The sequence below is a fragment of the Pyrus communis genome, chromosome 14 (assembly GCF_041283825.1).
Source record: "Pyrus communis isolate YQ-2024b chromosome 14, ASM4128382v1, whole genome shotgun sequence".
Taxonomy (NCBI): Eukaryota; Viridiplantae; Streptophyta; class Magnoliopsida; order Rosales; family Rosaceae; genus Pyrus; species Pyrus communis.
The window spans coordinates 11,104,186-11,176,274 of NC_142578.1; the positions used below are offsets into that span (position 1 = coordinate 11,104,186).

The 72,089-nt window shown below is 37.0% G+C and overlaps 2 protein-coding genes and 1 long non-coding RNA gene across 15 annotated transcripts; 2 read left to right on the top strand and 1 right to left on the bottom strand.

Moving 5' to 3' along the window:
- The first annotated feature begins 1,197 nt into the window (after nucleotides 1–1,197).
- Nucleotides 1,198–2,892, top strand: LOC148691226 (uncharacterized). The gene is made up of 3 exons (XM_088684666.1): nucleotides 1,198–1,347; nucleotides 2,230–2,364; nucleotides 2,457–2,892. The coding sequence occupies exons 2-3, from the start codon at nucleotides 2,292–2,294 to the stop codon at nucleotides 2,645–2,647; spliced, it is 264 nt and encodes an 87-aa protein (XP_088540792.1). The 5' UTR covers nucleotides 1,198–1,347; nucleotides 2,230–2,291; the 3' UTR covers nucleotides 2,648–2,892.
- A 919-nt stretch (nucleotides 2,893–3,811) lies between these two features.
- LOC137725925 (uncharacterized) lies at nucleotides 3,812–8,653 on the bottom strand. 13 transcript variants are annotated; one of them, XR_015955911.1, is made up of 8 exons: nucleotides 8,617–8,653; nucleotides 7,768–7,820; nucleotides 7,622–7,677; nucleotides 6,892–7,034; nucleotides 6,516–6,566; nucleotides 6,215–6,425; nucleotides 5,793–6,091; nucleotides 3,812–4,970 (listed from the first exon to the last, which is right to left on the bottom strand). It is a non-coding gene; the product is annotated as an uncharacterized LOC137725925 (long non-coding RNA). The 13 variants fall into 13 exon arrangements; XR_015955907.1 differs by lacking the exons at nucleotides 3,812–4,970; nucleotides 8,617–8,653 and adding exons at nucleotides 8,228–8,310; nucleotides 8,427–8,499 and having other exon boundaries at nucleotides 5,119–6,425; XR_015955904.1 differs by lacking the exon at nucleotides 3,812–4,970 and having other exon boundaries at nucleotides 5,119–6,425.
- Nucleotides 8,654–41,127: 32,474 nt separating this feature from the next.
- LOC137712765 (uncharacterized) lies at nucleotides 41,128–44,883 on the top strand. The gene is made up of 3 exons (XM_068451919.2): nucleotides 41,128–42,460; nucleotides 43,825–44,367; nucleotides 44,545–44,883. Exons 1-3 carry the CDS (start codon nucleotides 41,534–41,536, stop codon nucleotides 44,644–44,646), a joined length of 1,572 nt encoding a protein of 523 aa, XP_068308020.2. The 5' UTR covers nucleotides 41,128–41,533; the 3' UTR covers nucleotides 44,647–44,883.
- Nucleotides 44,884–72,089: the final 27,206 nt, after the last annotated feature.

A 72,089-nucleotide genomic window follows, 5' to 3' on the forward strand; every position in this document is an offset into this window, starting at 1 on the left:
CCCGTCTTGCCGCCTAGGCGCTAGGCCCCAACCTGTTGCTTGACAAACGCCTAGCGTCCTTTAAAACATTGCTAAAAATTCATGACCATTTGTCCCTTAACTCATCAAAATGTACAGCTATAGTCATTTTTGTCAACTCCATCAGAATTCCATCAAAATGAGTTATGTTGGAAGGACCATTACTACAATTGGATTAAAGTTGAGAGACCACTGCTCTAATTGGATTAACGTTGAGTGACTGTTTTTCGAACTGGATTAAAGTTGAAAGAGCATTGTAACAATTTTTCTCATTTAGTTTTCCTTATTTGCCTTTTATTCAGCTTCACGTGCGCAAACACATGACTCATTTTAATGGAAGTTCTAACGGAGTTGACGAAAATGACCATAGCAGCATGTTTTGATGAGTTAAGGAACCAATGCTCATGAATTTTTAGTTGAGAGACCATTACTCCAATTAAGTTAAAGTTGTGGGGCCATTGTTACAATTTCTTCATAATGATTGACTTAGATTCATCCACTTTAATACAAATCCCGAATAACGAAAAGGAATCTAAGAAAGAGATTGGAACCATAATTTTTTAGGAAAACTAATGAAAATGGTTTAAAAACTTTGAGTTTTAACTAAAATGACAAAATAAAGGGTAAAGTGAATAGTACTGATATTGATTTTTTAGTGTAAAAATATGGTTTTTCGTTAAAGTAAACAATACTATGAGTTTTTCGTTAAAATCCTCTAATTTTTTTTTATAGGAAATTGTTTTTTACACGCTAAACTTTATAATTAGAAAGAAAAATATAATTATAAAAAATGTAGAATAAAATTTTTAAAGTGTAAATAACAATTCTCGTTTTTGTATTAGGAAGATGGCCATACAGTTTGATTCAATTGCTTTTCTCATTTTGAAAAAATAAAATAAAAAATCCATGTAATTACGTGATGTTTTGATACTTGTTTCCTGTTTTAAGTGCACACGTGTCAACGAGTCAAAATCCCATTATAGGGATTTGGATCCGCTCCTGAGTTTAGGAGGCTAAGTCTCATGAATGACCACAAATAGGAGAACCATCTAAAAGTTATAATAATTATAGTCGTTAGATCAAAATCCAACGATCCTTGCGCTTTGCTTAGGAGGCTCAGCCTCTTAAGCTCAATAGAGGATGCAAATCCCCATTATAGGTGCCTTAGCTGTCCGACGACTCGTCCACTCGAAACTTGAAACTTCCCGAACCTTCTTTTGGCCATCCATATCTTCTGGAACTGGAACCACATCCACAACGTTGTCGCATAATTCTCTCTCTTTGTTTGTGTCGATGTTCGTTGCCGGTCAAGAGAAGCACAACAGGCAGGTACGAGACCAAACTCTAATCTTAATTAGTATCTCTCCTCTATCACTTTGTTGGGTTAATTTGGTTAATTGATCACAACAACGAACTTTAAGATTCACTCATCATTCTAAAGTTTTCCATAATTTTTACTTAACTGTACGTTCTTCGAGTCACTGGAAATTAACTGTCTGTCTAATTTTATTATGTTTTTAATGTTTATTGTTTCAATTCTTAACTTGATCAACTGGGAACGTACTATCAAGTTTTTACTTTCTATTACTTAAAACATTTTAGTCAAAATATTACGCCTATTTCTTGGTTGCAATTGAAGCTTAAATATATATTCATTTTTCTTTCTAGTTTGCATTTAAATGTTGTGTTAATGCTATCAGGAGGCGATTTTCACTCTCTCGTTTTATCCGTTTGCACTCCTCCCTTACGGTACTGCGCTTTGATAATTGAATGCATAAAAGGAGAATCGAAGCATAAAAAGAAGGGGAGGAGAGTGCGAATGAACAAAAGAAGCGCAAAAATCGTTAATTTTGGAGTTTAATTATGGTATAATAAATCTCAGGAAGCCTTAATATCTTGTTTTGCTTTATAGAACATGGGATTCTTGTTCGTTGTCTTGTCTTGTGTTGTACTTTTACATATGCTTCCGATATGAAGTTTTCAATTTCAAGGAATCTGATCAACCGTCTCCAAAATTTTACGATTTGCATGATGATTGTTGATGTGATAGTGCTTTACAAGTCATTTTTTTTCCTTTTCTGAACTCTCTCACGTTGAATGATCATAGAGTGTGTCGATCCGTGTAGGAGAATTGGGAAGAACATCGAGAAAAAAAAAAAAAAAAAAAACTGGCTTTTCTAACACATCTTCCATGTCATCACTTTGCTCCAGGATTGTCGGTTCCGTAGTATTAACCATTCCATTGTGAAACGATCAGCAAAAAGATAGCCTACATGCGTGGAATAACTGCATTATCGCCCTCAAAGATCAAATTCAAACGACTCTACCCTATCAAAGGGTCATGGGGTAATATATATTCTCTCATTTGAGGATTTTATAATTAGAATTGTATGTTATAACAATTTCTGTGTTTGACTAGTGTCATGTGTTATAATTAGGTACGTTGGCCAGTTCAACACCAAAGAAACTTGGGAACTACGACAATGCGGAAGGAGATACTGTCACAAAAGAGAAAACCGAACCAATGGTCGCCTTCAGCAGGCCTCCGCCCCTTCCACCAGTTTTCGGCCCACTGCTTCTTCTCTCGCTGCTAGAAACATGGTCAAGTCGTGATAGCAATGATGACTGACAGGTGATTTAGCTGTCCTTGTAATGCTTGGTATTGCTTGGCTAAAAGACTTTTGTAGAAATAGAATCGTCTAGTTGAAGAAAAACCTTCCAATGTAAAGCAAAATGTAGTAAGCGTCGCCTAGTAATTGAGCTGCAGCGTTCCAAAGTCTTAAGTAGCTTTCTAAATCACGCGAAGCTCCTCACTTGGTCCTCAAACTTTAGAATTGCTTAATAATTGATATGATCCATATGTTTTGATATGCATATCAATGTTTCGATTATTTTGTTGTATTTGCGTCTTTGTGTTAATTGTGATGGATGTTTTTTTTTTATGAACTTGAGGACAGGAAGCAAACTGCATGAATAAGATACATTTTACCTTAATGAACAGAGGGATAAATGAGTGAATGCGGCAGTTGATACGTACTTATTACATCAATTATTACGACTAAATGACGCGTCAATTCCATCATTATGCAATAAAAAAAATTAGGGCTAACGAATATGATCAATCATTCTAACATTCTTCCTAGGTTATCCAATCTACAAGACAAAAATGGCTAATTTTGTTGACCAATTAACCGGATTAGCTAACACTTCCTAAAGAGATTCTTCATGCTTCACATCTGTTAGCTGGAGCTGTAATAGAATTCTAGCATAGTATCCCAAATGCTATTGAATTGGATGACGAAAATGCCGAATTTCTAAATAGCTCATAATATACTTGTGATCTGTGAATGAAGGTTTTGTATTCATGAATAGCGATCATATGCTTGACAATTATCGAGCTAAGTAATTACCAATCACATATTTAAAATCTAGGCACAAAAGCTTTAGAAAGATAAATAAAAAATCCATATAACTAAATTGGCTTTGAATATGCTATCAGGGCACATGATTATATACCTAAAAATGACAACAAACCAGCTTCTTCCTCCAACAACCCGACTTTCTGAAATTTCCAAAGAAAATAAATCCCTTAGCAATTGAGAGAAATTTGAGATATATACTAATGTAGGAAGAACATATGTGATGTGCAAACAGAAAATGATCATGCTCTCCAACCTAATGCAGGAAAAATATTTGAATTCTTCCATGATATCCATGTTTTGCACATTTAAATATTTATATACCAATTGAGAATAACAATTTAAAGCCCCGACCCACCCCTTCTCCTCCACTCGAAAAATTCACCTAAAAACCACAATAATCACCACAGTATAAGAATCCAGATTACATTTTTCAAAAAAAAAAAAGAATCAGCCTTCAATTATTAGCCTAAATATTGATTTGCAAACACAACGTAGCAAAAGAGTTGTTCAATAGCTCATTTGGGATTACAGGCAGTCCATTCCAAGAACTGAAAGCATAAATGAAAATATTCAAAAACCAACTTTTTTGGGAAACCAATGGTTCTAGTCTTGTGATCTTTGATTCATTTAGTGAGAACCAAATTAATCTAAGGTGGCAAAATATATATCCTGTAGGTTAGGCAGATGTTTTAGCAGTTGACAAAAAAACATAAAAACTGTTACGTTCTTATTCTAGCATCTAAGTTTTCAAGCACAAACGTGCAAAGCAAAAAACATGCAGGACACTTGTTTCCATAAGAAACAGAAGTCTGACAAGTGTATTTTAGTTTAGAGAATATGGATGTATTTTCTAACAACTAAAACATGAACAAATGTGATTGGGCAGAAACGTATAATGGGCAGAAACATGAGTAAAAAAATCCAAACCTCAAGAATATGATTGTATTACAACAAATATGATTGGGTCGTACTCAAGGATCAATTGGGGACTTGAGTTTTTGGTAACTGTGTAGAAGAAAAAGAACACCAATGGAACATTCCTAAAAACTAACCCTCAAACACATCCAAATTAGTTAAACTAATCAACCAAATTAGCCCAATCAATAACCCTAAATTTAGTCAACCAAATTTGCCCAATCAATAATCCTTAAGGATAAGATTATTTTCAACCATACACAAATTCACATGCTAGTCATTTTATACATTTAACTAATTATAACAGCACAATCAATATCATTTCAACCCAACCAAAAAGAAACTGATTGTATGTCATAAGTTTGTAAACACACAGAAAATGTATCATATTTCATGACTAATCAAAAGCTTACAAATGTCAGGTAAGAACATACGTAAGTTCAAATGCAAGAAAGCAAATGAAGACAATTCACTCCATTGTGTTCAGCAAAGGAATAAAAAGTGACGAAAATAGTATGGTAGTGACTCGTAGCTTTAACTTGATCTGATGGCAGGGTCATTGAATGTTGATTGAACAAAATTTTGCAAGTAATGAGGTTGTGTAAAAACTTTCACCTGAAAAGTTAAACCCACCATTATATGAAGGTAAATAAGGAAAATCCAATCGAATAATCACAGCATCTGAGAAGTGTATTTTAGTTTAGAGAACATGCATGTATTTTCTAACAGCGAAAACATGAGCAAATATGATTGGGCAGAAACATGAGAGTAAAAAATCCAAACCTCAAGAATATGATTGTATTACAGCAAATATGATTGGGTCGTACTCAAGGATCAAATGGGGACTTGAGATTTTGGTAACTGTGTAGAAGAAAAAGAACACCAATGGAACATTCCTAGAAACTAACCCTCAAACCCATCCAAATCAGATCAACTAATCAACCAAATTAGCCCAATCAATAACCCTAAATTTACTCAACCAAATTTACCCAATCAATAATCCTTAAGGATAAGATTATTTTTAACTGTACACAAATTCACATGCTAGTCATTTTATACATTTAACTAAATCTGCAAGTTGTATTTCTATAAATGGGAATGAAAATGTAACTTTTGGTCTTATACCTTCAGAACCAATACACATCTCAAATGTGGGAGTCTCAAAAGTAGTTTCATTTATTTCATTCCAAAGAAATTTTTTGTTTGGACAGATATTCGAACAAAATACTCTCTGATTGACACTCACTTAAACACCTTAGAAGAACTCACGTTTCTCTACCTAAAAAGGAGTTCAGGGATATGAAAAAACTACTTAATACCAAAAGCATAAACCACCACTCAATACAATCAATAACTAAACTAACAATATATTCAACAATTTATCAAAAACACCATCAAATTAAACACCTTTAAACCAAAAAAACCAAAGGAACAAACCATATAATTGTTGCATTTGCCAAAACCCAGGGTTTCGGCGCCAGAACTGCATCTTCTCAGTTGTTGCTTATCTTCTTGCATATGAGTCATTGACTTCTCACGCCTAGAGACCAAGCCATCATGCTGCAAACGCGAGTATCTCTGATCTGCATCGAAGGGGGTTGGCTTGGAAACTAAGAGCTGAGTATATTCAAGGGATTATTCTGTAGCGTTGTGCCTGCTCCGGATGATACCAAAGTGGCCCCTTGAATAGGTAATGAAGGTAGTTGCCCATCAAGTCTTTGGAAAGATGCACTGTCCTGCATGAACATGAGGAAATGCGAACAAATAAGAATTATAAAAACTAAAGTGAATCAAACCGATGGATCTTATTGGGATTAGCTTCATAAAAGCTAAGCAATAGAGATACAAAGAGCACATACCTGAAGTTCTGAACAATATCCAGAATCGATTTCTTCACATTCTCAAGACCGCCAACATCTTTCCATTTCACATTAGGGACCTATAAGAAAACCACAAATAGGTATCCCAATAAACAAACACAGAGCAAGAAGCCATAATTGCACTTAATTGCAATCATTTACCATTCTAAAACCATTATTAAACCATTACTCTATATCCAGTCCTTGTATCCTGCAAATGAGTTGTGGATATAATTTTAGTTAAAGTTGGAAAGATTATGTAGTATGCTAGGTAGGTAGGGAGGAAAGTAAGAGGACTTACTTTTCCACCACATTGTCACCTCCAGCTCTGTTCCAAACAACGTCCCAGTACCTGTATTATAAGTTTGACATATATCAAAGTTCAAACGAACCACAGATTATGCACGTATTTAGTAAAGAAAAGAAAACAGTGATGATATTTGTATATTGAAGATATAAAACTACATTGTTACCCTCTATTCGATAAAGGCACTCAAAAGCGAAAGATAATGGTGAATTGGTGATGCAAATGCTAAGATTAGCAATTGGATTAGCTTTTGTTCTACAATTGGGGATGCAGATGCTAAGATGGCTTTGGAAAACAAAGTAATTGGAGTCGTACCTTTCCAAATCAAGAGAAGCAAACTGGCAAAATTTATCATAAATTAGAGGCATACCTTTCTGAAGTGTGGAATCTGAGCCGGCAAAAAGCTGGTAGTACCCTGAAATTAACAATAAATTTAACATATTGGATGATGAAAATCAAAACAAAACCACGCCTCTTCTTTACTTGGTCTTCTTAATCCACTCCTTAATTTCACTGCAAAATTCACACATAGATAAAATGACCAACCAGGGTCCTTGTGGAACAAAACCCAAAACTGAAGTTCTCATCCTAATCAATTGATTCAATTTTTAACAAATACACATAAATATAAAAGAGCAACTTGCCATGTTGAACAAAACAAATGATTGATCAACTTAAGGAGTGTGTTTGGGAATGCTTTGCTAAGGCTAAAAGCGTTTCTAGATACCAAAATTTGAGCAGAAATAACTAAAAGTGTTATTGAATAGAATTCAATTGCAGTATCAATAGACTTCAATATAAACCATTTACCCTGAAAAGACACCACAACCATGAATAGAATTAAAGTGTAAGCGAACTAATATTTTGTACAATAAATATATAAGGGATATACATTGCAGATATACATGATGCATAAAGTCTCCCACGTTTCCGAAACAAAAACGCTGCAAATCCAAGATATATAGCCAATTAATTGTTCAACTGTTAATGGATCGCTGGATATTCTTAGCTGCCTTTGTAGTTCTTGTTTGTCATATTCGAACACAACTCAGGAAAAATAAATATAAACACAAAGAGAGAAGAAGATATAAGACAATTACCTATTCAGTGAGTTCTTGGACCTATTTAGAGTTACTGGAATGAAATGAAGTCAACTCTGCAACAGAGAAACAAACGAAAAAGTCAAAATCCAAAAATCCAAGTTTAACTCAATCAAATATAATAACCAATGAAAGTTGCAAACTACAAATTCTCGCAGTGGCATGGTCCTCGTTTCTCCATTAATCAGTAGCTAATGACCTAATGAAAAAGAACCCAAAACAGACACAATGAAAAAGAACCCAAAACAGACTGCTTAAATTATGGAAAGTGCTTATAAAGCTCATGAATAACTTTCAGAGCCTGCATAGAAATGGTATAGCGCAAATAACAACAGACAATAAAACTATGCACAGTATAACCTAAATCCGATATGTTGCATTCCACACACACACAGATATGTCTACACATATATAGATGACCCAAAGAGATTAACACCATGCAGAGGTGTGCACGCGTACACACATAAAATATACATGCATACTTAATTTTTTAGACAATAATACTTCACAACATAAGTTGCAAGCTGGGACTATTTGGTTGACTCAAACGAAATTGATGGGTTAGAAAAAGCACAAAATAAATACAAAGATAAAACACACACACACTTGTGTTTTAATGCTCCAATACTCAATGAGAAGGCACCAGGCAAGAAGCTCAAGGCTGGAAAGAAGCTTTCAAAGACAACAATCTATAAAGCAGACCACAAAAATTAGACAAAACCCAAAAACTAAACAGTAAAAAACAACCCCTAAAATGAAAAGAAAAAAAAAAACTAAATTTGCAGAAATGTCATATAGCTTGTACCCTATCATATCCAAGTTGTACATCCTCGAGCCTTTGCGTTCATATGTGCTTCCTCAATTTTAGTGTAAACCCCCAAAATAAACTGCAAATATTCTGGAAATGGTAAACTGAACTGCAAACCCATCAATCATTTCCCAAAATAAACTGCAAATCACAAAATTACCTACTCCAAATCGGCCGGAGAACTCACCAGGAAACCAAGGCTTTTCTAAGCTTAAAATTTCCTAACTTTTAATCCGGGCCGTCCGATCTTAACCCTAGATGGGCATTCCCATCATTTGAACTCCCAAAGGGCCGGCCTCATCAACAATTGAGGTAAGCCCAGCAAACACAGCCCAAAACGAACTAACCCAGCCGCCTTCACCATAGTGGCAATCTTGTAAATAAACTGAAATGTAGAAAACACTGTTCATTTCTATAGTGCAATTTCGCCTCCTTCTTTAGACTAAAGTAATTTTGCATAATTTAGGGATCATTGTGATGGAAACCTTAATTATACTAAAGGTAATGTTAGGGAGATCAATTTTTTAAATCAACTTTGCAAACCAAATGATGTGGTTGAAGATGATCGGATTATTAATGAACTATTGATTAACGCGCTTATTTCTTATTCGTGACACTCATTTGATTTAAAAATTTTGGTTTTCCTAGCATAGTGAATGAGAATATTTATTGGGAACTCCAAATATAAAATGTGAGGTATTCTCGCACTTGTCTTCTTAGTGTCTAACAATGTAGCATACGAACAACATATTTACGAAATATCAATATGTTTATATGTTTCAATTATGTTGAAGGAATTGAGAATTCTATATGGAATCTTTGCTTTATCAATGGATTGTCGATATATATTTTTATATGTTTGGAATTATGTTTATATGTTTATATGTCTCAATTATTTGTTCCTAGATACCCTAACTTTATAGGGGTTTAGGTCTTGCTGGCCTGGGAATCATCTTGGTCATGTTTAGCAGGAAAATGGAAATGCAATTTTAAACTTCTTGGAGCATAGTTTTAATTGATTACTACAATTTGTTCTTCCATAATGATGTCACCTGCATGTATACAATCGTTTTTCTTTTGATACAACAATTCAAAGAGAAAGAAATGTGAGCAAAGCTACACAATAAATCAGCTACACATACATATGACACTTGTCATCTGTTAAACTCAAATCTGAAACCTTTCACATACTCAAACCAGCAGCGCTCGGCTTGTTTTTTTTTTGCTTATTCCGTGGGTGATATATAATTTAGTAAATAGAGCAATGTAGTCAAGGGAAGGAGGACCAACAAGAGTCACAGCGCTCGGCTTGTTTTTTTGCTTATTCCATGGATGACATAAAATTCAGTACATAGAGCAATGTAGTCAAAGGAAGGCGGACCAACAAAAGTCATACCTCTCTCCCTCTCAATATAATCAAAGGAAGGAGACCAACAAGAGTCATGCCTCTCTCTCTCCCTCCCTCCCTCCCTCCAATAGTTTGGACATCTGAACAATCTGCTTGACCATGTGATGCAGCACCGAATAGGAAAAACGGAAAGGTGTCCCAGAAAGCAAGGAATATTCATTAGAAATATATAACTGGATTATGTTATGCTCCCTGTTATCCACACAGCTTGCAATTAAGGTAATATAATAATCTGTTAACAATTACCAATTCACAAAAACAATAATAAATCAGTCACTCCTTACCACTGTAGAGAAGTCCATGTCCTCCCGTAGTCCTTCCAGTCTATCTACCAAACAGAAACCAGGGACCAGCCTTCATCCAGGTCCACTGAAAACCTCGAACATAGCCTGCACGTGTTCGTGTTAAGACGGGCTTAAGACAATCATTTGCATTAAACTACGGAAACGAATCTTGTACAGCCAGACAATCTGGCCGGCATGCTTCCTAACAAAAGTCAGCCTGAAAGAGCTTGCTTTCCGTCGTTCGGATAATATACTGAGCTGGGGATTGCTATATAAGTACCCAGCCAATGTCTGCGTTCATCAAACACGAAAGCTTCTGGAGAAAAAAAAATTGAAATTTCCTCAAGCTTACAAAATGAATAGCAAGATGTCTGATGCTCCTGCCGCTGAAATCTCAAAAAGCTTCAGAAGCGGAAAGCCTCTTCCAAAGAGGGGGCAGATCAAATCGAGAATAGCTGCAAATGCCATCCATTCCATAGTCTCCGTGCTCTCCAAAGCGTCTTCAGATCGCAACCGTCGCTGCAGGACAACCCCTTTATAGTGAGAGCTAGAGCAGTAGAAATTGTAGATTCAAATCATAAACTAAAATGTATGATCAGTTGATCACTACTTTCTCAATGTACTTAGCTCTTCCTATATCATCTTATTTTTGTTATTCCTGTATCATTTTGTACAAATCCCGTGTCTAATTTTTACAATAAAAACAAAACAAAATAATGAAAACGTGTTCTTCCCAAAATAATGTTATCTGTATACAACTGTTGTTACATCCCGGCCCGGGTCCCACTACATTCCTAGCTCGACTCCACCATAGCACGATATTGTCCATTTTGGGCCCTTACCACACCCTCACAGTTTTGTTTATGGGAAGAAATTGTCACATCCCGGCCCGGGGTCCACCACATCCCGGGCCCCGCTCTACCATCGTAGCACGATATTGTCCGTTTTGGGCCCAGACCACTCTGTCATGGTTTTGTTTTTGGAAACTCATATGAGAACTTCCCAATAAATCACCCATCATGGGATTGCTCTCGTGCGCTACTCGCTTAACTTTGAAGTTCCGACGGAACCCAAAACCAGTAAGCTTTCAAAAGGCCTCATGCTAGGTAGGGATGAAAATATACATATAAGAATCACTCCCCTGAACGATGTAGAATGTTACAACTGTTAGAACACGACTGTATGCAGATGTGTTCGTACTTGCATTGTTTGTTGAGAAAAGATATCAAACAGTCTGGCAATGTTAATCAAGATCATTCATTGATCGACAAAATAGTACGTCAAATTATTTGATAAAAGATCGGTATTAGATATATCATACATAATAAGAAAGGATGAAAAGGCACATGTTCATCCATAAACGACAAAGCGTACATTTTTCTTGGTTACAAAAGGACATTGTATACTTTACTAGTTAAGAAAATCCTGCATGATGATTGCTCGCACAAGGTTTACAGAGTACCAAAGCATATGTGAAGTATTTCATACAGCAGCAGCGTAGCCCTTATAAGTTAAAACCACCTCAGGTCATGAATAATACAGCAATCCCTGTCTATATGCTAGTAATCTCTTTATTGAAGATCAATCTACTCGGCCATGCGATGCAACAACAAATATACAAATAAAAAAATACGATGGCTTCACCTATATAGGTAGCAGCATGGTGGGTTTGACGTTTCCAAAGTCTCCCTGGAAAGAAGGATATTCATTAGAAAATAATGTACATGTACATAAATGGATTGTATTCTGCTCCCTGTCATCAGTACAAGTTGCAATTTAAGTACTATAAGTCTATAATCATCTGTTAACAATGACATAAAAAATAATAATAATGGACTGCGAAATGCTTACCGCTGTTTTAGAGTCTGTGTCCTCCCTTGGTTCTTTCAGCCTTTCTACTAGAGAAAACCAGGGACCAGCCTCCATCCTGGTCCACCAACAAGCTCGTAGATAACCCACACGTGTTCGCGTCTTCACTTTAAGAGGCGCTTAGACTATCGATGATAATATTCATAATCAATCGCAGTCAGTCAACAAACAAATTTAAATGACCTCAAGTTGGGCTGAAAGGAATCTTGGCACAGCCAAACAATCTTGCTGGCATGCCCCCTAACAAACTTCAGTCGGAGAAAGCTTGTTTCTAGCTTTCTCTGACCTTCCCGGGTCAATCGACCCCCATTCTTGGAACATGGAAATATAGATTAATTAGGACCTCTTTAGCTATGTAATTCGTTTTTCCTCAAAATAGTCTCATCTACATACATATATAGTTAGTTGGTACGGTCGACCCGTATGTGTTCGTAGCTTATATTCTATGATGAGTAAATTTATCAAACAGTTTAACAATGTGAACCTCAATCATCCATTGAGTGAAATTTTTTGTTTCAAACAGATGGACGATTATAAGGGCAAACTATTTGATAAACTAACCTTATTAGATAAAGCATGTACATGCACATAATGATAATTACACATAAAGGACAAAACAATTTTTTTTTGGGTTTGAAAGGACAAAATAGACTTTACAAAGAGAATCCAGTAAGATGATTCACCACACATGGTTGACAGACAACAACGTAGAGGAGAATTTTTTAAAGTAATCAGTATTCAAGCGCATACTTTAAGTGTTATAAAATAAATGGAGGGATACGGAAAAATATATCATTTCCTTCACTTGTAACTTAAAAAAAAATCCCAAGAGGGGGAGGAAGTTTTATGTTTATTTTACTATTTATGCAGGCTGCACTGAAAAAAGAGACTTTAAGTGTATAAGAAGCACTTCATATAGCATCTTTTAAAGTTTAAACGAAATCAAAATATAAGAGACACAGATATCTCTGTCCACATGTTGATCCCTTCACTGTATTCCAATTTTATTAGATTTATAATTCAGAGAAATGATTTTCGCACACTACTTTGATTCTTATTTGACTCATTTCAACTAAAGAGAGTCACACTGTTATTTTCATCTCTTTCTCTTTACTTGGGGATCAGTCTATTCAACGATGCGATGCAAAACCAAATCCAAATGTACAAATAATAGAACAAGATAGCTTCACCTGTAGGTAGCAACATGGCGGGTTTGACATTTCCAAGAAGGTCTCCCTAAAAACAAGGGCATTCATTAGGAAAAAAAAATATATATCAATACATATACACAAATGGATTATGCTCTGCTCCCTGCTACCCGCACAACTTGCATTAAAAGTAATATAATCATCTATTAACATTGTCCCAAAAAAAAAAAAAAAAAAAAAAGAGAAGTCACCAAATCCTCACCATTGTATTAGAATATGTGTCCTCCCCTGGTCCTTTCAGCCGATCTGGTAAAGAAAACCAGGGACCAGAACCGAGGTCCACCGTGGAGCTTGTAGAAAACCCGCACGTATACGTGTTAGGACAAACTTGAACCAATCATTAACATTAAACTATGTATAATACTTTTAATTAGCCACCAAATCATCACACAAATTCAAATGTCATGTACAGCAAGACATTCTAGCTGGCATGCCCCCCTAACAAACAACGGTCTCTGAAAAAGCTTGTTTCTAGCTTTCTCTGATCTTCCCGGATCAATCCTCTCCCATCCTATGCTTGAGCTGGGTGTGCTATATAAACTCCCAACCAATGCCACTATATCCACACACCCATCAAACAAGAGAACCACTAAAGAAAAAAAAATCGATATTTACTCAGCTTACAAAATGAACAGCAGCATCTCTATTGTTCCTGCCACTGAAACTTCCAACAACGTCAGAAGCAGAAAGCCTCTTCCAAAGCGGGGACAGATAAAATCAAGAATAGCTGCAAATGCCATTCGTTCAATAGTCTCTGTGCTCTCCAAAGCCTCTTCAGAGCAAAAACGTCGCTGCAGGAAGACCCAGTTTTAGCTAGAGCCAAAGAAGTAGAAGTATTAGATTTACATCGTAATCGGAAATGTATGATCAGTTGATCACTACGTTCTTAATTATTTTTATTATGAATTTCCCTATTTCTAAATAGAATATACTAAATAGAGTAAAAAAATATCTTAGCTCTACTTTTATATATTTATATTTACATTTTTCTTCTTCCATTCGAGCAACCGATAGTTTCTAGTTATTGAGGAAATGAAATGTCTTTTTCATTAACTCAAAGAATAATTTTACAGAGTATATATATACAAACAAATACAGTAAAACCTAAAGTTACCAAGAGGTAAAGTAAAAGAATTATTACAATAGTAACTTTAACTAACTCTAACTAACTTTTGACTCTTTTACATTTTTATATACTCCATTATTCTCTTAACACCTCCTCAAGCTGAATGTAGAAGGTTGGAGTGAAAGCTTGGATCGCATATCAAGGAACCGTTGTCGAGGGAGTGATTTGGTGTGAATATCAGTGATTTGATCTTGACTACATACAAATTGAACTGTGAGAAGCTTAGCAAGAATAAGCTCCCAAATATAATGGTAGTTAATTTCGACATGTTTAGTCCGATCATTGAAGACAGGATTTGAGGCCAAAGCAATTACAGAGATGTTATCACACCAAATCTAGGGTAAAACAGGTAACTGGAATCCAATATCAGTAAACAGTTGGCATATCCAAGTAATTTTGTATGGGCTAAAGATCTGTATTCAGCCTATGTGGATGAACGAGTAACAGTGTGTTGCTTCTTTACACTCCAGCTGATGAGTGAATGACGGAGAAAAATACAGAAACCTCCAGTGAATCTTCTGTCCTAAGAACAACCTACCCAGTCAACATCATAATAGGCTTTAAGTGTGAAAGAGGATGAGACTTTTGGAAACCATAAACCATGACCAAAAGAACCTTTGAGATATCTCAATATACGTTTGACAGCTTGAAGATGTGGAGCCCTTGGAGAATGCATGAACTGACAAACAAGGTTCACAGCAAATGAGAGATTAGGCCTTGTCCAAGTAAGATATTGAAGAGCCCCAACAATGGTTCTATATTCTGTAGGATCTTCAAGTAATGGATTAGTGTGGTCAAGTTTTGCAGAGCCTAGAGGAGTAACACAAGGTTTTGCTCCATCCACTTTGGTTCTTTTGAGCAAGTCTAAAACATATTTAGACTGATGAATAAACACACCTGTAGAAGACCTTTGTACTTTTAACCCAAGAAAGTAATGAAGATCACCTGGGTCTTTAACAGGAAATTGAGCAGTTAACTGAGATATCACATTGTTATAGGCAATGGAAAAAGGTCCAATCACAATTATATCATCCACGTAGATAAGAACAAGAACTAGAACTGGTTAATGAAGTACAAATAAACTGTGATCCAATTAAGAAACCTGAAATCCAATGGAAATTAAAGTAGCCTATAGCTTTTCAAACCAAGCTCGTGGAGCTTGTCTCAATCCATAGAGAGACTTCTTTAAATGACAAACATGATAAGGGTGATCTTGGTCAATGAAACCAGATGGTTGAGTCATGAACACATTTTCTTTCAGATTTCTATGTAAGAAAGCATTGCTAACATCCAATTGATGCAAAAACCAATGAGATTAAACTACCAAAGTGAGTATTATTCTGATAGGATTTTGAACTACCAAAGTGAGTAAAATTCTGCTAGTAACTGGCTTTGCCACTGGACAAAAAGTGTCACTAAAATCTATGGGAAGTGTTATTGACACTCCAAAAATCTCATTCTACACTCCTCACAAGTGTAGTTTTTTTTCCAAATATAGAAAGTTTAGAGTGCAGAATGAGATTTTTGGAGTATCAATAACAACTCCCAAATCTATTCCTTCTTGCTGATTATACCCCTTGGCCATTAATCTGGCCTTATATCTGTCCACATATCCATCTGGCTTATTTTTAATCCAAAATACCCATTTGCATCCAACCAAATTTTGAGAAGAGTGAGGTGGAACTAGTGTCCAAGTCCCAGCACTATGCAAGGCATTGAACTCAGCTTGCATAGCTACCCTCCAATGGGGAAATTTTGAGGCTTGCAAGTAAGTAAAAAGGACATACTTAAGATCCATGGTAGATAGTAATGGGTGTTTTGTGGCAGTAAAGGTTATAGGTTTATAAATCCCAGATTTCGATCGAGTTTCCATAGGATGAGTAGAAATAAGGGGAAGTGGGGAAGGTGGTGGTGAGGGTATTATAAGACTAACACTAATGGGAGGTGGTGGTGAGGGTACTATAAAATGAGTGACCTCTTTGGGTAATATAAGTGAGGGGACAGATGGTGATTCTTGAGGAGAAAAGGAAGAAAACTTGTAGTTTGATGAAGGATATAAGTTTGGAAAGGTAAGAAAGAAAGAAGAGGGTGGAGTGGTGGTTAAGGAAGGGGATGTAGGCAGTGCCACAAAGTTAGATTGGTGAAAAAGGAATGAGGTTTCATTGAAATAGACATGCCTAGAAATGTAGACTCTATTGGTGAAATGATCGAGACATCTATAGCCTTTGTGAAGTAGACTATAAACAATAAAGACACACAACTTACTCTTAGCTTTAAGTTTGGAGGTGGTATAAGGTTTTAACTAAGGATAACATGTGCACCCAAAAACCTTAAGGTTAGTGTACTCTGGGGACTTGTGAAAGAGTTGTTCCCATGGTGAAGGCTAGAAACAGGGGTTTAGGGTTAAGGAGCACCAATTATCCAAAAGAAACATATTTGCAAAGAGAATATCATGTTTCAGATGGGGAATATGCAAAACATTGTTCAATTTAAAAGTAGATGATGGTGTTTTAATAAACGAAGAACCTAAGTGAAGAATTGGCAAACCTTGGCCATCTCCAATATAGACTTTGTCAGGACCAGTGTATGACTGAGGATTTTGTAAGTTTTGAACTTTGTTTGTCGTGTGAGAGCTTGAACCGGAGTAAATCAAGCATGGCGGGGAAGAATAGGTGGAAGTGTTGGCACATATGGCAAGCTTGGCATGTGGAATGCACCCTTGGAAATTTGGATTCATACGATTTGAACAATCGATAACCAGATGGCCTAGATCCTCACAAATTTGACAGGGAATAGGTCTTGGAGAATTATGATTGTTGTTGTAGTAAGTACCACGACAATTTCCACTACGATGTCCTCCGCGATTGTTATTATTGTAGCGATTGGAATAATTGCATTGAGAATTGTTCCTCTAAAAATTGTTTCTGTTTGGCTGAGTTTGAACATTGTGAGCTTACAACGAAGGAACATTTGGTTTAGGTAGTAGTGGAGGATTATTTGATGCCTGGATGGAATTGAAAGCTTGATACGGTTCATTGGAAGAAAAACCTTGATTTTGCTTCTTTCTAGAAAGAGCCATTTCTTGAGAAGAAATCCATGAAGATCATCAATAGTTGTGTCAACTAAGCGGAATTGAATAGAATCCATGAACGAGTCATATTCATCAGGAAGACCCTTAAGAATGATGAGGAGAAGATCATGTTCATCAATTAGTGCGACAGCAGCAGCGAGAGCATTTGTAACCTTCTTGATGCGCTGCAGATATTCAGAGATCGAGGAGGATCCTTTGCTCATTGATTGAAGATTAGTGTGGAGTTGATGAATATGCAAGCGAGAGACGCCACCAAACCATCGTTCAAGATTCTACCAAAGCTCGTGAGTAGATTAGGCACCAACAGTGAACGGAATAAGATCTTCCGAGAGAGTGAAATTGATCCAGATGATAATGTTCTGGTCCTTCTCATAACACTACTCGAAGGCTGGATTTGGAAAAGAGGTAAGATTACCAGAGTCATTAGCAAGAAATTGAGGTAGTGGTGGCTCAGATCTGTCGATGATTCTGGTAAGTTTATAACGGTGGAAGATCGGATCAAAGAGAGATTTCCAGACAAGATAATTGTGGCATTTGAGCTTTGTTTGAACCATACTACCAATATTCTGGATCGTAATCGAGTTAATCGAAGCCTGAAATTAAGAATTAGGGTTGGAGATGAGCGGAGAGTTCGAATTTACGATCGTAGGAGAAGACCGAGGAAGGGTAATCACCGGAGAAGATGAGCTAGAAGAATTGACCGCCATTAAAGATCAGATATTGCAGAATTCCGATCAAGAATCACAAAAGGGAAGCAGAAGCAAAGCTGTTTGGTACGTGAGAAAAGGTTGTTTGGTAGGTGATAAAATTTCAAAAAGGATCGAGGTGGTTAGACTATGGCAAGAGATACCATATTGAGGAAATGAAAGGTCTTTTTCATTAACTCAGGGAATAATTTTACAGAGTATAAATATACAAACAAATAGAGTAAAAACTAAAGTTACCAAAAGGAAAAGTAAAAGAATTATTACAACAATAACTTTAACTAACTCTAACTAACTTTGGACTCTTTTACATTTTTATATACTTTGTTATTCTCTTCACTAGTCAGATATGGCACTTCACTATGGAAAAAGAGCAAAAGAAAGCTCAGAATATAAAAAAATAAGGAAATAGCTCCATCTAGTTTCCACGACTGTTGCTCATAATTCAACTTGAAGCAGCACCCCAATACATTGGCGTGCCAAATGCCAAGCAGATACTGCATTGCAGTCATTCATTTTAAACACTTAGAAGGTTCACAACTCATGAAGTTAGTAGAACAAAACGATATTCTAAGCTTGATTGTTGGTTATACTTTATAACTATTGGACTTGTGCAAATAACCTTGAAAAGCAGCTTAATATTTACGCATTCCATGGCGAAAAAATAGAAAGTTGATGGCCGATGTTATATACAGAGATATAGACATATGCATATGTGTGGATTATGAATATTTTATATCTCAAATCATTTGTTATTTACTACCTTCCCGTAGCGGCTCAGGTGTGCCTTGTAGGATGGATAATGAATATAATGGTAAAACCTTGCAGTACGGTTTAATATTAACTGCTTTAGCATATATGACCGGATTTCATAAATTTAAAATCCAACCTGCTCAGATGGCAAGGATGCCGCTTCTGTTAGCAAGTGGTTGTCAAGCAAGCAATGAGAATTGCTAGATATGCATCTCTTTACTCTCAATGATGCGATTTTACATTCAAAGATCATTAAACTTGGACCATCATTTTCCAATTTGATGTCACCGACATTTGGCGATACAACCTTATTAGCTCACTATGTATTTCTTTACTCTCATGATGTGATTTGTCATCAGCAAAAAAGTAATGCATCATTCCTCCAACTTGAAACCGAAGCCGACTAGAACTAGGGTCCTTGCTGACTATTTTTTCCTTCATTACCTTTCTCACTTTTCCAATAGCACTCCCTATGCCAGCTGCGGCATAGAGATTTAGGGGAGCTTGATAAAAAAATAAGAGAATCGAGTTGCAAGATAAACCCAAACAAATTAGTTCATCAGCAACAAAATTCATTTCCAAATAAACATGTTGTAGTTCAAAAGACCAACTCTAGTACATATAAGATTACAATAGTTTAAAACCAAACTCCTTAAAAGGATATTATCACCTTAAGCATTTAGAATCAAGTACACATCAAGAGCAAAATCATATTCAAACAAAATATTCTCAATTTCTTTATTCTACGCAAATTCAAACCAATAAATACACTGCAAACTTCAACACTTAGAATCTCACCTCGACTAAAGTTTGCAGAAAAACAAACAATAAATACTCCTAAAGAATTTCTTATGACAATCCCAAAGGCAATAAAACAGCCACCCCCTTACGAAAAGTAGACGTTTAATTATTGTCAGAACATTTCGTTGTTAATTAACATGCTTCATATGCCTTTTTGTTGTTGTCGTCGTTGTTGTTGTTGTATTTGCTTGTATTTGTTGTTAATGAGTCACTATGATCATCCAACCTCCATTGTTATTGCTTATTTTCATTGGTGAGATTTGATCCTAATTAAACAAATGAATTGAAGATGGAAAAGCAAGTTTTATTAAGGATGAAAGTGTAAATATCTCCTCAAGAGCTAAAACTTAGAGACTAAGTAATTGTTACAGTTTTGTTAGGACAGTTTGTTAGACTTGGCTTACATGTATATATACTCAAATGTAATCTTATTGTGATCAATGAAAAGAAAAATACATTTCTAATATGGTATCAGAGCCTTTTTTGGTCTAACGATCGCCTTTCTTTCTCAATCCCAACGTTTTAGCTTCCCGCTCTGATCTTCTTCTCCGATTTGCCTCCTCTCTACTTGCTAATTTCAAACCCTAGCCATGGTGACTGGTGCATCTCCGTCATCTGATACGGATTCTCATGTTCATCTCTCTCTTCAGGCGATTCCAAGCCCTAATTCCTCTGCCTCTTCTGCAATTACCTCAATCACGATTCAGAATGTTGGATCTCTAGTTCCGATTAAGCTTACTACTACAAATTATCTGACTTGGAGTGCTTTTTTTGCTCCAATCTTCCGTCGGTATAATCTCATTGGTTTGATCGATGAATCCATGGCGGCACCGCCTAAATTTCTTCTTGATGCCTTAGGAAATCGTATTACAACCTTGAATCCAAAATTTGTGACTTGGTTCAAGAATGATCAGAACATTCTCATCTGGTTAAATTCAATGCTCTCGGAGTCTCTTATTCCCTACACCGTTAGCGTTACATCTGCTCATGAGCTTTGGGCTAAATTGGAATCACGTCTTGCCAGTCATATATTCATGAGCTCCGATCTCGGCTTCGCAATCTTTCGAAAGGTGAATCCACTGCTACTCAATACCTCCAGAAAATTGAAGAAATTGTTAATGCACTTGCTAGTGCTGGCGCACTGATTGATAATTCTGATCTTATCTCCATCACTCTTCATGGCTTGCCTCCTGAATTTGATTCGTTTTTGGATGTGATACAATTTCGACTTGCATCTACAATGATTGATGAACTTCATGGCCTATTGATAAGCAAAGAGATTCAACTCAATCATCGCAAGAAATCGTCATTTGTGACACATTTTCAGGCTTATTCATCGTCTGCTGGTATTCTGCCTACACTGTCACACCTAAACCCTAATTCTCAAGCTTTCACTGCTCAGAATTTCTCAAATTCCACAAACAACAGCGGTGGCATGGATCGTAATTCTAGGAATTATTCTCAAAATCAAGGCAATTTTCGTTCAAACAATAATCATAATCAGCAGCAAAATTCATATCGCAGCAATAATCAGAGGCAAAACTATAATAATAATCGTGCAGGTCGAAACACCTTTCAATTTTTTGGCAAGAAAGTTTCTTGTCAAATTTGCAGACAATTTGATCATGAAGCTTGGGACTGTCCTTATCGCATAAATGCTAATTACAGTGCTACATCTTCTCACTCTGCAATGGTGGCAAACATCTCCAATTCTGCTCCTACTTGGATTGTCGACTCAGGTGCTACTTTTCACATGACCAACTCATATGGCAATCTTCAGAATCCAGAAGCCTATAGATGACCTAAACAAGTTTACATTGGCGAGGAAAAGGTTTCTCCATCTCTCATTCTAGATCTTCTATTTTGCCTACTACACATTAGAATTTTCAATTAAATAATGTGCTTCATGTCGGTACTCTTAAGCAAAATCTACTGTCTGCAAATCAATTTTTGATTGATAACTGGTACTTAATGCATCTTTATCCTTTTCACGTCACTGTGAAGGATCTTTCTTCGGGGATGATGTTTTTTAAAGGTCCTGTTAGAGAAGGTTTCTATCTTTTTCATCCCTCTTCATCTCATTATGTGCATCCTAAAGCTTTGACTGCAACTGTTAAAGCTTCCAATAAAGTGTGGCATCAAAGGCTGGGCCACCCCTTTGTGAAGATTTTACATAAATTGGCTGCAACATCATGTATCTTAGTTTCTCATAGTAAAAATAAGTCTTTTTGCTCAGATTGTGCATTAGGCAAGTGTTCTAGACTTCCTTTTCTATCTGCTATTTGCACTACAAGTAAACCTCTAGAGCTTATTCACACAAATGTTTGGGGGCCAACACCTGTGTCTTCTCTCAATGGCTCTAGATATTATGTACTTTTTGTGGATGATTACACCAAGTATACTTGGTTTTTCACTTTGAGATACAAATCTGAGGTCTTCTCTACATTTGTTCAATTCAAGAATATAGTTGAAAACTCTCTGTGTACTAAAATAATTGCCCTCAGATTTGATTTTGGTGGTGAGTTCATGAGTAGTTATTTCTCTTAATTTCTTATTGACAATGGCATTCAACATCAACTTAGTTGTCCTCGTACACCTGAGCAAAATGGGTGTGTAGAACGGAAACATAGGCACTTAGTTAAAACTGCAAGGACTTCCGCTTCTAGTGTTCTTTATTTCTATTGGGTTAATGCATTTGCCACTGCAATTTATCTGATCAATCAATTACCTACTGCCTACAAATCTTCACCTTGGGAGTTATTATTTCAAAGGCTGCCAAATTACAGTACTCTTCGAGTTTTTGGATGTGCTTGCTTCCCTTGGTTAGAACCATATTCTCTTTCAAAGCTACATCCGAAGAGCAAGTTATGTGTTTTCATGGGATATAGCTTGCATCATAAAGGCTATAAATGTCTTGAACCTGTAACCAAGAGAGTTTACACATCCCGGCATGTTCTTTTTGATGAAATAAGTTTCCCTTTTCATAATCTTTCAGTCCATGTCCCTTCCACATCTCTCAATTCTCCTCCTCAGCAAATCCCATCATTTCTCACATTTACCACTCCTACTTCACCTCCTTCTTCATTACTTATTCATGTTATATCATCACCCCTACCTACAACCTCTACCTTATCTAGTTCTTAGCAACCTACTTCCCTCTCCACAGAATTACAAGCTTCATCACCCTCTACTTCAACCTTACCACCTCTCTTACCTTCCTCTAATCATCACTGAATGCAGACAAGATCAAAGTCTGGGATATTCAAACCCAAGGCTTTCACAGCCACAAAGCATCCACTTTCAGCTCATATTTCATCAAATTATACTCTTCACACATATCTGCAAGCATCCAAACATCCTCACTGGCGCCAAGCAATGCAGGAGGAATATAATGCTCTTCTCAGCATAGGTACATGGTCTTTAGTTCCCTCCACATCATCTCATAATATTGTCGGCTGCAAGTGGGTATTCAGAATTATAAAAAAAAAATAAAAAAATAAATAAAAAGCCAGATGGGTCTATTAACAGATACAAGGCCCGATTAGTTTCTAAAGGTTTCAATCAACAAGAGGGCTTGGACTATTCTGAGACTTTTAGTCCCGTGGCAAAACCAGTTACCAACTTGATGTCAATTTGATTGGTTTCTTAAACAACTTGATTGGTTTCTTAACCAACTTGATTGGTTTCTTAACCAACTTGATGTTAGCAATGCTTTTCTGCATGGTACACTTACAGAATCTAGGTTTATGCAACAACCTTCTAGTTTTGAGGATTCATCCAAGCTAAATCATGTTTGTCATCTTCACAGGTCTCTATATGGTTTGAAACAAACTCCTCAAGCTAAGTATGAAAAATTGAATGGTACTCTGGTTTCTTTGGGGTTTATTGGTTCTCAAAATGATCATTCCTTGTTTATCAAAAGGGCTCCGCATTTGGTCTTCATACTGGTCTATGTGGATGACATTTTAGTCACTGGAGCCTCTTCTACAGAATGTCAGAAGGTGATTACACAATTGAGTAGTTTGTTCCGTGTTAAAGATCTTGGTCCTTTGCATTATTTCCTAGGCATTAAGGTCAAGAGATCATCATCTGGGATCTTTATTAATCAGACCAAATACATTCTTGATCTTTTGCAACAGTCTCACATGTATAGAGCAAAACCATGTTCAACACCCCTCAGTACAAAAAAGCTTGATCATGAGTCTCCACTTCTTAACAATGTTACTGAATACAGGTCCTTGGTAGGTGCCTTACAATATATCACTTGGACTCGATCTGATTTGAGTTTTGCTGTTAATCTTGTTTGTCAGTACATGCATAGTCCCCAAGTCTCTCATTTTCAAGCTATTAAAAGAATCCTTCTGTACTTAAAAGGTTCTATTAATATGGGTTTATGGTTCTCTAAAAGCCCTGTTCCTTTGGCAATTCAAGCATTTTCTGATGCTGACTGGGCAGGATGCTCTTTAGACAGGCGATCCACTGGTGGTTTCTGTATTTTCCTTGACAGTTCCATTATCAGTTGGAGTGCTAAAAAGTAACCAACAGTGGCAAGATCATATACTAAAACAGAATACAGGTCCCTTGCTAATACTGTCGCAGAGTTGTCCTGAATTTCCAAGCTTTTAGTTGATATTGGCTATTCTCTTCCTTGTTCTCCTCAGTTGTGGTGTGATAATATCTCTGCCATTTATCTGGCGAAGAATCCTATTTTTCATGCTCGCATGAACCATGTTGAAATAGATTATCATTACATAAGGGAGAAAGTGTTAGCCAAGTAACTTGCTGTCAAATTTGTGTGTACACAAGATCAAGTTGCAAATATTTGTACCAAGTCTCTGTCCAAGTCCAGATTTACCCTTCTCAGACACAAACTCTCTCTTCGGGTACCTCAATTTAGTTTGAGGGGGACTATTAAGGATGAAAGTGTAAATATCTCCTCAAGAGATAAAACTTAGAGACTAATTGTTACAGTTTTGTTAGGATAGTTAGTCATTGTTGGACTTAGTTAGAACAGTTTGTTAGACTTGGCTTACATGTATATATACTCAAATGTAATCTTCTTGTGATCAATGAAATGAAAAATACATTTCTAATAAGTTTTACATTGATACATATATGTTTTTTTTTTATAAAATATGCAATTATACTAAATAATTATGTTACTAAAACTGTCCACTTTATCAGATTGAAGATAACTTGACACAACCATATTCTATAATTTCTATTAACTTTAATTCAATAACTTTAGTGTCAACAATTTTTTATGCTGGTTCGTGCCAAAAATTAATTATTATTTTTTCATCTTTTGAATTTCATTTATATTGGGGGGAATCGATCTCAAACCTATCATAAGCGTGACAAGTTATCCTTGTTACAGTGCGATGAAAATGGTAAAGAATGGGTGATGCTGAATAACCAGATTCAAGATATATCAAATACTTTCCCCCACTTGTTACTAAAACTGTCCACTTTATCAGATTGAAGATAACTTGACACAACCATATTCTATAATTTCTATTAACTTTAATTCAGTAACTTTAGTGTCAACAATTTTTTATGCTGGTTCGTGCCAAAAATTAATTATTATTTTTTCATCTTTTGAATTTCATTTATATTGGGGGGAATCGATCTCAAACCTATCATAAGCGTGACAAGTTATCCTCGTTACAGTGCGATGAAAATGGTAAAGAATGGGTGATGCTGAATAACCAGATTCAAGATATATCAAATACTTTCCCGCACTAATCACACCATCCATATGTTCCACGTTTGATCAGAAACCGAGAAGCTGCCATGGTTTCTTCACGGGCACTGTCTTCAGAATTCGGGCTAACCTGCAATATTTGTTCTTATTTAGGGTTTTGGTTTCTCGCAATAGGTTGATACGAAACTCGGTAATTGATGTAATGTTGTAGAGAAGTCGGGAAGATTAGCTTTCCTTGTGCCAACTGACAGAATAAAGTAGCCGTTCAGTTCCGGAACACGTTAGGGCTGTTGGTATTCTAAAGTTTACTAACTCAATACCAAAATATGTGGGTGATAAGTTTACAAACTCTATCACACCTCTCACCTTCACCCTCAATAAAATTGGACAAAGAAATAGAGAAAGGAGGGAAGCAACAAGCTTTGGTAAAACACTTGGACTTTGATATATGAAAGAAGTAGCAAGCTTGGTGATAACAAACACTTTGAAATATTAGAAGAGTTTACAACTCTTAAAGCTTACAAGCTGAAAATGAGAATGGAAATGGGATTTTGATGGGATGCTATAAAGCTTAGCAAGATGGCCTATTTATACAAAACAGAAATTGATAAACAATGCAACAACACATGCAATGAATGGGGTGTTTAACATCTTTACACCCTTTAAAACACATGCAAGAACTTTGGACAGTCTAGCACACATATGCAGCTATCTTTCCAGCTTGCAATCAACACTCTTTCGGCTAATACACAGCAGCACACTACTGTCTTCCTGCTAGCACATCACATGGCAGCACACTTGCTGTCTTTCATCACCATTTCAGCTAGCACATGGAGGAAACTTTAGTCTTTGTAGTTGCAGCATGTGTGGATACAACCTGTAAAGAAACTAACAGCTAGAAGCAACCTTTTACAGCCTGTTTTTATTTGAATTTCCAACACACCCCTTCAAATCAAAATGCCTTCATGCCTAGCATTTCACGCAATAACCGGAATGATTCAACTGGTAGTGGCTTATTGAAGATGTCAGCCACTTGTTCCTTTGTGTGACAATAGACAAGCTCAATTGTCTTTTGCTTCACATGGTCCCTTAGAAAATGGAACCTGGTATCAATGTGCTTGCTCCTTCCATGTTGAACATGATTCTTTGCAAGTTTGATTGCAGACACGTTATCCACATGAATCACAGTCGATTCCACTTGTGGATGACACACTGACTTCAACAGATTTCTTAACCAAATTGCCTCACACACGGTTGAGGCTACAGCAACATACTCGGCTTCACATGATGACAAAGCAACAATTGATTGCTTCTTTGAAGTCCATGAGAAAGCTGTTGATCCTAGAAAAAACACATAGCCAGTTGTGTTTTTCCTTTCATCTTGGTCACCTCCCCAATCACTATCTGAATAACCAAATAATTTTGCATCTTCACCAAAATTATAAAATAGACCATAATTTAGAGTACCTCTTATGTACCTCAAAATTCTCTTGGCGGCCAGCCAATAAGACTCCCTTGGTGTTTCCATGTATCGACTCACGAGTCCAACACCATAAACTATATCAAGTCTTGTGATTGTAAGGTACCTTAGGCTTCCAACCAAGCTTTTGTACACGGTTGAGTTTACAAACTCACCTTCTCCTTCCTTGGACAGCTTCAATCCAGTTGCAACTGGAGTGTTGACAATATTGCACTTGTCCATATTGAATTTCTCCAATATATCTCTCATGTACTTTTGTTGAGAGGTGTAGATACCGTCACTTCCTTGCTTCACTTTTATGCCAAGAAAGTATGACATTAATCCATTGTCAGTCATCTCGAATTCACTGAAGATGGATTGCTTGAACTCACAGAACATTGCTTCATTGTTTCCTGTAAACAACAAGTCATCTACATAGAGACAAATAATTAAGAACTCCCCTTTTGCACCATTCTTCATGTAAACTAAATGCTCGTATGGACATTTCTGAAATCCATTTTGGTGAAGGTAGTTATCAATCCTTGAGTTCCAAGCTCGTGGTGCTTGCTTGAGGCCATACAAAGCCTTCTTCAAACGATACACCTTTTCTTCTTCTCCTTGTACTTGGAAGCCTTCCGGTTGTTCCACGTACACTTCTTCCTTAAGAACTCCATTAAGGAAGGCTGACTTGACATCTAATTGATAAATTTTCCATTTATGCTGAGCGGCAAGAGAGATTAGTAATCTTACCGTGTCAAGTCTTGCAACTGGAGCATAGACTTCATCATAGTCCACTCCATACTTCTGTTTGTAGCCCTTTGCTACAAGCCTTGATTTGTACCGATCTACACTCCCATCTGCAGTGCGTTTGATCTTGTACACCCACTTAACACCAATAGCCTTCTGATTTGGTGGAAGCTTTGTCAACTCCCAAGTTTCATTCTTCTCGATGGCATGGATCTCTTCTTCCATGGCTTTCTTCCAACAATTTTCTTCCACAGCTTCATTGAATGAGAAAAGCTCATGGTCTACATAGAAGCAGAAAAAATTGGTTTCTTCTTCTTCTTGTCCATAAATCTCTGTGAGACTCCTTAACCTCACTGGAGTTGAGGAGCTGCTTTCCTCATTAGATGTAGGACCACTCCTTGCAATTCTGTGCACTGGAGTTGTTGTGATTGTTTGAGCAGGCTATTGCTCAATAGGTGGTACACCTTCTGGTTCTTCAAAATCAGTGGAGACGATCTTCTCATTACTGACTTCTTTGTTGTTCCACTTCCATGTCTCTTCCTCACTGAAGATGACATCTCTACTAACCACTAGTTTGCCAGTTAGTGGGTTGTAGAGCTTGTATGCCTTGGACTCTTCACTATAGCCCACAAACACACACTTCTCACCTCTATCATCAAGTTTCCTCCTCTTGGCTTCTGGAAATTGAGCATATGCAACACACCTAAAAATTCTTAGGTGTGTAACATTCGGCTTGTATCCACTCCAAGCCTCTTGTGGTGTCATCCTCTTGACACTCTTTGTTGGACATCGATTCAACAAATAAATCGAACAAGCTACAGCTTCTGCCCATAACTCTTTTGGCAAATTCTTCTCCTTAAGCATGGACCTTGTCATGTCAAGGATGGTTCGATTCTTTCTTTCGGTTATCCCATTTTACTGTGGGGTATAGGCAGCAGTAAGTTGATGCCTAATTCCTTGCTCCTTGCAGTATGCTTGGAAAGCATTGGAGGTGTACTCTCCACTTCTATCTGATCTCACAGCTACAAGCTTGTGGTTACTTTTAGCCTCTATGAGTGCCTTGAACTCCTTGAAAATTTTTAGGGCAGTTGACTTCTCCTTGAGAAAATAGACCCAAGTCTTTCTACTGAAATCATCAATAAAGGTAATAAAATACCTATTACCTCCATAAGACATGGGATCCAATGGACCACATATATCTGTGTGCACCAACTGCAGTGGTGCCTTTGCTCTCCATGTATCACCAACAGGGAACGATAGTCGTGCTTGCTTGACAAGCACACAACCTTCACATACTTGGCGTGTGGCTTCAATTTGGGGTAGACCACGAACCATTCCTCCACTTGACAGCAACTTTAGGCCATTGAAATGAAGATGGCCAAATCGAAGATGCCATTTCCATGACTCATCTTCCATTACACCGATGTTGCAGCTTCCAATCTTTGTGTTCAAATTCAACGGAAACATATGGTTCTTTGACATTCGAACACGTGCAATAAGCTTTCTCCTTGCATTCCTGAGAGTGAGAAGCATGTTCTCCATATGTATAATGTACCCTTTCTGGAGCAGTTGACCAATGCTCAGAATGTTGCTCTTCATACCTGGTATGTAGTAGGTATCGGAGATGTATTCTTCTCTACCATCCTTCTGGATGATCTTGATCTTCCCTTTGCCTTCAACTGGCAACTTTAAGGAGTCACCAAGACTTACAGATCCATAGGCCCCATCTTTGAGTTCGGCAAAAAACTCCTTTTTTCCACACATGTGATTGCTTGCACCAGAGTCCAAATACCAAACATCTTGTTGGCTACTGGAATCATGGTGTGCTAGCAAGACTGTAAGTTCTTCATCAGTATTTCCACTTGATTCTGCCATGTTGACATGCTCACCATTTTTATGTGAAGATTCATTGGCATAATGCCCATATTGCTTACAGTTGTGACACTGGATATGCGCCTTTCCTCAAGTAGATCTCCACTCCTGAGACTGACCTTGTTTTTGTGCATAGCCTCGACCTCTTCCTCGGGCTCGTCCTCGGCTACGGTTGGATGAACTCCCACGACGTGAGTTCCACTGCCCACGACCTCCATCTGGTTTGTCAATATTCAACTTTGACTCCAAAGCTTGCTCTAGCATTGTGGGGCTTGCATTCTTCTGAATGCGTTGCTCGTGAACTAGAAGGGATCCTAGCAATTCCTCTGTGCTCATTGTCTCCAAATCCTTCGATTCCTCAATGGCAGTCACCACATGCTCAAACTTAGATGTGAGTGACGGAGTATCTTCTCCACAACTCGTACTTCATCGAGTCTCTCGCCATTTCTCCTCATCTGATTTACTATCGCAATGAGCCTTGTGTGATAGTCGGAGATGCTCTCTCTTTCATTCATGTGAGCAGTTTCAAAATCTGCTCGAAGTGACTGTAACCTCACTTTCTTGACTCGATCTACTCCTTTGTAGATTGTACTGAGTGTATCCCATACTTGCTTGCTCGTTGTTGCTTCTGCAACCTTCTCGAACGTTGAATCTTCCAAACCCTGGTATAGAAGATACAACACATTTTGGTCCTTCTTTCGTAAGTCCTTGAGAGTGTTCCTTTGATCCGCAGTATATACGGCTTCTTGCTCGGCAGTGGGTACAACATACCCACTATTGACAACTTCCCATAGCTCCTATGATCCAAACAATGCTTTGAATTGGATGCACCATCTTTCATAATTTTCTTTCTTCAATGTGGGAACTTGGAGTTGCACTAAGTTGGACGCCAAAATTGCTGCACCTACCAGAATGGTATTTTGGCTCTGATACCAATTGTTGGTATTCTAAAGTTTACTAACTCAATACCAAAATATGTGGGTGATAAGTTTACAAACTCTATCACACCTCTCACTTTCACTCTCAATAAAATTGGACAAAGAAATAGAGAAAGGAAGGAAGCAACAAGCTTTGGTAAAACACTTGGACTTTGATATATGAAAGAAGTAGTAAGCTTGGTGATAACAAACACTTTGAAATATTAGAAGAGTTTACAACTCTTAAAGCTTACAAGCTGAAAATGAGAATGGAAATGGGATTTTGATGGGATGCTATAAAGCTTAGCAAGATGGCCTATTTATACAAAACAGAAATTGATAAACAATGCAACAACACATGCAATGAATGGGGTGTTTAACATCTTTACACCCTTTAAAACACATGCAAGAACTTTGGACAGTCTAGCACACATATGCAGCTATCTTTCCAGCTTGCAATCAACACTCTTTCGGCTAATACACAGCAGCACACCGCTGTCTTCCTGCTAGCACATCACATGGCAGCACACTTGCTGTCTTTCATCACCATTTCAGCTAGCACATGGAGGAAACTTTAGTCTTTGTAGTTGCAGCATGTGTGGATACAACCTGTAAAGAAACTAATAGCTAGAAGCAACCTTTTACAGCCTGTTTTAATTTGAATTTCCAACAAGGGCACCCTGCTATCCCAACTGACAATATTCCTGGCAAATACCGTTCTCAAAGGTGGGAAGATTAGCTTTCCTTGTCCCAACTGACAGAACAAAGTAGCCGTTAAGTTCCGGAACACATTAGGGCACCCAGCTACCCCAACTGACAATATTCCTGGCAAATATCGTTCTCAAAGGCGCAGAGTCAAGATCCAATTACGGATTCTCATCTTTTGTTTTGGATTGATCATTTAGGCTGTGGAATACAGTTTTGTGGTCCTTTTATCTGCGAAATCATTGCCAATTTTCTACAACCTTGAGTTGAGAAATCACAGCTACTGCAGGAAAATGCAGGAAACTTGGATTTGAATGCACAGACGAGAGTTAAAGTAGTTGGAGCCATATAGAGTACAATGGAAATGAACTTCACTTAGGAAGGGAGAAAACTCTCAAAGTTTATGAATTGAAAAAAAAAATATGAATAACAACACTAAAGGTAAAGTTAAAGTTGTTTTGTATACTACGTCAGACTTTAATGTCATCCAAAGTTAATATGAAAATAGGCAAGTAACATAAATACAAGCATTTTAAAAAAATTTAATGAGTATGTCATTGCGGTCTAACCTGATAAACGATAGAATTCGACTTTAAAATAATTTTTAGAATCTAGAGTTACATTTCGCAGTTATTTTCCTATAAAAGTGTTATATTAAGAGTCTAAATATTAATTCAAATCCACAAATGATGGATTTTGTTATTGTGTCATGTAGTTAGTTCATCAACCATTTTGTTCTACATCGACTTTGACACAATAGTCGGAAATTAATTATGGGTTTTTGGAGGAATTCAACAAAATGAGCACTATGATTTGGGTTCAAACTTCAATTCTTTAAAGCCTAATTGGGCGTAATAGAATTTGTTGGTTTAGGTTTAGGAATAGGACAACCACTTGATTTGACTGAGATAAAGATATAAGGTGCTCCCCTTTCTAGTCATCTTTTCCTAGTAGATAGTCTATTCTATAATGAAATGTCTTGAAATTTTGAATAATAAAAGTTGAGAGGTAAGATTTGTTTGGAACTCCTTTTAAATAATTGTAAATGGTTTTGGTAAAAGTGTTTTGAGTTTCAATAGCACTTGTAGTGCATTGTAAAAGAAGTATCAATTATATGTTTTTTTGCTGAAAACACTTCAAGTATTTTAACAGGATTCACTTTCATTTTTATTAAAAATTAATTTTGATTTTCCAAAACACTTTCATAAAAATGTTTTCAATTATTTTAAAAACACTTAAAAACAAACCCACAATCAGTTTATATTTTCAATGTTGATTCTAATTATTTACAAGACCATACTAATATTAACAGTTGATGAGCTATACTCATGCAAGTAGCTCGTTTGCCCGAGAGGTTGCGAAGGCTTAAGATATTCTGCACATTTGCGCATTGGTTCGAAAACCCAAGCCGGCTATCGTAAGCCCCCTTTTGTTTTTTTTTTTTTTCTGTTTTAAAACCTTTTCTAGAAAATCATAGTTAGCTTTTTGAAACCTTTTAAAAAGAATTTTCAAATATCAAACAATTAAAAGGTTAAAATTTAAATTAAAGTTCACTTACTTCAAGTATTAAATTAGAATTTAGATGAAACTAGCAACTCAAAATCGTTTTTTTTTCCACCGCAAAATACATTTTTTGGAGATGATTTGGACCAAAAGTTAGGTTTTTTTACTACCCTCCTATTGAAGACAGCCTACCAATTAACAATTTAACCTACTAATTCGATTGCAAAAAATATATATATTATATAAATTATAATTTTTCTTGATGAATTTAAAAAAATGGCCAAATACAATGTTTTAGCAAAAATCGTAATAGTATTGGATTTTTTTCTTTTTGACAGTGTGAAAGTATTAGTTACAATGGATTTAATTAGATACAATATAACATTATAAAACTCAAATTGAATCAACTAAAATGTACAATGAATCACTTGCATTCTTTGCGTCCCTCCTTTACTTATTACCGAAAAATACTTAGCACTTTTGAGAAGTCATTCTCATTTCATACAAATTACAATTCGAAACGAAACCTTTTTGTATTCTTCTTTTTGTACTTTTGAAGTTTTGATGAGTTAGTTTTTAAATTTATAATAGTGTGACAACGAATGACTCAACTCTTTGTGTCCAAATTTTCATAGGTACAAAAATATATGTACCATAAAATAAAATCTAACTACAAAGATCAAAAGCCTAGCTTTAGTAAATATAAAGATGTCTATGCGTTTTTTTTTGTTGTTTTTGTTTTTTTATGCCTAACGATAGCTTTATTCAATCAACTCGAATATGAACGTTTACATTCTGAGCAAAAACATTGAGTAAATATTCAGGAAACAAAAATTCCGTCCTTTGAGAACCCCTTTAGTATGGACCAGGATCCTCTCCTAATCTAAGGATGAGGATCCTCATGATCAAGAGATGTGGGTCGTTGGATTTTTATCTAATGACTACAAACAGGTGGGTCCCTTTAAAGTTATAATAATTATAACTATTTGATTTTTATCCAACGGTCCACATCTCTTGGTCATAAGAATCCTCATTCTTAAATTAGGAGAGGATCCTGATCCCTTTAGTATTAGTGTATGAGGCCATCAAGTGAGCCGCCTTATTGCAGTTTCTAGTCACGAAAGCATACTCGACAGCACTCAATTGTTTGACAAGCTCTCGAATGTCAAAGATTAAACTTTCAATGGCAGCATCATATACTTCTTTACCATTAAGCATCGAGATGAGATTAAAGGAATCACACTCCACAATTATTTGCTGGTATCCCTTCTCAACGCAAGCCCATAAGGCCTCCCTCACCGGCTTCACCGCCACAGCTTCGATGGCTAAACAGGAGGCGGCCCTCACTCCACCACGTCCCCCTCCCATTTGGAACAACCCACACCCAGCACTGTTTCTAATCACCCAACCCGTACCTCCAATCATCGTCTCTTCTCGATCTCCATGCACCACACAATTAACCTTCAAACAACCAATTGCAGGCTTCCTCCAAACCGTCTCCTCCCTCCTTGTATTCTTTTCCGCGGTGACCTGCTCCTCTCTTCTTGCCGCCGGCCGCGACCCACTCCTTCGATTGGATATTTTAGATTGTTGAGAGCTTCCACCGGGCAGCAGGTTTCTCCGTGGAAAGTAGCAGAATTTCTGCACTTCCAGATTCGCCAACATCCCAACGCAAGCAGCTGCTGGATTGCATGCCTGCTCATTCCCTCCGTCGCTATCTTCGTATTTTTCTATCGACTATCTTTTTGTTTCAATAAATACGATATTTTTTTTTTTTTGTAACATCCTTACAGCAATTTTTATTAAACATTCAGACGCTATTTTTATGTTAAAAAAAAAAATTATCAAAAATTAAAGAACTTAATTTTACCGCTGTTTATTTTTAACAGCAAAAACAATTTTTTTTTTTAAAGTACCGCACTACCAACCATAAGTGATTACTGAAAAAAGGATAATTACGAAAGTAGAAAAGAGAACTTTAAAGCCTAGTGCTAATTATTAGTAATTGCAATGAGGCCACTAGGGTCAGGACAAGCATGATAATAAATTAATGTATTTAAATAATTAGATCATTTTTCTTCTAAAATAAAATAATTAGATTACTAAACAATTTTAGAAAAAAACAGCAATAATTTTAGACCGTTGGATGCGCGTAATCTTAGTTTCTGATCTGTCTGACCCATCCCAAAAAGCAAGTGACCTAACCCAACCCAAGATTGAATCACAATCTTGCCTCTACTCTTGTGGGACTCAAATAAGAGACAAAAATTCACAAAAAGTTAATTACAAATTTGATCCCTAATTTTACTGGTGGTTTCATTTTGGTCCTTGAATTTTTTTTAGTCCCAAGTTGATCACTAATATATGTTAATGAGGATAACAGTGACGTCATCTACAAAATTTGACGAAAAAGGGCATAATTCGGTTTAATTTCTTTTTAAGATTGGATCGAATAACTTTGTAACTATGTTGTGTTCGGACAAACACCAAATTCTTTCATATGAATGAAACGCACACCTCAGCATAAAAAGTAATGTTCCCCACTAATAACTTATTGACACTTGTGTTCTATAACATATTAATTTAACACAATTAACTCATATAAAAAAATTTAAAATAAAAAGTTTTCAGTTCACCAAGTCGCCTCCATGACCCTTCTTCTCCCCCTATTGCCGACTCACTCCCAAAGACTTGCACCGTCCACCCCTGTCTTTATCTCACGTCTCTATCTCCCTTTCTCTTTCATTTTCATTGTTTCTTCCTCTTTTTTGTGATCTTCTTCTCTTATGAAGAAGGCACTAAGAACGTCGACAAACTAATAGGATCTTAAATCAAAGTTTAGCAACGGCAAGTCAAAGGTGTCGCCAACCATCCCTCTAGTTCCATGTCGAATCATATTAATTTAACACAATTAACTCATATAAAAAAATTTAAAATAAAAAGTTTTCAGTTCACCAAGTCGCCTTCATGACCCTTCTTCTCCCCCTATTGCCGACTCACTCCCAAAGACTTGCACCGTCCACCCCTATCTTTATCTCACGTCTCTATCTCCCTTTCTCTTTCATTTTCATTGTTTCTTCCTCTTTTTTGTGATCTTCTTCTCTTATGAAGAAGGCACTAAGAACGTCGACAAACTGATAGGATCTTAAATCAAAGTTTAGCAACGGCAAGTCAGAGGTGTCGCCAACCATCCCTCTAGTTCCATGTCGAATTAGAGTGAGAGAACGAGATGTGACAGAAGAAAGAAAAAGAGGAAAAGAGAAGAAAGATGGAGTGCCGCTGGTGGAATCATAGGGGCGGTAATGGATATGGGTGGTTTTTGGGTGGTCGGCGTGGAAGGGGGTTAGTTAAGAGTTTTTTGACATCTTTGAACTGTTATGTTAGGGGTATATTATGAAATATTTTGATCAATTCATTAATGTTTATCATAAATGGAAAAACGTGCAAATTTTTTATTTAACTATGAAATAGACACGTGTTAAAGCTTTATTGGTTGGGAACTCCAAGTTAGCTAATGTTCCAGCCACATAGAAAATTTTCTACCCCTATCATTCTATATGATGGATGTATGGCATTCCATAATTCAGTGATTCTTTTCTTTGAGTAAGAGTCTTCTTGCTTTTCATGATACTTGGGGGAGTATGATCACTTCATCGCGAAGTATGCTGGAATTAGTTGGATAGAAAGCCCAACTAAATTGTATGTGTTTCCTATAGACAATGCCAAATTGTTAACGTTCAAAATTTGCAAGTTAACAAACTAAAACAATTAGCTCTCGGTGGGCTTGAGATTAAAGCTATGAATAAAATAGACTCAAGACCTAAGTGGTTCATGCCTTAAAACTGGGCTACATCCACTGTGTTGCTCGTAATATATTGATTTAAAAATGACAAGAGGCGCTTAACTATAGAGTAGATTAAATTTTCTATTTTTATATTCGTATGACCTTACAAGAGGTGCCTACCCCTTTATACAGGTCCTTATTGAACCTAGAAAGTTTTAGGCGCACCTACTTTACTATTCTGACATTAAATGAGTTATATCACATCCCCACCCGGGCCCCCACCACATCCCGGGCCCGACTCCACCGTAACACGATATTGTTCGCTTTGGGCCCCGACCACGCCCTCACGGTTTTGTTCTCTAGGAACTTACACGAGAACTTCCCAGTGGGTCACTCATCCTGGGATTGCTCTCGTGTGAACTCGCTTAACTTCGGATTTCCTACGGAACCCGAAGCCAGTGAGCTCCCAAAAGGCCTCGTGCTAGGTGAGATGAGAATATACATATAAGGCTTACAAGATCCATTCCCCTAGGCGATGTGGGATGTTACAATCCACCCCCCTTAAGGGCTCGACGTCCTCGTCGGCACACATTCGGCTAGGGATTGGCTCTGATACCAAATTGTCACATCCCGGCCCGGGCCCCCATCACATCCCTGGCTCGACTCCATCGTAGCACGATATTGTCCGTTTTGGGCCCTGACCACGCCCTCACGGTTTTGTTTCTGGGAACTCACACGAGAACTTCCCAGTGGGTCACTCATCCTAGGATTGCTTTCGCGCGAACTTGCTTAACTTCGGAGTTCCTAAGGAACTCGAAGCCGGTGAGCTCCCAAAAGGCCTCGTGCTAGGTCGAGATGAGAATATACATATAAGACTTACAAGATCCACTCCCCTGGGCGATGTGGGATGTTATAAGTTATCTACGTAAATTGGAGTGTTGACAACCTTTTTGTTCATTAGTCAACATTCGGCGGCGAAATGGCAATCATTCAGTCAGCACTGCATGTTTTTTTGGACCAAAGCATATCGAGCGACTTGTTCGACCTTGACTAGTTAATAATGTTCATTCCGAGTAGTGGTCCAACTACCTTTATGTCATGTCCTGGACTTCTGCCTTGATTGGTGACCGACACGTGGCCTGGATTGGTGTTTGAGTAGGTTTGTTCCTAAATCATTGTGCCATAAAGTTGCCAATCTACCCACGTGCCCTTATCGGTCGAAAAGTGTTTTACATTACTTAGTCAAACTAGATTGGTGAGCGGTCAACTATAGCGCTTAGTAAAAAGCTCTTTCCATTGTATACTTTGGCTTCATTCTGCTTTTTGAACTTTGATCTTTCTTGGTCTTCTTCTTGGCCTGTACTATTTTAATGATAAAAAATACCTTACGTTAACACCAAACAAACTGATTTAGCGCGGTTGATTTTGTCCGTAATTCAACCTAAATACTCACACCTCAACATACGTGGTCACAAGCTAGTATTTAAAAAAAAAAAAAAAAAAAAAAAAAAAAAAAAAACTATCAAAGAAGATGGAATAGTTAAAATCCCTTTAAAAACGGATGCATTTCATTCCATCAACTCTTTTATGACGAAAGCCATTTTTTTTCATTGATAAGGGACTAGAAGCCTTTCCTGATCTCTATCTGGGTATCCTTCAGACTTTCTATATTAGTCGTTGAACCAAATCCAACGGTGAGAAAGTAATGTAATATATTTTATTTCTTTCACCGTTTGAATCTCTTTCTAACCTCTTTTCCTCTAAATCTTCATGTTTTTCTTTTCACTGTCTTTCTCTTTCTTACCCATTAATGAAATTAGTTTTATTACCCCATACAAAAACGAGGCCGCATGGAGATTTCTTACCCATTAGTCATTGAGTTTCAGAATTTTTTTGGAATCAGAATTGGATTCCATAAAGAGTACGGGTCAGTGAGGATCTGGGAATTATAATTGAATTTTGAAGGCCAAGAGCTCTCAGGGTGTTGAAGAGAGGTCACAGCTACAACAAGTACGGGGAAGTGGATGACGGCGAGGGATTGGTGATGAATCTCAAGTTGATGTACTTGAGATAGATTATGGAGGGTTCTAGAGGTTAAAGTACTAGAGAATCACAGAAGATTATAAAAGTAGAAACTCATAGGAAACTAAAAACATGAACAAGGTTTTCTTCAATGGTTTTGCATACCCTTAATAATGTGGTGTCATGTATTTATAATTTAATACGGATTACATCAGGGTTTTGAAAACCCTATTTACAAGCTACAATTCAAAATTCAAAATCACCACCACATTAAACGGTGGAAGCTAATCACAATAATCTTTGAAAAACAAATATTCAAAAAATATAAACCTATCCAAAACAAAATTGTTGATCGAGTAACAACTTAAGAGTTTGTTTTGGATGAGGAGTCAGAACTTAGTTTTACATCCCCAATAAGCTGATAGACTGAGGAATGACTGGAAGCTTGGAGACGATGAGTTTGAAACGCGCAAAAGACAACCCTTTAGTAAACAAGTCTGCGATTTGATCTTGGGAACAGATGAAATTCATAAGAAGCTCTCCATGAACCACTTTTTCCCGGACATAATGGTAATCAACCTCCAAATATTTTGTACGTGCGTGAAAAACTAGATTAAAGGCCAATGAAATTGAAGATATATTATCACACCATATATGTGGTTCAGCAAGATTTAGTTGTAAATCCCTGAACAATGATCGCAGCCATGACAACTGATGTGTAAGCTAGCTGCCTATACTCCGCCTCAGTACTAGAACGAGACACAGTCTTTTGCTTCTTCGAGCTCCACGAAACCAAATTAGATCCCAAATAAATACAGAAGCCACATGTAGAATGTCTGGTATCCGGACGATGGGTGACGACGTCATTGCAGTCAAGCGCTTGGTTGGAATCCAACCTTCAAACACAACATTCATGCGTTGGTAACAATCAAGGGCTAGATGCCTTTCTTTCCCAGAAATTTGATAGGTAATGCGATTGCCTCTAGAAGGAAATCAATCACCGATACCACCAGGAGCACGCTGGTAACTGTAGTTGTTACGATAACTAGGAATTCGTGGATTGTTGCCTCCACAATTGGACGGAAATCCACCTCTTCCAGTACCATGAGAACGTCCACAAAGTTTTATTGCAGCTATAAAAGCATTCACATGGGCTGATTCAACATGAAGAATAGTTTGTTCCATCATCCTTTCGATAGTCAGTAAAAGAGCTTCCAGAATTGGGTATGTGATAGGTGTATCACAAGCCTGAGCTGTATTGACTGTCATTTCGAACGCAGGGCCAAGATTGTTCAAAATGATTTGGATGAGTTCATCATCATCCACAGGCTTACCAACTATAGCCAAATTGTTAGCAATGGCATTCATCTTATCAAGGTACTCAACAACAAATAACTCACATTTCTTACTTTGAAGTAATTCATTGCGGAGGAAAAAAAATATGATTCTGTGACAATGAGGCATACCTTTACTTCAGTGCTTCCCATGTTGCACGAGTACATCTTTTGCATGCCACAGTAGCAAGAACCGAGGCAGTGGGAAAACCATTGATCCAGTTGAGGATCATTTGGTCTTGCTGCATTCACGTGTTATACGCAGGATTCACAAAGTTGTTCCCAACAAAATGTTTGGGAGGGCAGAGAACATCATCATCGACATAGCCCATAAGATCACGACTTTTCAAGATTGGATAAATCTGGGCTAACCACAATGGATAGTTAGTCATATTCAATTTGATGTTCACAATAGTAGTCATGGAGGAAGACATATTTGCAGTAGAGACTGCAAGTAGGGGGAAGGTTAATATGGGAATCACTCGCACCAGTATTGTTGTTCGAAGACTTGATGGGTAGAAAAAAATTGGATATTATGTAGTTAGACTTATAGGGCTATGAGTACCATAAAGAACTAGAGCAAAAGTTTATAAAAGTAAAAACTCGCAGGAAACTAAAAATAATGAACAAGGTTTTCTTCAATGGTTTTGCATACCCTTAATAATGTAGGGTGTAATGTATTTATAATTCAATACAGATTACATCAGGGTTTTGAAAACCCTATTTACAAGCTACAATTCAAAATTCAAAATCACAACCAGATTAAACGGTGGAAGCTAATCGCAATAATCTTTGTAAAACAAATATTCAAAAAATATAAAACCTATCCAAAACAAAACTGTTGACCGAGTAACAACTTAAGAGTTTGTTTTGGTGAGGAGTCAGGACTTAGTCTTACATGTGACGGCGAGGAAGAAGAATTGGAGGTCTGAGGTCGCAAATGTCTGTGGCTTTGGGCAATTGTTTTGATCCGTCGATGTTCGTCTGGAGGTGATATCAGAGGTGTTTTTAGTGTGTGGTGACAGAGAAGGCTCCAAAGGGATGGAGAAAGAAACGAATTCGTGACTTGTGCTTGCAAACTAAAAATAAGGATAAAAAATTCAAAATTACTTATGACCGCATGATTTGTGGTGAACGGTTATGGTGAATTGATCCTGACAAGATCCTTATAGAATGATCTAGAGAGAATCCTGGTCCAGTGATATACATTGAAAAGTTAAAGGACCAAACTGTGACGGAAAAAAGGTTGGAAGACCAAAGTGAAAAATTTGCAAATCTTACGGGCAATTGTGAAATTAACCCACACAAATACAAAACAAATTAACAAAATTACATAATTAAAAAAAAAAAAAAAAAAAAAAAAGGAAAAAAGTAATAGAGATTAAAATTCAGGGGTGCAGCTCTCTTCGGGGGTGTGATTTGTGCAACCTGGCAGCAAGCAATGCAAGCTCTCACCTTTACCTCTCTTCTGCAACACCAACACCAACACCGTCCTCATCTTCTTCCTTCTTTTCACTCCCATTTCCTTCAATTCCAAACCTCCTAACCCCACAAATCACCCAACTGGGTCTCCCCATTCCCATTCAATCCCCAATTGTCCCCCAAAAAGTCCCAATCTTTCTCCACCACTGATTGAAAATTCCAGAGTGATCTGAACCGCCCCAATTGGGTTCCCAAAGGAACCAAAATATCCCCCACAATCTAACACCCTTTGAAAACCCAATGCTGCAAAACCTCTGATTTTTTTTCTTCAATCAACAGAGTGCAGCGAAAAGCGTTGAGCTTTGAGGGAGAGAAGGTCTTAGAGAGAAAAATGAAAGGGAGCCAGAAAGATCAAGAGAAAGTGATTTGGGATCAGATGCGGAGCTCCACAGGGACCCCAATTCCTGGACCCGGCTCCCAATCTCGAGCCACCCCTAAACTCCTCGTCTGGCTCCTCCTCTTCGTCTCTCTCACTTACATCGTCTACACTCTCAAGGTCGTCTCCACCTCACGCGCCGCCTGCTCCGATGACAACGACCCTTTCACCCCTCTCCGCCTCTCCTCCTCCTCCTCCACCGGCAACACCACCACCGCCCAAGATCGGACTTCCCAGATGCTCCAGCTCAAAACCCAACAACCCGATAAAGCAAACCAGCCGACGGAGATAAACGACATCGTTTTCGGCATTGCCGCCTCCGCCAAGCTTTGGAAACAGAGGAAGAACTACATCAAGCTCTGGTACAAGCCCAAGTCGATGCGCGGGATAGTCTGGCTGGACCGCAAAGTAGAGGATAAAAACCCGGAAGGCGTCGGTCTTCCGCCGATTAAAATCTCCGGCGACACCACCGGGTTCGCCTACACGAACAAACAGGGCCACCGGTCCGCGATTCGGATATCCCGGATCGTGAGCGAAACGCTGCGTCTCGGCCTCAAGAACGTCCGGTGGTTCGTGATGGGCGACGATGACACCGTTTTCATCACCGACAACCTCGTCCGGGTCCTGAGGAAGTACGACCACACGCAGTACTATTATATCGGGAGCTTATCGGAAAGCCACCTGCAGAACATTTTCTTCTCGTACGGCATGGCGTACGGCGGCGGCGGTTTTGCCATCAGCTACCCACTGGCGATGGCGCTGAGCAAAATGCAGGACCGGTGCATTCAGAGGTACCCCGGACTCTACGGCTCCGACGACCGAATGCATGCGTGCATGGCGGAACTCGGCGTCCCACTCACTAAAGAACTCGGATTTCACCAGGTCCGTACTCTAATCTGCTCAATTTGATTTGTTTTTGCTTTAATTAGTCGTAATTTGGCTTGAATTTATCTGGGGTTTTTTCCGAATTTGAAAACCCAGCTTGATTTCCTGCCATGGAAACTAGTACACCCGGCATATCCCGAAACTCTCTAGTTTCGGCCGAAAAATCGTCCGAAACACGAATTGGGTCAGTGTCGGTTTGGCTCTGTGCATTGGATTCTGGAACTACAATTAATTAGTGTTTCTTGTTTAATTAAGTATTAGCGAGTTTAATTAATGTTTAATCATCTTCTTAGTTCGATAATTCCCTATACGTTACTTTCCGGTGTCGGCAAATGGTAGATTGGGCCGTTTCGTTGTGTCGGTTCACTAGACCGTAAAACCGGTCTATAAAATTAAAACATTGGGTCCGAGGTGGGGATCTAAGACTGGGCGGGTGCTCGGGATCCGTAGATGACGGGATGGGCCCCACGTGCATTTAAGGGTTAGACCAGGTCTGTCTCACAGCTCACTACACATCACGCGCTTACACAATTTCACATCCCCCACGACCACTTGCTGTCCGTGTACGTCACGCTCCTTCACCGACTCAGTAGAGTCCTGTCGACATCGAATGAATGGAAGCTTCAGTTTTGCCCAACCTCAATTATGTCGGTGGTCTTTCGAGGTGAAGAAGGTTGAAATTTGTTGGTCTTTTTTTTCTTTCTTTTACATGAAAATTTTCCGGTGATCATTTTACATTGATGGATTAAGCTTAATTTTGGCATAGAATTATAGCAGGCAACGGCGGATTTGTTGCGAGCTTTAGGTTAAACCGATATATATTTGTTGCATTCAACGAACGTAGGTGTAGTTTGGCAATGCAGTTCATTAATGAATGTGGGATTAGGTGTTTCGTAATTTTTTCCTTGATTTTGAAGGAGAATCTAGGTTTAGGTTGAATATCTTGTTCTAAAATGGTGGATCCCTCACTTTCGAGCCACTAATCTCTTGTCCCTCATGTGTTACTTTGTCAAGCCGTCTAACTTCTGCTGTCGGCACGGCACATTGTGAAGCATTTAGTAGCCTTGGCTTTTGGTTGGGTAGACCGGTAGTCGGGTATGCCCTGGTTAAAAGAAGTTGGGTACAATTTTCCAATTTTCGCCCAGGGTTCTTCCATTACGTGTACTCAATAGAGCAAGATCCTCCGCTGCCGTTCCCTCAATGTTTTTCTGATTTTCGGGGTTGAGTGAATAAATAGCAGTCTGGCTTCTATATTAGTTTCTTAGTAATGTTCTTATTTTCTGTATGGTTAAATTGTAGATTTTTTCAGATAGATTTGGTGTGAACTTACGGTGCGTTTCTTTCTTATCAATGGCTCTCAGTATGATGTGTACGGAAACCTGTTCGGGCTCCTTGCAGCACACCCAGTGGCACCCTTAGTAACGATGCATCACCTGGATGTGGTTGAGCCCATCTTCCCCAATGTGACCCGTATTCAAGCCCTTCAGCGGCTTTTTGCACCAGTGCAGCTGGACTCGGCAGGAATTATGCAACAATCCATCTGCTACGACAAGTCAAGGAGCTGGACCATTTCAGTTTCATGGGGCTTTGCTGTACAAATTTTTCGGGGAGTCTTTTCTCCCCGTGAGATGGAAATGCCATCCCGAACGTTTTTAAATTGGTACAGAAGAGCAGATTATACTGCATATGCATTCAACACCCGTCCTGTTAGCCGAAACCCATGCCAGAAACCTTTTGTCTATTACTTGTCAAAGGTAAGGTTTAATGCTACGACGAATTCAACAATTAGCGAGTATGTCCAGCATCGTACCCCTCATCCCCACTGCAAGTGGAAGATGGCTAATCCTTCTAATCTCGACAAAGTTGAGGTTCATAAGAAGCCCAACCCGCATCTATGGGATAGAGTAAGTACATTTCAAGAGCTTGCACTCCTCTTTTCCATTTACCACCACTCTGAACTTTCCATTTCACGTATCTACTACTGCACTACACACTTCACCACTACATCTTTGTCGACTGAAACAAAAAATGATGACTAACGCGTTTTCATTCCTTTGTTTTTGGGGTGTGTTTCTGGGCAGTCTCCGAGGCGAAATTGTTGCAGGATCGTGGACTCGAAGAAGAAGGGGACCATGGTGATAGATGTTGGTTTATGTAAAGAGGGTGAGATCAGTGAAATATAAACAGCTTTTTTTCCCTCTGTTTTTCACCAATTGATCATTTAGGCTTAGTTATTTCTTAATTTGTTATCTTTAAGTTCCAATTTTGTTGTATTTTGGGGGAATCCACTGCCAAAACAATCATTAGAAAGACAAAAGAGAAATGTTTCATGTACAAAATATGTAGGCTATAACATTCCAGTGTTGTCTCTGAACAGCAGTTAAATTATTTATTCAATTTATAATTAATTTTCCCCAAAAGTATATATTTTTGTGTGAATTTGTTGATGGTAGATCTTTGGACCCATGTATGTGCTTGTTATGTTTGCCAGAATTCATTCAATGCATTTACCATTTGTGGAACTTAATACACCTTCAGACATGAGTGTTGTACTTACGAAGAGTTGCAATCGTGAGTACAAAGTTTCTTGAAATGGTCACAACATATCTTGAGGAGGAACTCCGCAATCTTAAGGAGCCAAGTTTTCCTTGCACATGGTATCACATACATATTGAATTCGTAGGTGCTAGTAGCTTGATTTTGTGACAATTTAATTACAGTGTGCTTGAGAAAATTTAAAATTACTAAGGAATTCTAAAATGACAAAAAATAGAAATGAGGGAATTTTATTTTCTAGAATTTATGAATTCTTATTTGTTTAACCTAAAAAAACGATAGAATTTAAATACAAAATTTAACGTGTGTATAGGGTTATTAATACATAAATAAAAGATAGTAATTATGAAATGTGTTAGTAGTAGTGGTGGCGACAAAGGTGATGATGGTGGGTGGTGGCGGCGGTGGTGACGACGATGGCGGTGGTGGTGGCGACAATCGTGATGGTGATGATGGGTGGTGGTGGTGGTAGGTGGTGGCGACATGTTGTGGTCGCGGCCAATCATGGTTGAGTTTTCATGTGTTTTTTATTTTTAAACTCTCTTACAGAAATTTGGAAATGACTCATACTTATATGAAATTTAAACTTAGGAATTGAATCTCAAGTTTCAAGTTTTTTTTTTCACAAGAAAATCCTAAATTTTTATATTTATGAACCCAAACAAAAAAATTGATGCACATTCATATGTAAATTATGACTTTTGTCTAAATTTTAAATTTATTTTTATCATATCAACATAATGTTAGAAAAATTGAGTGGTCCCTCCATTACAAATTTCATTTTGCTTTTTCGCAATCTTTATTCTTCACTTTATTTTGTTGTATCGTGCATGTTCTTGCATTAGGTGAGATCGACATGACCCTGGTCTCTCATGTCACGTTGGTCCTTACAAAATGGGACTCTCCCGACTTTTTTTATGTATTTGAAATACAAGTTGAGACATTAGGCCATCTCCAAACTACCCGGTCAAAGGGCCATAAGGCTTAAAATAGTTCGTTTTAACGCAAAAATCGTCTCCAACCGAGAGTTAGGCTAGAGGGCTCGTGGGCCTTGGCCAACCTAAAAAGGAAGAACTAACCAAAGGGTTGGCCAAGAGCAGCCAGTCCGCCAGCCTTATAGCCCAGCCCAAGCACCTGCTACCTGACGTCAGGTTATTGTTTGACTTTTCTTTTTTTTTTAGACGAAATTTAAAAATAAAAAGAAATCTTTTTTATTTTTTATTTTTTTATAGATACCTATGCTATTTCTACCCCATTTCTCACATCATTTTCACCATTCTACATTATCTTACCTCATTTTATTTCAATTCTTCACCAATTTTTCACATCCCTTTCATTCTATAAAGATAAGAAATTCGAAGACTTATTAATTTAGCGACAAGGGACACTCAAAATATGTCTGAAAACCATATTTTAATATGGTAGTTAAATTCAATTAACCATATTAATTCAATTAAAATAATAAATTATGTTTGACCTATGACCCTTTGACCCCCTCGGTTGGAGATGGTTTTTTTGTCAAAGGACTATGTTTGGCCTATAACCCTTTAGCCCCTTTAGTTGGAGATGGTATAAAATATGGTCTGACACTGTTCATTAAAATATTATTTCTTGCAGGACTATAGGGCTAAACATGATCCTTTGGCCATCTTTCGGTTGGAGATGACCTTAGGTGTCTTAATATAATTAGAAAGAATATATTTTTCAATTTCTTTTTAATAATATTATGATATGTAATGTAATGAATCATGTTTTTTTTCTTTTCTAAAGGGGAATAAACTGGTGGCAATTTATGGTTATCCACCATTTTTGGAGGTTGGGAAGACTCACAGAAGCATTTCAACCTCCTTAGCCACAGTCAAGCAGACTCATCGGTTTAGAGCCTCGAACGCAGGATCTCCCTATTTTTTGTATTTTGAGAACTGAAATTTACATCCTTACTACTGGACCACTGATTGTAGTTAATAAATCATGTTTTGAATACATTAAAGAATTTCTCGAACGTGATCAAGTCATATTACATTGCTCATGTGTTTTAATTAATTAATAATACTTTTTTTAGGTGCCAAAAGGGAACTAAAATTTTAAATACTGGTGGGATCGATGATACGATTGGTAGGCCTGGCAATTTCTGACACGACCCGATAACCCGACACGACACAACACGAAATTAACAGGTGTTTGGGTCGACACGATAACGAATCAGGTCTTATCGGGTAACCCGATAAGCACCTGTTAAGATAACGGGTTGGGTCGGGTATACACGTGGGTAAACACGATACACGATAAGCAGAATATTATTTTTATAATTTTATAACCCTAAAAAAATACTGTAATAATTATATACATTAATTTTACAATTTTATACCCCTAAAAATTATAATATATATATATATATATATATATATATATTAAATTAACTATAAAATTTATAATAATTATAATAATTATATATACTATAATAATTATACTCCCAAAATATTAAGTCTATCTATACTAATTATATATATATATATATATATATTAAATTTTATAAAAACTATAATAATTATTAATTAATAATTTAATATGCATGATCATGCATTGCATATTTGCATGATTTTGCATCCATTGAAATTTGATGCGTCAGGACTCAGATGTGATTTGTTTCCATTCTCAAATTTCAATAATCAATTTCTTGCCATTGCCATTTGCCAACTTGCCGCCCTTTTTGAAAAAAAAAATGGAGGGAAAATGAAAATGTTAAGAAAAGTTGAAAATAAAACAAAAAAGTGAGGGAATTAGGGAAAGATGTTGGAGGGAAAAGTGAAAATGATAAGAAAAAGTTGAAAAGGAAACAAAAAAGAGAGGGAAAAATGAAAATTAATAGAAGTGGTGAGAAATTTTTTTTTTTATTTTTAAGTTATTAACTTTTTATCACACACATGACTGTCATGACATATCTCACTATTTTTATAATGACACACGTGACACGTGATGTATGTACTATTCCGTGTACCAATCAATTATAATTTATACGTACAAAATAAATAGATTTAAATCTACTTAATAAATATATATATATACACACACACACACACGGAACTTGATTGATGGCATACGAATTCTCCAAAACTAATTTCAACGATCCCAACCGTCAAACTTGTTTGTATATGCTTTGAGATCACATCAACAAAAAATCATAAAAAATAAACATTCAGAGATCAAGTAACGGGACAAAGCTTTTCAACGGTTATAAACGAAAAATCACGATTTAACGGTTATTTTAACTCTGATTTTGATGATTTTTTATAACTACACTCCTTGACCCTATATGAATACAATGAATGAATTCGATCTTCAATTTAAAATATTTACACAAGTGGATACCACAAAATCTTTTGTTATACTTAATGAAAGTATAAATAAACTCTAAGTGTTAGTCAATCTATCGTTTTATGAATTCTCCAAAACTAATTTCAACGATCCAAACCGTCAAAATTGTTTGTATATGCTTGGAGATCACATCAGCAAAAAATCACAAAAAAAAAACATTCAGAGATCAAGTAACGGGACAAAGCTTTTCAACGGTTATAAACGAAAAATCACGATTTAACGGTTATTTTAACTCTGATTTTGATGATTTTTTATAACTACACTCCTTGACCCTATATGAATACAATGAATGAATTCGATCTTCAATTTAAAATATTTACACAAGTGGATACCACAAAATCTTATGTTATAAAGTATAAATAAACTCTAAGTGTTAGTCAATCTATCGTTTTACGAATTCTCCAAAACTAATTTCAACGATCAAAACCGTCAAAATTGTTTGTATATGCTTGGAGATCACATCAGCAAAAAATCACAAAAAAAAAACATTCAAAGATCAAGTAACGGGACAAAGCTTTTCAACGGTTATAAACGAAAAATCACGATTTAACGGTTATTTTAACTCCGATTTTGATGATTTTTTATAACTACACTCCTTGACCCTATATGAATACAATGAATGAATTCGATCTTCAATTTAAAATATTTACACAAGTGGATACCACAAAATCTTATGTTATACTTAATGAAAGTATAAATAAACTCTAAGTGTTAGTCAATCTATCGTTTTACTAATTCTCCAAAACTAATTTCAACGATCCAAACCGTCAAAATTGTTTGTATATGCTTGGAGATCACATCAGCAAAAAATCACAAAAAAAAAACATTCAAAGATCAAGTAACGGGACAAAGCTTTTCAACGGTTATAAACGAAAATTCACGATTTAACGGTTATTTTAACTTCGATTTTGATGATTTTTTATAACTACACTCCTTGACCCTATATGAATACAATGAATGAATTCGATCTTCAATTTAAAATATTTACACAAGTGGATACCACAAAATCTTATGTTATACTTAATGAAAGTATAAATAAACTAAGTGTTAGTCAATCTATCGTTTTACTAATTCTCCAAAACTAATTTCAACGATCCAAACCGTCAAAATTGTTTGTATATGCTTGGAGATCACATCAGCAAAAAATCACAAAAAAAAAAACATTCAAAGATCAAGTAACGGGACAAAGCTTTTCAACGGTTATAAACGAAAAATCACGATTTAACGGTTATTTTAACTCCGATTTTGATGATTTTTTATAACTATACTCCTTGACCCTATATGAATACAATGAACGAATTCGATCTTCAATTTAAAATATTTACACAAGTGGATACCACAAAATCTTATGTTATAAAGTATAAATAAACTCTAAGTGTTAGTCAATCTATCGCTTTACGAATTCTCCAAAACTAATTTCAACGATCCAAACCGTCAAAATTGTTTGTATATGCTTGGAGATCACATCAGCAAAAAATCACAAAAAAAAAACATTCAGAGATCAAGTAACGGGACAAAGCTTTTCAACGGTTATAAACGAAAAATCACGATTTAACGGTTATTTTAACTCCGATTTTGATGATTTTTTATAACTACACTCCTTGACCCTATATGAATACAATGAATGAATTTGATCTTCAATTTAAAATATTTACACAAGTGGATACCACAAAATCTTATGTTATACTTAATGAAAGTATAAATAAACTCTAAGTGTTAGTCAATCTATCGTTTTACGAATTCTCCAAAACTAATTTCAACAATCCAAACCGTCAAAATTGTTTGTATATGCTTGGAGATCACATCAGCAAAAAATCACAAAAAAAAAACATTCAGAGATCAAGTAACGGGACAATCTTAAAAACAAAAACTCTTTATCCTTGCACATTTAATATTTGTAATAGATTAGTAGTGTAAGTATTAATTTTTTTATTAGGCTTTCATTTTCGAGTGTAGATATAGTACTTGAACGAGAAATGTTTTAATGTTTTCAAGTAATATTTATGTCGCAATGTGTGGTATGTGCAAATTTTAAAAAAGTATATTTTTTTCTTAACGGGTCATAACGGGTCGGGTCACTTTACCCGTTGGGTAAAGTGACACGACCTGTTAAGGACCCGTTAAGATAACGGGTGTGACACGACACGACCCGTTAAGATAACAGGTGTTACACGAAAACGACACGAACACGACAGACACGATCCGTTTGCCAGGCCTAACGATTGGGGTCAATGGTCAAATTTCATTAATTTGGTACCAGAGACTTCGAACATTTTACTTAAGATAAAATCAAATTAAACAGGATAATGCTATTGTTATCCATTATTTATATCATATTTTTCATACTGCCTTAATGTGGTGGGCATCCACCTCAATTAAATGTCCTAATTTATTTAAGAAAAATTAATAAAAAAATTTTAAAAATTTTAAATTTTAATTATAAAAGTAAAATAAATAATATCAAAATTAATTTTTTAATTTAAAACTGTGATTTTTTATTAAAATGAATCGTATGACAGTTTTTCGTTAAAATTAATATTTATTTAACTAAAACACTAGCCTATCAAACCCCAATCCGAATCGGCGTCGCCCCTCCGAGCCGTACCCCAATCGAAACCCATTTGCGGAAACCAACAGAACAACAGGGTTGGATTCGAGTGATGAGGAGTCGTAAACGGGGGAAGATTTTGGAGAAGTAGAAGAGGGGGGAGGCGGAGGCGGCGGCGGCGGCGGTGGAGAGAGTGACGCAGGTGGTAAGGAGAATAGAGATGCAGATGACGGCAGTGCTGGGTTTGTGAAAGAGGGCAGCGCCGCCGCTGGGTTTTATGAGTCTTCATCGTGGGTTGGGATCGGAGTAGCTTCCATTGGCATCAAATCCAAATTCATCGGTGGGCGTGGTATGTTGAGGCCAAAGAGATAGTTAATCAGAATTATCGGAATGTGGTATAATGAATTGAAAAAGATTTGGGATTTGCTTTTTAGCTTTTATTTTTTTTGAATAATTGAATTATAAAATTCAATGAAAAAAAACTATAAAATTCAGAATTATTGACAGGGTGTTCTCTTCACTTGGCACATAAGGTGATATATAAAATACGGTATAAATAGTTAGTATGAATAACATTATTCAATCAAACGGGTCTTAACAGAGTATCCTTAACAATTCAGTGTGTTGATTTGTCACTTTTACATTTCAGAATATGTAATAGAGAAATAGTGCTTCATTGTCACCTTGTTATTACTTTTTTTTTTTTTTTTTTTGATTTCAAATTTGTTTTTAAGGAGAATTAAACATAAGATTTTTTACTTACAAATAAAACGGAATAAGGAGTTGTCTTTTATTATTTAATATTTATAAATATGAACTCTTTACTCGTGTCTTTTGCAAAGATGACAATGTTTCGGAAATTTTTTTATTAGGGCCTCCGCCCAAATCATATTTAACTGTACATAATCTATATTTTTAACAAGACGATAATATTATATTAGTGGACTGGGGAGGTCGGTATGTCAAAATTCATAGAAAAAGAAAAATTATGGGACTTTTGATATGGTGCACATATCTCATCTCACAATTGTATCCCTATCGATTTACACTTCATCACTTATCAGATTGGAGGATAATTTCTAACCCTAAATTTGCTTTTGGGTAGCACTACATGTAGACACGCACGATTCATTCTAACATTTCTCGATTGATCAAAAGAATCACTAACAAGTTACAGCTCATCATTGGAGGATATCACCCTACTAGAATTATACTCATTGCACACCATTTTTTGCACACCCTTTGCAATTGGTGGCCATAGATATAAAACTGCTACTCTTACTATTTTTTGGTGGCTTTACAGTGGGATGCCACTGATATCAGTGGCCTTAAGAAATCAGCCACCAATGATTGGTGTCTGTTAACTAACTTTATTTCTTTTTCAGTCTTCTCCTTTGTATCTGTCAAAAATAATTGTTTTTTCATTGAATAATCTTATTCTACAGTAGTTTCACCCCCAAATAAATACGTAGTTAGACAACCCTAATTTTCATTTACATGTGTTCCCAGATTGATCTGTTTTAAGTTTAACTTCATTTCCTTACAGGAGGAGGTTGATGCTAAGATTGTTGTGGCTGGTATTTCAACAACCTGCAGTAAAAAAATTTACAACCGATTGGTATGTACCTGATTAAAATAATTTACGCTTTGCTCCCATGCTGGTGCAATAGCAAGGTCTTGCATAGTTGTAAGTGTTATCTTATCAAATCATTATGTACCTATAATTGTTCTATATGCCGAGTTTCTTTTCTTGATGGAATACATGAATAAAAATTTATATTTACTAAAACCCAAACTCGGGTGGTACTGTTCTAGGGCAGTGTGTAGACCAAAATGCCCCTCAATTCGCTTGTTAAGCCACTTTTTTGCCATCTTTTCTACAGTAAAATGACTTCCTTGCCCTCCAAGGCACGTTTATCCTCTGCGATTTCGATTTCTTTGGGTGCTTTGGTTCTCTCTCTCCATTATCAGCTTTTCCTTATTTTGTTTGACTCATGCTCTCCCCGTCTCCCTCCTCGCCTCACTCTTCTTCTGCACCAAGCAGCTCGATTTAGGGCTTCACCATTTCTCTTCGAATCAAGGTCTCTATTTCTCTCTCTATTTTCTGAATCTAGGTTTCCTCTATGTCTGTAAAAACCCCAGATATCGCCACTGTCGGAGAGTCTAAGCTTGGCCCTTTGAGCTTCAATCCGCCTTGTCGATCAGCTCCTTTCGGCACCTCCACCTAAACCCATCGAGTAAGTTTCCCAACTTTTCCCCTAATTCTTTTTTCTCTCTATTTCTGCGCTTTCGAAAGGTTTCAGATTTTTGCCTTCTTAAGCTTATGTTTCTGAAAGGACCTTGATTTTGTGTTTAATTCGGGTTGTTGTGTCGTGAATTTTGAATTTTATGTTTAATTTAGGTCTTTACATTGTGAATTTTGAATCTTTAGCCTGATTATGCTGTAATTAATTTTAATTTTGTGGGTTCGAGTAAATTCCTCACCTTATCTTTTCGTTCTTTAATTTTTGAGTTCGATCTGTTAAATATGTGTGATTACTGGGTTTTCCCGATCTGTTAAAGATTGAGACTTTTGTTCTACCAAATTTGAGTTGCAGCAGAAGGAAGCTAGGAGGTGCAACAACTGGAAGTCGGATTTCACTCAAGTTGTTGCAATTAGATCAAGTTTTGGCTGATTTGATCTGAGCATGCACATATTGTTTTTGTGGTTTTTTACTCCTACCTTCCTAGAAACTTGAGGTATGAAAATTTCAATTTTTTTTGTGTTTTTGATTTATTTCTAATATGCGTAGGAGTAATCAAGTTGCATGACCAATTAGTTACATAGTATTAGATGAAAAGATTATTAAAATTAATCTCACCAACCATATATATGCAGAATGAACTCTTTGAACTTAGAAGGTCATCATGTGCAAACTAATGCACTCAGCCAATGTAGGGCTGTCCTTCCTGTGTGCTGGGAAGATTGTCTGGGCATAAATGACTGGATTAAAACTACTTCCTAACTGATTTGTCTCAGAAATCCGTTTAGGTGTTAATTAAATCCAAATCCCGGTTGATATGTCTTAGGAATCCTTTTAATTATTCCGTCTGAACTTGACCATTTCCCATAAATTGGACTGATACTCCAAACTCTGTTTGGTGAACATGTAAGGTTTGATATTATCTGGGTTTGGCAGTGTTGCGCACAGTTAGCCGTTCGTGGCTCACCGGAAAACCCCCTGATTAGGCTTTATCATTAGGAACTCATAATGTAGTAGATATTCCTCAATGCAAATGTCCCAATCCTAATGACTTTATATTTGATATTTAATCCTTGGATTAGTGTTAAATTCTATATTTTTTAGTTTAATTTGTGTTTTCTTTTCTGTTTTTGTAGCTCATCGTCCAAGTATAAATGCTGCTGTGGAGCTGCTTAAACAAGGTCCCTTTTTGGTTATTAAAACTCAATGTTACATGTTTTCATTTCCATTTTTTAAGTCTTATATTTGTTTACTTGTTGCAATTATTCAACTTATGCTGCTATAATATTTGTTTCCTTCTGTTTTGTCCTTTGTATTAACAACCATTCGGATCATGTGAATGACAACTTTCGTGTATATTTCGAATAATGAGCAGTTTATTGCTGTTAATCTTTTGATCACTGTATATGTTGCTAATTTACCTTCTCGAACAACTTACATGTAAACATTGATATCTAAAACTTATTTATATGTTAATAGTATGGTTTCTTTACTTCTGAGATTGGTTGAACAACAACATTTTCTACTTTCTAGAGTTCATCCTCTTTATTTTAGCCCATGCCAACTCAATCTACTATGTTCGAAGATTTTCAACTTTTTCACACAAATTGCTCAAAAATTCCTGCTCTCAAACATCTTAGATCCTTCTCTTAACCTTCTGGCATCAACGCCCCAAAGGTATATTTCTCTCATTGCTTTTAGAATTCAGTGTGCATATGTATGTATATGTATATATATGCTGACATGTATATGAAGACATTCACATATGGTAAAACTAAAAGGACGGTAGAATGCTTGAATAATGGAATAGAGTCGAGATTATGGTGAGAAAGGACAGTAAATAGCTATCACTATGTAAATGAATTCAGTTAGAACTCACTTTTTTGTTTTCTGTTTTGTAGTTGCCTGGATCATTAGTTGGTGATCTCTTGTATTGGAATTTCCTGGTTTTTTGAGTTTTTGAAAAAAGAGAAAATGTTAATGCATTTATATGTGTGAGTATGCGCGCGCTCTTCACTGATATTTCATTCTCATTTCTATTCTCCCTCATTCATATGTAAATGCTTTGATGTATCTTGTCCTCTGCCCATTGGTCATAAATATAGTATCTATGCTTTCTTTATCTTATTCTTGAATACCCACGCTGATTGGGAGATCATTTGTTATTTCAAGGTTGAAGGTGGTCTGCATATTCATGAACTTGTCAATTTAATATGTTCTTAGTTGAAGTTGCAGAAGGGTTGCAGTGAATTTGTGGAGATTTTTGTATGGTAAATTATGATTACAAACCCCTTGAAAATCTACTTTTCCCTAGTATTTATATGATCATATCTCAGTGTTGTCCTCAACTTTAATCACTTTCAGTTGGACTTGAGTTAACGTTATTCTTACGAAATTTGTGGGTTTGATTTTGGGTGCAGGCTGCAGCTGATGATCAGATTCAAGTTATTGAGATGATGTGCTCGTGGGGTTGAGCACAATTCGAAAACATTAAGAGTGACCCCTGAAGGTCTATGAATTTAAATAATTATTTTCAAAAATTCAAAATTTGTAATTAAGTAATTAAAATCTAAAATTAATATAAATTCCCAAAAATAATATAGAATCTCCTTAATACAAATACGTAGCTTGCAATAGTGAAATCCAGGAACGGGATTTCACATTGAAAGTTTGTTTTTGGTGATTTTTGGCATATGCGATCTCGAAATCTATACAAACAATTTTGATGGTTAGATTGTTGAAATTAATTTTGTACACTAGGAAAATTATCAAAGGAATTGCATATGCCAAAATGTCCCTCACTTTTGCCTGACAAAATAGTATATTTTTCTGAACGAATGGTAAACCCTAAATGCTAAATCATAAAATATATAGCTTGAGAGACCTGAATGGTTCGTCGCGTAAAAGATGCCATATTATACGCCATTTTTTTCCTTGGCTCGAAAACTTTACCCGACGTAGGTAACCTTGCCCATCAAACACTTTTCGTCGGCAAAAAACCTCTGAATAAACCAAAATGTTGATTAGGTTTGCCCAACGAACTTTTTATTCCATTGGATAAAGTTTATTTGCTCGACAAAAGTTTGGTCGTTGAAAAAATTTCGTCGGGCAAATGGTAATTTCCGATAGTGAGTGTTAATTTAGACACTTCAATTAGATTTAAAAATCCATTCAAGTTATAATCTAAAATTATCTTATTTAATCCCTAAATCTAAATGCCCTTAAAATTAAAAATGTGTGAAAAGAAAAAGTGACACACCCCGATCAGGAAAGTCCACTTAGACATAAAATCGAGCTGTGCTGGCCGACACCTGGAAGGTGACGAAACCATAAAATGTGATAGTGTATAATGTGAATAAATTTGAACCTAAAAGTGTCTAAATACCAGAGTGCGCTACGAGTGGGAACGAACCCATTTCACACGCGATGTCAGAGCATAAGTAAAGTACAGTAGTGTGGGTAAGAATCATACCCTTAAAAGTAGCCACCAATACTAAGATTAGCCATATATCCTTGTCGATACGAACTCAGCAGTTAAAACCTGAAGGGGTACAAAACAGAAAGTGTGAGTAAGCAGTAAAACCAAACTATTACCTTTCTAACAGTAATAACTCCTCATTGTCCCTTATTGTTTTCTATAGGATAATACTACACGACTATATATATATCCACCCATGCTCAAAAATGGCCAAAACCATGGGTATGCCATGTCCATCAACTCTACAATGCATTAACAAGTAGGCTAAATGAACTTGATCAATATAAATGATATATCAGTCGGAATCACCTAATGTGACCCGTACGACTGTACTCATATCTCATCAATCAAAGCTAGCATATAAGCCGGGAGTCACCTATAGTGACCTGTCTCACCAATCATCCTTGCACACGAGTCGGAACCACCTCTAGTGGTCTGTACGACAGGACTGGGTGTAAATAAGTACGCTCAAGTGTTACGATCACGTGAAGACTGTGCGAATAATCGCGGGTCACCTACGAGTCAAAACCATCTCTAGTGGTCTGTATGACAAGACTGTGCACTTACCTTGAGTCCAAGGTGAGTGTAAGGTACGGGAGGTGAACATCACGTGAAGGACTATGCCCTATCCATGTGTGGGAGCACTAACACCCGAGTGCATGTATCCATATCTCACCAATCATCCCTGCATACGAGTCAGAACCACCTCTAGTGGTCTGTACGACAAGACTGGGTGTAAATAAGTACGCTGAAGTCCTACGATCACGTGAAGACTGTGCAAATAATCGCGGGTCACCTACGAGTCGGAACCACCTATAGTGGTCTGTACGACAGGACTGTGCACCTACCTTGAGTCCAAGGTGAGCGTAAGGTGCGAGAGGTGAACATCATGTGAAGGATTGTGCCTTGTCCATGGGTGGGAGCACTAACACCGAGGTGCAGATATCCATATCTCATCAATCCATCTCAATATAACATGCATAACTCATGGGCAACCAGTACGACAGTGTCGGAGTTGCCTAACACATAACTGTAGTCATGCTATAACTCTATCGATTCAACTCATACCATAAACTCACCTGAACTTACCTGGGTGTCCTGCATTCACCTTTGCACTTCATAGCATTTCCAATTACATACAATACGCTGTAAAAAGTACAATCAATAACACCCTACTCCCGAACTACTTATTTTTAGAGATAATTATCCGTGACAAGCCCAATTAACATTAGTTTAACTAACTAATTCACAAAACTAAAACTTGTCTTGACCAATTTCCTTCGCATTACTCAATTTCCCAAATAAGGCTTTTGTCTCAAATATATTATGGCTGCATCTAACGTCTCGTTAGACTACCTACGTACCCTAAACAGGGATCAATCCATTCGTAGTTCATATTAGTACTTTAAACATTCACATTAATTATATGAAGGTAATATACCTAAATTAATTTAAAAGTGTCGATGGAACTATCAATAATATGTACGATAAAAAGAAAAAGATCCACTCACCTGGAATCCACGTTATGATTCTCTAGCGCACGCATTGAGGCGTCCTGAATGATTGGCGCATGCGACCAATTATCGAATCACATCTTAGAACTCTTATCAATAGAATACGTAATTCACGTAAAACACATCCTCAAGGACATTCTAAAATAGTTCAAGACCCATTGACCACAAGTCAACCGTCGATCAAAGATCGATAGTAGGGTCTACACCTTGTATAACTTGACTTGGAAGATCTGCAGTAGGGTCTACACCACAAGTCAACCGTTGATAGAGATTTTACCATAGACGCAAACGGGTTAAAAAATCCTATATTACTTGCAAGAATGACAAGGTTGTTGTAGTATAAACGGTTCTTGCAAGGTCGTTCTCCACATGGATTATTAAATAATTCGAAACAAACTAAATTTCAATTAATTACTGTAAAGCAGAAAGTTGAGATGATTGATTTTATAACCTACTTAAATTAAAACGAATTTAATTAATAAAAATAAACTAATATGCAACATTAAAGATAAAAGGAAAATAAAATTGTTTTGGAAAAATCAAATTAAAAAAAACACTAGGGTTTCACCATCACCTATCAATCCTATGTATTTTTATCAATTACTTATGATCTATACATGCCACTTTGAAGGTTAGGTTTTCCTAATTTATATTCTACTTGGAACCTCCAACATAGAACGTATATCTAACATGCAACCCGTCCGGACGTTCGGATCAAATCTGAACATGAGAGACTCATTATGCTTTATGAAAACCCTTTGAAAAACCATGCAACCCTTAAGATGTGGTGTTCATCTTAAGTGAAATTACAATTATTAATCACAAGAAGCCAGCATCAATTTCAGGGAACCTTCCGACCAAAATTGCATCAAATTACTTTTCTAAAGATCCTAATGGTGATCAAGCATTAAGACAATTAGATAGTTTTAATTACGGTGATCAATAATTCAAGGTATGCATGCAATCAATCATAAGCAATTAAATAAAAATCACATATTCATGCTAAGGCTTACGGCTTTACCCTAGCAAAAGGAATTAGTTACGCATATTCGTAATTGAAATCATAGAACATATTATTAAGAATAAAAGGAATGAAAACACCTTAAAGTAGAAAATCTCCAAGAACCTTAGTCAAATTCTCAATCTCCCAAAGTAGCATAAAAGAAAAGCCTCCAAGATTAAGAACGGCCAAGCCTTTTAATATCTCCCTAAAGCTAACACACAAACCCTAACCCTCAAGTATTTTATTCCCACTAAGAAACTAAATAATAATAAAATAAAATAGAAAATAAATTCCTAATTAACCTAGGAAAAACTGCACAGAAACTGTTCAGCTACGTTTTAGCCTCAAATCTCCTCCAAATCCGGCCCAAGATAGCTTGTTTTAAAGATAAGAACATTCTGAACACATCTCCAGAAGGCCACAAATCCATCCGAGGTCATCTTGGGCTCCAAAAACGCAATTCAAGCCCAACACGTCAATATTCCAGCACTACGCATGGCTCCTTTATTTTATTGTCAGAAAATCATCGCTTGGTAGAAAAATCTGATATTTTGATACAATCAAGCTAAGTGACTCACAAACGTCCTCCAATTGGAATTACTCCAAAATTCGTCCATTTGACCATGTTTTGCTCCAGAGGAAGTCAAAAATCCTATATTGGAAATATAATTCAAAGTATCAAAATTCTTTCAAGTTATTAACCAAGATATACTAACAATAGGGTTAAATATATAATATAAAATATACTCATCAAATGTTACGTAAAATCGAATGCAGTAATGCCAAATAGTACTCTGAGTTTTTGTATGACGAAAAAATTTCGCAGAATTTTCATTTGGTTTTGTAGTTTGCCCTTCTATAATTCTATCAGTGCCACTGACCTCTTTTTAAGGCAACCTAGGTGGGAAGGGTATATTATTTCCGTGTTGTCTTATGTTACTGATAAAGTAATACTTTTAGTATAGTCATAAAGTTGGAATAAATAAATTTAATAATTTTAAGAAGGTTATTATTAATAGAAGCATAATTAAAAAAATATTATTTATTGACTTAAGAAACATTTTGAGAAGTTCGAAGGAGAAGGAGATATCCTAAGGATGGACAATATGGAAATATCCAAGTTTCATGCCAAGAAGCTGTAAACATGCTTGAGCTTCAACAAGAAAGTGTTCATGTTGACGAAGTATTACATACGTGCAAATTCAAAGACGTGGTATCAAATTCTAAAAACTAAAACACTGTCCCAAATAATACTTTAGTTTATCTTATGCTTTTATATGTAATATTGCATATTTTTGTACTTATTAACACTATGTGGATGCATGTTTCCTTAAAACAGAACTAAACAAAATTATAATTTATTACAATGCGGAGTTTATTCATATACATAACAACCCAAATTGGGATCAAAATTTCTTATGACTATAAAGAGGAATCCTTTATAGAGTATTATTTTAGAGAAATTTTATTGTACAAGATAATACAAAACATTACACAAAATTGTATTGGTAACTTAAGACATTACGGTTACAGAAATTCAGTTTTGTACAAGTCTCTCTACCCTTTAGAGACAATATGTGTCTTTGAGTCACACTAGTGTGAGAGTGGAGAAAATTTTGAAAATGTCCGATATTCAAATAGGTATTCTTTATGTCATAAATAAGTGAAAGAACACAAGGAGTTTTAACGAAACACTTCCGGTATTCTTCACTTTTAACGAAAATAATATTTTTACTCTAAAAAGTTACTCTTGATACTATTCACTTACAACACATTTTTTCCATTTTGATTAAAATTCAAAGTTTTTAAATCAATTTTTTTTAATTTTCATTTAATTATATTATACACATGTAATATTGCTCAAATATTCGGCATTTGAGAAAATTTGTCGTGAGCGCGGGTGTGAGACTTAACACTTAAGTGGGCCCATCCGTTTATGTTCCAATCCACCGCCTAATTGTCTCAGTAGAGAGAAGTATGATTCTCTCCCCTTCTAATCTCTTTTTCCTTTCATCCCTTCCTATTTAAACAGTTGCGATTACGCTACATCTACATCTTGTTTTTAATTTTTTGTATAAAGAGTAAGACAAAAAAAAAAAATGTAAGAGGAAGGGATGAAAATGAATGGTAATAGAAGAAGAGATAATCTTACTCCCAGCGGTTATGTGTCGGAGAAGGTTTTTCGGGTTTCACGAGGACGGTGGTCCCATGGTGTTGGTCAGATCCATGGCCCATATGGTTCCACACACATCTAACATCTTATCAATTTATCCCGACTTTTGCAATGTTTTTGGTTGAAAATTTTGGACAATTCTTTGCAGCTGGCTTTTACTTTTTCTTGGTTTGACGCAAAAGAAGGAGAAGAAAAAAAAAAAAAAGAAGAGTTTTTAACGAAAAGGTCACAGTACTGTTCACTTTAACAAAAAATCATATTTTTACACTAAAAAGTTAAATCTGGTATTATTTACTTTACCCTTTATTTTGTCCTTATCAGTAAAACTCAAAGTTTTTAAGCCCTTTTCATTAGCTTTCTTAAAATAAAAAAAAATAAAATTAATGAAAAATGTTTGAAAACTTTGAGTTTTAACGATAAGGATAAAATAAAGGGTAAAGTGAATAGTACTATGATTGACTTTTTAATGTAAAAATGTGATTTTTCGTTAAAATGAACAGTACTGCGAGTTTTCGTTAAAACTCCCCAAAAAAAAAAAAAAAAAAAAAACTTGGTAAAAGTTACCAGACTTTACCTGTACCTTCGAGGGTATTGATTCGTGACGTCTGAGCAAAGTTGGATTATTGTACAAATGAGTCATTAATAATTTAATATAGAATAGGTCAACTTTAAATTTTTTTAATTTAAAAGAAAAGAAAATATTACTAAACAAAATTATATCGTTATCTCAACAAAATAAAACATGCTAATTTCTGTGCCACACCATTCCCAGACCAAGGGTACATGGGAAGTGCCAAAAATCCCAATCATGAAGAAAGAAACTAACAAAGGAACATATGTAATTTGCGTTAAGATAAGAATAATAGAACAGAAATCACTTATCTACTGAAGTTATGAATAATTATATTGGGTTATTTCAATCACCAAATCTTTGTTTAGAAATATAAAAATCAAGATCTAATGGTTAAAATATCAAATACTGATATTTCGGTATTTTGGAGTTACAATGAACAAAGTACTTGTCTACTCTTATTCTGTTACAATAAACCCTTAACAACTCTTTAAAAAACACGAGCGATTGTGGCACTTGTCACAATCTCAGTGATCTATTTACTCTAACCTAATTCTCATCACCAAAGACACTATGATTTGCAATACCCCCACCCCACCATCACCTTTTCATTATTGCTTATGGAACTGTTGTTTAATTTATTTAAGTTTTATGCTAGCAAAAAATTGCCGTCTTCAGTCTTAATAAATTTGTACATACAACATAATTAAACTTCTTTGATAGACGACCAAAGCCACATGCTCACGGAGAACCAGTTTGGGATTGTTGGGCTTTTTTAAAAAACTGTTATACTATACCTTAATAATAATCAACTGCAAAATAAAGTAGTTGAGTGTTGGACAAATTGTATTTTTAAAAGTGTTGAGAGTATGAAAAACAATGTAAAAGCATTGGATAAATTTTAATGTAAAAGTTGTATAATTGTATTTAACAACAAAAAAAGACATGATAGTGTGGGTGATGACGATAACAACGGTGGCGAGTACAATGGTTGTGATGGTGACAATTGTGGTTGTGTATTAATGGTGGCTGATGTGTTTATAGTGGTGGTAGTTGTGGTGGCGGTGGCCGTGGTGGCAACGATGGTAGTGCTAGTTGTTGTGGTAGTAGTGGTGGTTGTAGTGGTGGTGGTGTCACGGTAGTGGCAATAATGGTTGTAATGGCAATGGTGGTGTAAGAGGTTAGTTTTGTAATGGTAGGTGGTGGTCATTTTATTCTCCAATGATAAAATGTGTCTTAAATAATGTAGTGGGAAAGTATCTTTAAGATGCTGAGATATCTTAAAGATACTTGAGAAATAATCTCAAAGTTATTATCTAATGAATAATATATTGAAGTTTTCTTGTGAAATCCTTGATTAGATTTAATGATGATTGAGTTGGTCTTCAACAAGGAAATCTTTAAAGATAAGATTTAGTTATTAATCCCATGGAAGAAAAGATTGGAGAAGTCGTAGTCAGCAGCTCAGATCTTCTTGGAAGTTGAACTGCAAGTGAAACGGATGTGTGCCTCGCTAATTTAATGAGGCATTCTCGTCACTTGAGGGAAAAAGTCCACGTGTCAACTCTAGGATTTTTCGTATCTTTTTTTGCTCTACAAATGCCCTCACACCTGCTGTGCTGTGCGTAGGAGTTGTAGAAGTCCAAGTTGAGTAGGTCAGCCAAATATGGATTCTTTGACTACATTGGATTCTAATATCTGACTTGTAGTAAAAGTCTTCTAGGAGATGGAGTTGCCTATAGAATTTATTTAATTCTACCTTAAGTAGGGGAGCAAATAAACCTAAAGAGCAATTATTTTCAGAAAAAGAAAGAGAAAAAAATCTAAAGATATTGTTCCCCTCCTCCAATTTTCTTCTTTGTTTGCCATTTGAAGAGTCAATCTTTGTCATTGTTGTTGTGCTAAAAGGTAAGAAAAAAGTTTCTTTCTTCTTGCTGCTGCTACCGTGGGGCAACTTAGGACTAGTGGGCTGGGGCCTTCGTGGGTGGCATAGTAGCATGGGCTGCCTAATAGTAGGCATCGATGAGGCTTGAATGGGGTCGATGAATGGATGGCGTAGCTGGGAGCCACGGTAAAGGCTGGTGCGGGCCCACATGTGAGGAGAAAAGGGTTTAGGCCTGCCCTACTAGGCTTAAGAAAAAGAGATGATTGAGAGGTGTTAGGCTTCCTAACCTGTTAGGCCTATCATTAAGGAGCTGGGCTCGATCATTTTGGAGGAGAAGAGATAGCGGATTAGGTTGTGAGGCATAGCGCTAGGCTTTTGGGTTTTAGGTCTAATGTGCTAGGGCACTGGGTTTACAGTGTTAGGTTGTGTGTGTTAAGTTGCGAAAATCGTGCAACCGTTGTCTCATAGGTCGGCGCGGTGTTAGAATAATGAAGTAAAGGTATCACGGCTAGGAGCTGTGAAACATGTCAGGGCAGCTATGGCCACGAGAAAGGCGCGGGGCTTTGTTAGTATTTTGGCTTGCTTGCTGGACCTTCAATTGAGAATAAGTCACTGTTGCTCGTGGGAGGTAGAAGAAGTCATTGTTGCTCGTGGGAGGTTTGATGTTACCGAGCCTGTGAAATATGTTACTCTAAAAAAGGCTAAAGTCTTGACTGAGAAGATCATTCAGCGCAAAAGTTATGTACTGCCCCTAACGTCTAGGTTCGGAGATAGAGTGAAGAGTCCATTTGTGGCTAAGTCTGAACCGACTTCTAAAAGGCTCGTCATTATGAGAAGTTGGGATGAAAGGTCATCATTTGGGGAAGTGGATTTCGCTGCTCAAGAGGCATCTGTTTGCCTAGAAGGAGGAATTTGCTCGAGCTTTATAGATGGAGCAGTAAAAGATGAAGCTGTCGAGATTGGAGCTGCTGAAGATGAAATAGCAAAAGCGCAAACTGCTAAGTGCAAAGTGTTTGTTAAAGGCGAGATGGCCGGTGGAATCATGATGGCTGTTGTAGATCATGTGATCATCCAAGCTTACTAATGAGTGGTTTGCTTTGTTTAGCTTGTATCAAATTCTGGTGGCAGTGCAAGTTTATCAATTTGTTAAAATTTAAAAAAAAACTGTTTTCTTTGCTTTACGCCATCTTCATTATTCAATTGACTTAAATGTTCGTGGAACTTTGCTTGTCTGAAGCGCCTTGTAAAAATGCTAGCAATAGAGGTGCAAACTATTCATGTCGCTTTGATAAAAGAAAGCACTCCTACCAAGCATGTCTAGGTTATGAGGTTTAGCTTTCTGAGGTCTTAAGCAGTTTAGTTCATCATGCACCAGCTGTCTCTTGACCGTGTGATGCTGGTCGCTGACTTCATTGCTCGAACAAAAGTTGTCTAAAATAAGAACCTGTTTGTGAGACTAAGGTGAGGTTTCATAGGTAGTGCAGTTTGAGTTCACGAGAAGTTGTACTTCATAAGGCTGATGCATGTGACAAGACAAAGTTTTTCATAAGTTGCCAGAAAGTTGGATTGCCCATGTAATTTAAGGTCATCGATTCTTTGAGCTGCATAGCATAAATCACAACATAATAAAGATTTGTGGGACATAAAAATCACTAACTAGTCACATCAAAAGTGTGTAGGTATATGGAAATTCGCAGGCAACGATTGAAGGAATGCATTGTATTTTATGTCACAAAACTCGTAGGCCATGTAGCTATAACATAGCATGATATGAACCAGTGTGGACATGAAAATCGCTAACTGGTCACATAAAAAATGTGCTGCCGTGTAGAAATTCATGGGTAGTAACCCAATGGATATGCTGCACTTGTGGGTCACAAATCGTGTAGAATACGTATCTAGTAACACAACATGATAAAGCTCCATGTGGACACAAAATTGCTAACTTGTCATAACAAATGTGTGTAGTTATATGAATTCCCGTGGGGAACAGTTTAAGGAATGTACTGCACTTTAATGCTTTTTCTGATAAAGAAAATCGGGTCCTTACAGATTGGGTCAAAGGCCATAATCCTTTAGTTTAGCTAGTTAGCTAAATCTTGATGAAGAATTATGGCTAATTCCAAAAACTTTTGCACAGGTTGTCGTGCACCTACTTACACTAAGGTAGTCAAACCCATCCATGCCTAGATAACCAGAAAATTTCACCCTCTCAGGTGAGAGTATGGTGGTAGCGATTGGTTTACCCTATCACACTGGAGAGCATACCAGATGGGCGTTGAGGAATTAGTTTAACCTCTCACAGTAGAGAGCATACCCAGATATGTGTCGAGGATTACTCTACCCTTTTGCATTGGAGAGCATACCAAGATGGATGTCGTGGAATTTATTTTACTTTCTCACACTGAATAGCATACCCATATGGGTGTTGGGGGATTGGTTTACCCTCTCTCACTAGAAAGAATGAAAGAGCATACCCGATGGGTTTTGATAGATTGGTTTTCCTTCTCAACTAGAGAGCATGTAAATTGTTGTTATGAGTGCACCTGAGCAAAGCAAGACTACAAAACAACTGAAATAGTTTCTAGCATGTGAGGTCTTGTTTGACAATGTGCTTAAGACTTTGAAAAACTTGGATAAGCCTGAATAGCTTCTATGTTTGCCTAGGTAGTTGTCGCCATGGGTTCAGCTTCATCTTATCTGGTGAAATAGTCGGCCGCCACAATCATCATTCTTCTTCCCCAAAAGTAGGCAACATTGTTCCTTACAGGTCGATCACCTACTACATGAATGACCAAAGGCTCGTCCGCAAATGGTGTTCATAGGTAGGGCACTAACTTGAAGCGCTGAAATCTGTCAAACTTATGTATAAAATACTTACCATCCTAATGCGTGGTTGGCCAGTAATAGGTTGCATTAAGAACCTTCGAGCTAAGGATCGGCCTCTAAAGAGATTGCATCAAACACCTTTGTGGATGAGGCTGAGAACCCTTAGGTATTCATAAGGCTTCAAGCAACGAAGATGTGGCCCAATTAAAGGATCTTTGAACGAGCACATCATTCCACATGTAGTCGTGTGCTGCCTTCATTTGGAGTTTTCTCTACTCTAGTCTATCATTGGGGAGTGCTTCAATGACTAGGTAGTTAGTGATAGGATCTTGCCAACTCGGGATTATGTTGATCCAGGCCACTTCTTCTGTGTATATGCTCTGCTCTTATAAATATTTGTCTGGGATGCAATGTCTAAGCTGGTGGTCTAGGGCAGAGCCTAAACTCGCAAATACGTCTGCATGAATGTTATCTACTCGTGGAACCTGCATAAAGGTATAAGTAAGGAATGTCATGAGCTGCTCTCAGACTTTTTCTAGATATTTGTGTTGACCTTAGATGTTTTGTTGTGTACTCCCCAAGGTTTGGTTGGTGATTAACTAAGAATTTGATCGCGAAAGAAGTCTGTTAAGAGCTGCTGCTCAGTCAATCAAACTTCAGATCTCTTTCAGAATGGCTGGAGACTTCATATTCAAGATCGCTATAATCTGCTATGGATGTGCTTCATCCATGGTCTCAATCAGCTAAAAATCGCGCAGTCACTCAGTTAAAAGCCTTTCTACCTCCTCATGAATTCGCCTCAGCTGGTGCAATGGTGCCTCCGGTTGCCGACATCAGTGGTTTTCGGGTCTGTGATGCTCTTTCTTATGATTTGCTCGTCTATATCACGGCTGTGGTACACGTTATTCATCCCTAACTAGCGATCGAGTTACTAGTGATTGCGATTGGTGTTCAGTGTCACTTAAACTTTATCCTAAGTTTTCTCAAGTCTTTCATGTTTTTGTGCTGTTTGCTCTGGTACGAGGTAGGAGGAATTATTTATGAGCTAAGTCACGAATGGATATTGGGCCTGGATTCAGGTCTTGAGTATTCGTTAAAGTATGGACCCAATAGTAAATGTAGACTCACTTGCGGGCCAAGCTGACAATAAACACTTCTTAGCGCTCTAAAGTGGGAGAAAATGTTTTTGTGGAGGCTAAGAGAGAGTGTATACTACGTGAATGCCTGGTTCGTGGTTAGTTGAACGGTTGTTTATTGGGACGTTGTTGGAAAGAAACATTGTCATTTGCTCTTGTCCAACTTTGAGACACCTCGTCAGGAGCGCACTGCATCTCGATGTGCTCATAGAGTTGATTCACCAATGTAGTTTGCTGCGCGATGTCACTTGTTATATTCGAGACCTGTCGAGATATGTGTATGTCGCCATTTGGGATGGATGAGCTCGATTGCTAGCTATATTTGGGAGTGGTGGAAGTGTAATGGACATTGGGCACGAAATTTGAGCTAGGACGGATCAAATTTGTTAAAAAAATGGGGCGAAAAAACCCAGATTCAATAGCCAGTCAGTCGGTCAAACTAATTAGTTCAGTTTGAGCCAAATCAGGTTCGAGGAGCAACAACCGATTTGACTGAACTGGTTTGGGATAAGTTTGCTGGAGTTGGTCTAGGCTAGGAGCGCAGATCGTTGAAGCGGATGAGGGTTTGCAAAAGTAATTAAACACCTTTGATCAATGAATAAACTCATGCACCCAAGGAATGGGAGAGGGGAGGGGAAGGTTTGGCCAATGGATCTTCGATGCCTAAGTCAGTTTCTCTAAAAATAGAGTGTTTAAGGTAGGGGTGGGTTCAGTTCCGTTTAGTTCGGTTTTTTACGAAAACCGGAAACCGAACCGAAATTACTGTTCGGTTCGGTTTTCTATCGGTTTGTGTTCGGTTCGGTTTGTATTCGGTTCGGTTTCGGCCCGGTTCGGTTTTTTTTTTTTTTTTTTTTTTTTCAATCATGATTCACGATTTTATTTATTTGCCGATTTTATTGAAACCTCACTTGCACATTGTAAATTGGAACAACCCCATGTCAGAAATTGGGTCTGAAATCAAAAGGGTTGCTCCAAAACATTCAATTATTGGTGTTTTTTCAGTGTGGCATTTTATCCAACACATTGAGATCTTTGGAGCTCTAACTAATGGACTAAAAGGAAGAGGACCCATTGAAAGGATGATTTTTTTAATTGGAGATTTGGGAGGATTGTTTTTTACCTTGATTGTAGGGTCGATTGAATCATCAAGGACTTGGATCACGAGACGATCCGACGGCCATGAAATTCCACATGCAGCTCCAATGGAGACCTTGTAGACCTGCCCAAAAAGCACCACACTTTAAGGCTTTTCATTTGGTTTTTTCACAAACCCAGAAAATAAAAATGGCAAAAAACAAAGAGAATTTGATAGCAACAAAAACAAGCATATATATGACATATATGTGTGTAAGAATATACCTCTCTTTCATTGAACATGGGGATTTGGATGAGAACAGGAGGAAAATTGGAGCTTCCCAGTTCAAGGTCGTCCTGAATGGGCTCGTATTTGTAGCGTTGCTTTGGTTTTTTCCAGAAGAGTTTGACGAGAACGATGACTACTCCCATATAAACCCTCTCAAAGAAGAGCATGAGAGACATGGCCAATGAGACATAGACCCCAACTGTGAGCAGAGGGACTATCAATGGCGCCTTGATTAGCTCCCATATCAGCCCAATTTGCCCTGCAAATTCATATGTCCCTATCTGAAACGTTTTTGGTATCAGAATTTGGGTTGTGGTATCAGCCATTGTACCCACTTCAGACTCTCTTTCCTCTCTCTCTCTAGAAAAGAACGAGACAAAGATACTAATGAACAAACTGGTTGTTCAGATCTCTCTCTCTCTTGCTTTTGTATGAAATGTGAGCAATGTGAATGTGGCTCAAGGTTTTATATGGGGAAAAATAAAACAATGGGCCGGAAAATCCTTTGATTTCAGGAAAAAACCCAGAGAGGGAATTAACAAGTCACAAAAATACAGATTTGCTCTATCTCTTTCTTTCTTCACTCAGAAGTAGAAGCCCAGAAGGCCAGATTCACGACAAAGAATAATTACTCAAATATTACAAATTTACAATTTCTGAATTCTGAATCTGCATGCAATTTTAATGATTGGTAATTTGGTAAGCAGAAGCAGAAGCAGAAGCCCAGAAGGCCAGATTCGGTAAGCACTAAGCAGAAGCAGTCAAGCAGAAGCCCAGAATCGAATATCGATATTCGATAAGCAGAAGCAGAAGCCCAGATATGAGAGTACGAGACCAACCTTTTGCAGTTTCACGGCGAGATCAAAGACTGGCGCTGGCAACGACTGGCGAGGGCAAGGTGTGGTCGTGTGAGAGATTGAGACAATTTGAGAGTGAGAAAGGTCCGCCGGTCGCGAACTCGATGTCGCCTGGGATTCAAGACTGAGAGAGACAGAGAGTTTGAGAGATACAGAGAGTGATTGAAGTTGAAGTCTTGAAGACCGAGAGAGAGAGAGAGAGAGAGGAGGCTAACCTTTTGCTGTTCACTGTCGAGACTTGAAAATGGTAAGAAAAATTTGACGGCGAGATGAGAGAAAGTGACTGACGACGAGGGCGAGGTGTGAGAGATTGAGAGTGAAAAGGGTCGCGCCGTCGCGAGTCGCCTGAGAGATTGAGAGAGACAGAGCGAGAGAGAGATGAGGCTCAGGGCCTCAGGTCGCTCGAGACTGCGAGAGGGTTACTACTGGGTTTAGGCCCCTAGGCCTAGGGTTCATGAAAGAACTCTGAAGAAGAAGAACTGAAGGCAGGGAAGGGAATTAGGGAACGAGAGAGAAGAGGCTTAAGGGTTAGGGTTACAACAACTTACACCGGCGGCTTTAGTTACAGGGTTGTTATTTGTTAAGGCTTAAGGGTTTTGTTAAAAAGATTCAAAAATTAAAAATAACCTCACAAATCCTGGAGGCATGAGGGTTCGAACCCATGCCTCTAGCTTGTAAAGTTTCATTGAAACCAACTTGGCAACAGGTTCTGTTTTGTTATGATTGTATGACTAAACTATTTATAAATATTCAAAAAAATTATATATATATATATATATATATATATATATATATATCGGTTCGGTTTGGTTTCCGAGCTTCAAAAACCGAAACCGAACTGGTCAGATTCGGTTTGGTTCGGTTCGGTTTTTTTGTGGTTCGGTTTTTTTCGGCCTCGGTCCGGTTCGGTTGTCGGTTTTTTTCGGTTTTCGGTTTTTTGAACCCACCCCTAGTTTAAGGCTTAATTGCGTACCAAAAACTTACCATAATTTGGTGGGTAATGGGATATTTATAGGGAGATTGCTGCCCCACTTGTGTAGGGATTGTCATGCCATTTGTTAACGTTCAGTTGGCCAAGATGTGTCATCTATTAGATGTAGTAGGAAGGCATCTTTAAGATGTTGGATATCTTAAAGATACTTGAGAAATAATCTCGAAGATATTATTTAATTAATAATATCTTGAAATTATATAATGAAATCCTTCATTGGATTTGATGGTGATTCCTTATTTGATTGAGTTGGTCTTCAATAAGGAAAGCTTTTAAGATAATTTAGTTAGGGAATTGTTATTGGCACTCCAAAAATCTCATTCTACACTCCAAACTTTCTATATTTGGAAAGAAAAAAATACACTTGTGAGGAGTGTAGAATGAGATTTTTGGAGTGCCAATAACACTTCCCTTTAGTTATTAGTCTCATCTTTAATACCTTTGTCTTTTCTTCTTGCCATGGGCATGAGGGCTTGAAGAAGTTGTAATCAGTAGCTCAGGTTTTCTTGAGAGTTGAACTGCACGTTAAACAGATGTGGGTCTCGTCAATTTAATGAGGGCATTTTCATCACTTGTGAATAAAAGTTCACATACTAGCTCCATTATTTTCTATATTATTTTTTGCTCAACAAGTTTGTGCTTTCATTTAAAAAAAAAAAAACAATCATTTGTGCTTTCATTTAAATATATGATGTGAAATGTCAAAGCTTGACTTATACATTCGAATAAAAATTCACTTGATAGATAATGGGATGTCTGAGATTGATAATGTGCATCATAACAAGCACTCAATACTAATTAGGAAAGAAATTAAAATGGAAAAAATAAAAAAGAATGAACAATTATTTATGGGTTTTGTCTGATAATTGTTAGTATGGACTGAAAGACAACCCAGATGAATGGCCTGTCTTGAATTCAAAGTGCTGCATGAACTTGTATGGGCTTGTACAATGATTGGCCCTAAGCTTTATGGGACTCTAAATCGTTTTCGGCATTTTTGGACTTTTTCTAGACAGACTCTTTCTTTCTCACTCCAATATAAAGAGCTAAGATTTAGGTCAGAAATGTAAGAAGATTACGGCACCAATAATCAAACAATTTTTA

Bases quoted from the DNA above. Each gene is read 5' to 3' on its own strand.
- LOC148691226 (XM_088684666.1), top strand. From the start codon at position 2,292: ATGCGTGGAATAACTGCATTATCGCCCTCAAAGATCAAATTCAAACGA. The intron at 2,365-2,456 runs GTAATATATATT...TGTTATAATTAG, and splicing joins CCCTATCAAAGGGTCATGGG to GTACGTTGGCCAGTTCAACA.
- LOC137712765 (XM_068451919.2), top strand. From the start codon at position 41,534: ATGAAAGGGAGCCAGAAAGATCAAGAGAAAGTGATTTGGGATCAGATG. The intron at 42,461-43,824 runs GTCCGTACTCTA...AATGGCTCTCAG, and splicing joins AAGAACTCGGATTTCACCAG to TATGATGTGTACGGAAACCT. The intron at 44,368-44,544 runs GTAAGTACATTT...GTTTCTGGGCAG, and splicing joins ACCCGCATCTATGGGATAGA to TCTCCGAGGCGAAATTGTTG.